Raw genomic sequence first — 72,089 nt, 5'->3', positions numbered from 1 at the left:
TAACTTCACTGAACAAGCTAGCTTTAAAATTATTGGTGGAATAAAAATAGAAATGCCTTCAGAATTGTCAGCATACATTTTGTCTGAATTTTATGTTTGTCTTTGCTAGATATTTTTAAATGTCAGTGTTAATTTCAAGCTGAGAACTGCTTGGGGTGAGCTTGCCTCCCGTTCTATTCAAAGTCTCAGTGAGATAAATGCATATCTGATTACTTCCTTTGGAAAGGCTAATCAGAAACTCAAAAGAATGCAACTGTTTGTCTCCCACCTACCTGTGATCTGAAAGTCCCCAAACTCCCTCCTCAACTCGATTTGTCCTGCCTTTCCAGACAAATCAATGTTCATTTTACCTATATGGATTGATGGCTCATGTCTCCCTTGTTAAAAGTAAAAATTAAGGCTAGGCACAGTGGCTCACGCCTGTAATCCCAGCACTTTGGGAGGCCGAGGCAGGCGGATTGCTTGAGGCCAGGAATTCAAGACCAGTCTGGCCAAGATGGTGAAACCCTGTCTCTACTAAAAATACAAAAAGCCAGGCATGGTGACCCATGCCTGTAATCCCAGCTACTTGGGAGGCTGAGGCAGGAGAATCGCTTTAACCTGGGAGGCAGAGGTTGCAGTGAGTCAAGATCTCACCACTACACTCCAGCCTGGGCCACAGATGAGACTCTGTTACAAAGAAAAAAAAAAAAAGTAAAAATTAAGTACAGTGAATGGGATAAATATTTTAGGTTAACTTTTTGTGTAAATTAAAATCTTAAACTTATTTTTGATGCTCATTTAATATCTGGGTCACTTCCAATTAAGAAAGGATTATGATATGGGAAATATGTTTCTAAAATTGTGGAATAGTTCTGATCTATAAATGCTCATATCTGATAGGTCAGGATTTCTTGCTTTTTAGGGTTTCACTAAAGTTTTAGGTTACTAAGGATAAAAATTCTAGTTCTAAGGACAAAAATTCTGTATACAAAATGTGTCATAAAGTGTTATGTTATTAGTGAAAAAACAATAATTTTGTCTAATTCAGAAGTTATCTAAAAGTTAGTTCAAACTACAGATTTGCAAAGGTTACTTATGATACAGTGTAGTTAGGAATTATTAAGTAGGGGAGAAAGATGTGGAAAAAGTTTAAATAATTATATATATATATATATATATTTTTTTTTTTTTTTTTTTTTTTTTTTTTTGGAGATGGAGTCTCACTCTGTCACCCAGGCTGGATTGCAGTGGCGCTATCTCGGCTCACTGCAACCTCCACCTCCTGGGTTCACACCATTCTCCTGCCTCAGCCTCCCGAGTAACTGGGACTACAGGCTCCTGCCACCGCGCCCAGCTAATTTTTTCATATTTTTTAGTAGAGACGGGGTTTCACCATGGTCTTGCTCTCCTGACCTCGTGATCCACCCGCTTCGGCCTCCCAAAGTGCTGGGATTACAGGCATGAGCCACCGCGCCCAGCCTAATAAAATATTTTTTAAAACCTGATAGAGAATTGGATACATTTGGCTAATTAACACTTTCATAGTTAAAGCTCTTAATCTTGATTAAAGTAAATCAAAGTAAAATAAGAAGTGTCTAGGTGTGGTGGTGCACGCCCATAATCTCAGCTACCAGGAGGCTGAGGCAAGAGAATCGCTTGAACCCGGGAGATGAAGGTCACAGTGAGCCAAGATCATGCCACTGCACTCCAGCCTGGGCGACAGAGCGAGACTCCATCTTAAAAAAAAAAGAGAAATGCATTGGCAGTTTGGCAATTCATTTTTTAATATAGTTAAGCATGAAGCTGGATTTAGTGTGAGGCCAAATTTCATATATGTGCCTGCATTGCTTCACACTATATTTGCCATTTTGTGTTGATAGTGTTAGAGTACTTATTGGTCATGTGCCTAAAGTGAATTTCTTGATTGCACAGGATATATGACAATATTGGTGAACTTAAGAATATTTAATTGTGTATTAGGAATAAAATACTTATTATGTGGGTTTTCTGAGACCCTAGGTAACACTGTAGCCTTCAGGGTAAATTAAGTGGAAAAACTTAGGGTTGGTTTCCTGTTTATTTGTTTTAGCTTCTAGTTTTCATTTGTTTGTTGTTTACTCTTCATTTATCTTAAATTCCTAGGCTACCTTTGGCCCACAAGAACTGATAGAGCACATCAGACTTTTAACTTTAAACTAACTTTGGATTTTGGGCTTCCTGATACTTTAAGTGTATTAAGCATACTTTCATAAATGGAATTTGAGTCATATTTCTCTCTCTCTGCCTAATTGGTCCAAAATTTGTAAACTGTTTGTGAATATTCTTAATTCATGGCAATGTGTTTGTCTGCATACAGTCAAGCAGGGTCACTAGGACTGTTCAGGGAGAGAGAGCCCAGGAACCTGGCATGCTGGCAAAAGGGTAAGAATTTCTTACCAGCCAGTCTCTGGCCTCTTTCTCTCTATGTAAACTGGTTAAATAAAAGGTATAAGTCACTGTTTATCTCCTCTAAAGTTTTACATTAATTTGTTAAATAATAAGAGCTTAAATCAAATACTTTGTCAGAAAAGTGAAAAACATAATGTCTTTTATTTAGTTCATGTGACTTGAGTAATCTTTTGGGAAATAAACAGTTTTAAAGATTACTGGTAAAATGCAAATGTCTTCAAAATGTAAACATGTGGTCTAAATTATGTTCAAATCTTAGGTTTTCTAAATACTTTAAGGTCATAAACTGTTTCTTTGGCTTTTGAAAATTGTTTGACTTGCCTGCTTTCCAGCTAGGTAAGGCCTGGGGACATGTGGAGTTGGCCACATCTCTCTAGCTATGCTGGAAATAGTCAAACCTTTTCAGAACATAACTTTCCAGGTTTTATGTTAAAATTGCTAAGAGTTGCCTTTGTGACACGCAATTATGACTACTAGAAACAGTTTTACATGCAAGGTATGTAAGAACAGTAAACTGTGTTTTTTTTTCCTGTAAAAGGTTACAAAAGTTTTTGCTTCTTTAAAATTTCTGAGTCATCATTTTGGCAAAATATATAATTTATGGGAATCTGGAATTCCAAAGTCAAATTTCAGTTTCAAAATTCTCTTTCTGAATGCCTGGCTTTTTGGATGGATCAGAGAGCCCCTGAAAACATCCAGAAAAGAGGTAAACACAATTATTTGACATTTTTAGGTATATGGGATTGCCAAAATGATGTTCAGTCTTCTTTAGGTTATATTTTTGTGAATAATGCTAATATATGTTCCAAAATTGTATGGGATTTCTAAAATTCTAATGTCTAAGTATGGTTATTATGTTATTGTAATAACCAAATTAAATAATTAAATTAAATAACCACAGGAATAACTAAATTTCCTTGTCAGTGTTATGCACCTAATTTGGAAAAACAACTGGTATTCAAGAGCATAGAAGTCTAATGTTGATTAAGCATGGACTCATGGAGAACCAGATGGCCTTCTTGTCCTTCCTGAGTCCTTAAAGCTCTTATTATTAAAAGTTCTGCGTTCCATGACTCATCATGGAAAAGATAAAATGATCCAGATTGAATACAATGGTGTAGTGACTTACAAATTACTAAAATAGTTTATTATCAGTGTTTGGTCCTATATGCCTGGGAAAACAATTAAAGCTTCAGGTACATTTGGTCACCTGGTGGGCCATTTAAACCTTTTATAAAGGGATTTCATTCAATTGTTGTTTTCCATGCATGTTTTCTGGTTGTATAAAGCTTTCCCATGCAAGAGGGCTGATGTTATAACAGTAGATTATTACGCAACAGTGTATTTTCAGCAGGTGAAAAGGCTTTTTATGATTTGGATCTTCGGAAAACATCAGCAAAAGACTGTCCTTGCCATCCAGACTACAACAAAAACTTTAGGACCTTGAAGTTTGGGTTCATAATCTCATAAATGAGAAGGGTCCCTCTACACTCTCAGAACTGTACACCCATTGGAACCCTTAAGGTAAAATTAACCAGGGAAATGTCTTCCAGGAAGAAGATGGAATCCTTAATGTGAATAGCTTTTCTCAAGTTGACAGATGAAGACTTCTATCATGAAGCTCTTATCTTTGAATATTTTCCCTTGCTTATGCCTCTATAAACAATACAAGTGGAAAAGGGGTCTGTTATGTGCACTTATGGGGTGTACTTTTATTTGTGAAGAAGTTTACAGCCAGCCTTATACATGGATAAACTTATGCTTTGATAGATAAAAGATGAAGGCCCAATGTAGGTAAGAAACTTTAATGGTATGTACGTTGCCCCATAATCAGTCAAAAACAAAACATTGCTTGACTCCTCTTAACTCACATCATGGGTTAAAGAGAACATTGCCAGGAGGCCTTCACTCTTCTAAAAGGGATCATTTGTTAGTTCCTTTTTCTGTGGCTTAAAGTAAAAGAGGCAATGATTGGAAATGTATTTCCCATGATAACGTCTATAGCAAACTCTACTGTAAAGGCTACAGTTACACAACAGACTTTAAATTCTTTTGTGAAAGTTATAATAGAATTGGCTAAACAAAGAAGCAGCTGTGCAGCCACTAGCACTTGTGGCCTATGGAAAAATACATCAAATGAAGATTATAGAAATTCAGTGGTAGGGGATTAAAAAAGAGACTACTTAGTTAAGTGAGCATACTCTTTATCTAGCTTATTCTTTGATCCATTTGATTTTAGGAGGTTTGGCTTGTGGGGACCTTGGGTAAGCAGCATACTCCAAACTCTTAGTATTATCATCCCAATAGTCATAATAATAGTCTCCCTGGTGCACTGTATTTTCTCAAAGGTTTTAAATGCTTGCATGCAGCCATCTGTAGAATGTCATATGGTCTGTCTTCAACTGGAATGACAGGAGCTAAAAGAAATGTGCAACCATGAGGACACAGTAACCTATGAATGATGTGTTGAGACAGGAAGCCCAAAACGATGGTAACTGAGAATGGTGCTAAGGCCCTAAGTTTTGGTCACACCTGAGTGAGAACCTGACCAAAAATGGGGAGTTTTTTTAAACAAAATTCTGGGGGCCATCGTTTTGGACTAAGCTCATGCACTAGGCCCCAACAGACCAAACCAAACAAAATGGAGTTGCTTGTGTGTTAAGAAAACACATAGGTTCTAGAACAAACCAGGTTTTGTTTTTTTTCCGCTGCAAATCTTTGTAACAAACATTTTTGATAGCATAGGTATCCACCCCATGAAGTACACCATACATCTTTTAACCAAATTAATTTCCTCTTGCCTAGAGACCATCAAGCTTCACATCATCATGCAACAAAAGTTCCAGCCAGTTCCAGGTGAAGACACCACCGCTGGCCATCAAGAAGCTACCTTGCCTTCACCAGACAGAGCAGGGCGAGAGTTCAATGATCCTCAATAGGTAGGGACTACACCTCAAGCCAGCATGAAGCAGATACAGAAAAAAAATCATCGGTTTCTCTGCCTCCCATAAAGATTTATGGGGTCACATCTCTCATGGGGGAGATGAGGCAGGAAAAGAGGGTCTGGAGGCAGGGAACATAAGGCCAATTCACACTTCAGCTATGACAGGAAATATTGTCTCCATAGGGTGTAGGCCAAGTAAATAACTTTGTAACTTTACTTTATCCCTTCATTTACATGGGGTGTACCCCAAGTAACCAATGGAATCCTCTAGAGGGTATTTAAACACCTCGAAATTACTTAATGAGGCCCTTGAGCCCCTATGCTTGGGTCCACTCCCACACTGTGGAGTGTACTTTTATTTTCAATAAATCCCTTAATTCCTTCCTTCCTTTGTGCATTTTGGCCAATTCTTTGTTCAAGACGCCAAGAACTTGGTCGCCCTCCAGTGGTGACAAGAAGAGACTACAGATTTCTTCCTCATGGAAGTAAGAAAACAACCAGGAACTTTCCGAAATTTCTGTAATATGTTAAGCAGAGGGAGTCAAGTTGAAAGAAAAGGCCATTAATGCTGAAACACCTATGATGTCATACTGGAAAAGGAAGGACTTTCAGAGAAATATGTAAATAATTTCCTCCCACTCTGTCCCAAGCCAAGGGAAGAAGTTTCTGAAAGTAAGAGCTTTGGGTGGGTAATTGTGTGAAAATTGGAATGGGACAAACAAGAATATTGGTGCACCAAATGCACTTCAAAAGGTAAAGTGAGGAACTTAACATTACAGGTTCCTGATATTGCTAGTATGAAAATGAGATGAGGCAGAACCTCTAACTACTTTCGTCTTGATAAAACACTCAGGAGTGAAAATCACTAAGGTGATTAGCTTTTAGTATAACCCTACTTTCAACTGATAACTTATAGCTCTTACCAAATGAAATCACTTCTAAGAAACCACAGCAGGGCCACAGGAGAACCTGGCCACCAAAAGGCCTAGCTGCAGCATTTTACTCCCAAGTTTACTTATTCAGGAAATTCAATTCAATTCATTCGTTGAATAGATTGAACTTTAATAACTAAACTGACTCATTGCCACTTCCTGAGGATTGATCAGATGATTGTCAAAATCAATGAAATATTGATCTATACAATTGCTGAAGGAGTCCTAGCAAACTACCAATATGTCAAAATGACTCATTTGGTTTTTTTTTTTTTTTTAATCAAGGGTGCATATAATAATTCCCTGAAAAGCTTTCTCAAAATACCCTGGATCATAGGCCTCTCTGGATTTCCTGATTCTGATTTGGGACATGCCAAGGTGTGTCAGGTAAGCACATTTTTAGAAAATAAAAATCTCAATATGTAATTATGAAGCATAACACATTTTGAGAACTACTGATGTAGATTATCACTGCAAGCATAAGTAGATTCAGTACAGAGGTTGATTCAGTACAGAGGTTGAGGTCCTCTGATTCAGTACAGAGGCTGAGGTCCCTAGGGAAAGGGAGTTGATGCCAAACGCAAAAGATTACATTAATAATTTGTCTTAGACAGCTCAGGCTACCATAACAGAATACCACAGACTGCAGGACCTAACAGAAATTTATTTTCTCACAATTCTGGAGGCTTGTTCAACTCTAAAATTTGTTTCCTGGTAAGGACCTTCTTCCTGGCTTGCAGGCAGCCACCTTCTCACTTTGTCTTCAAGTGGCAGGTGGGCAAGGGGGAGAGAGAAAGTGGTGAGAGAAAGTGACAGAGAGATCTTTATTTTTAAAAATAAATCTACTAATTGCATCATGAAGACTCCACCCTCATGACCTCCTATGACACTAATTACTTCTCAATGACTCATCTTCAGATAGCATCATATTGGGGATTATGGCCTCACATATGAATTTGGGAGAGAGGGGGACATAATTAAGTTCATAGCATAGTTTAATTTGTATTCTCAGTGTGATTCAAGATGTCATTAAATTAAATTATCCAGAGCAGGCTCTAGTACAAAATGAACTATCAGAGTAACTTTTAGATAAAAACAGTGCAGGAAATTCTAGCACCATGCTTGAAAATGAGTGCAATACAGAAAAGTTATAAAGAGAGAAAAACTATAGAAAAAAATTATCAATTTGGGAAAAAATAGGAAGAAAGAAAAAGTAAGAAAGCAGAATGAATACAACATATTGAAAATGATAGAAAACTAATACCAAACACACATGTAATTATAACTAGTAAGTATAGGTTAAATAGAAGTGTGTTTTTTATTTAAAGAAACTCATACTGCATAAAAAAGGTTTTTAAAAAGATAATTAAAGGTATAAAATTCATCTAACATAAGTAATTTGATGAGTGTTCAAACTTGCTTTACCTTTTTGTTTTTGCAAAATTTTAACAACAGAAGATAGATTAAATAATTAAGTAATTAATAATAGACTATTACGCAGCTATAATTAAGGTCAGGTTATAAATACTTGTATAAACATGAAAAGATTTCCCTGTCACACTGATGAGTTAACAACTGACTATATAGCAGTAGTTATAATTGGTTTTCATGGAATAAAACTAAAAATAATGCTATTTGATTGATGCAGAATATGTGGAAAGACTTTTGATGTCCTCTTACATTCACACCTATATTGTTTGAATTTTCATGTCATACATGTACTATTTATTTTAGAATCAGTAAACACAAAAATATTTTATCACAAAATGTAAAGAATTAATAAAGTATGAAGAGTAAACACAGAACAGATGAATAAAATAAAAATCACCTATGATCCTTCCAGAACTACAAGCATTAATTATATTTCAGTGAACCATACGGTATTAATCTCTGTGTAACCAGTGCCTAACACAAAGTCTGATATACAATACGTGTGCAATACATATTTGTTAAATGGAACTGAACTAAGATGCTACTGTGAACATTTATATAAAAGATCATGTTAAATAATAAGGCTCTATATACTGCTTAAAATATTTGTAATGATTGCAATTATGTAGCCAAGTATAGATATGTATACACTGTTAATAATCGCCACACTGACTTCCACAATGGTTGAACTAGTTTACAGTCCCACCAACAGTGTAAAAGTGTTCCTATTTCTCCACATCCTCTCCAGCACCTGTTGTTTCCTGACTTTTTAATGATTGCCATTCTAACTGGTGTGAGATGATATCTCATTGTGGTTTTGATTTGCATTTCTCTGATGGCCAGTGATGGTGAACATTTTTTCATGTGTCTTTTGGCTGCATAAATGTCTTCTTTGGAGAAGTGTCTGTTCATGTCCTTCGCCCACTTTTGGATGGGGTTGTTTATTTTTTTTCTTGTCAATTTCTTTGAGTTTTTTGTAGATTCTGGATATTAGCCCTTTGTCAGATGAGTAGGTTGCAAAAATTTTCTCCCATTTTGTAGGTTGCCTGTTCACTCTGATGGTAGTTTCTTTTGCTGTGCAGAAGCTCTTTAGTTTAATTAGATCCCATTTGTCAATTTTGGCTTTTGTTGCCATTGCTTTTGGTGTTTTAGACATGAAGTCCTTGCCCATGCCTATGTCCTGAATGGTAATGCCTAGGTTTTCTTCTAGGGTTTTTATGGTTTTAGGTCTTACGTTTAAGTCTTTAATCCATCTTGAATTGACTTTTGTATAAGGTGTAAGGAAGGGATCCAGTTTCAGCTTTCTACATATGGCTAGCCAGTTTTCCCAGCACCATTTATTAAATAGGGAATCCTTTCCCCATTGCTTGTTTTTCTCAGGTTTGTCAAAGATCAGATAGTTGTAGATATGCAGGGTTATTTCTGAGGGCTCAGTTCTGTTCCATTGATCTATATCTCTGTTTTGGTACCAGAACCATGCTGTTTTGGTTACTGTAGCCTTGTAGTATAGTTTGAAGTCAGGTAGTGTGATGCCTCCAGCTTTGTTCTTTTGGCTTAGGATTGACTTGGCGACGCGGGCTCTTTTTTGGTTCCATATGAACTTTAAAGTAGTTTTTTCCAATTCTGTGAAGAAAGTCATTGGTAGCTTGATGGGGATGGCATTGAATCTAAAACCTAAAGTATAATAATAATAAATAAATAAATGAATAAATAATAAATAAATAAACACTGAAAGAGAATCAGGAGTAATGGGAATATTTGGAATACTGTATTTATTATTTTAATCAAAAACATTTATACCGTTTTTGTCTGGTCCTATTCTATGTGCTTCCAGTAGTAATAAAGGCAGCCAGGTTCCTGCCTTCCTGGATCCTGCAATCTAATAAAGAGACATAGGATAAATAAAGAAATAATAAAGGAGATAATTACAGATTGGTGTAAATTCTATAACAAATAACCAAGGAGGGCCATTATCGGACACATGTGCTGGGAGAGGAATTTAAAGGAATAAGTACAAAGGCTTTACAAGTGATGGCATAGTCAAAGAAAATTCACTAGAATTAGCTATCAGTGCTTTGGGGGAGAGGAAAAGGAGCTGCAGTAAAAGAAATGGGACGATAACAGGTAATCCAGGTATTTGCACTCAGAATAAAATATTTCAATTTTGTTCAATATGTAATTAGAAACCACTGAAGGATTTAACACAGTGACATAATTTGATTTATATTTTGACGTTTTTAAAAAATATACATTTTAATAAGATCATCCTGGCTCTTCTGTGAGTTTAAAAGATTTTGAGAGGTAGAGGGAAGGGTGGAAAATAAGAGATCAGTAAGGAAATTACAATAGTCCAAGTAAAAGATGATGTTTTTGATCAGATAGAAGCAATGGAGAAGGAAATACATGGATAAATTAGAGATGTATGTGAGAGAGGCTGGGCTTACACCTGTAATCCCAGCACTTTGGGAGGTCCAGGCGGGTGGATCATGAGGTCAGGAGTTCAAGACCAGCCTCGCCAAGATGGTGAAACCCTGTCTCTACTAAAATTAGCCGGATATGGTGGCCCTCCTGTAGTATGTAGCCATGACTCTCTACAAAAATTAGCCAGATATGGTGGCGCGCCTGTAGTCCCAGCTACTCAGGAGGCTTAGGCTGGAGAATCGCTTGAACCTGAGAGGGGGAGGTTGCAGTGAGCCAAAATGGCATCACTGCACTCCAGCCTGGGTGACAGAGTGAGACTCAGTCTCAAAAAAAAAAAAAAAAAAAAAAGATGTATGTGGTATGTGCAAGGTAGCCAGGGTTATCTAACTGTTGGTTGTAGAATATGAGGGCAAGAAAGAAAATAAGCACATAGAAGCATTTACTGGAATATAAAGGCAGGGAAGAAGAGCCAGTTTTAGTTGATAAAATCACAGTTTATTTTAGAAACATTGGGTTTGTGATCCCAATTAGATATTCGAGTGGAAATGCCAAGTAGACTATCTCGATTTCAGTGCTAGTGCCTAGCCTGTGGATATAAATTTGGGAACTATGACCACCTAAAGTCATGAGACTAGATACTATGCTATTTTTGTTTGTTTGTTTGTTTGTTTTTCCTCCTATGGTAAAAAAAAAAAAAAAAAAAAAACTCTAGCTAATACTTATACAGATATGTATATATTTGATATATTTGATGCAGTTAAAAAAACAGATTTAATAATTTTATTCTTTGGCTCTAATACATTGCTTTGCACATATTGGGCTAAAAATAAATAGTTGTTTTATGATAATATGAATAAATTTTACTATTATAGAGAAGACTTTTTAGGCATACTTATAACATTTTAAAAATATATTATTCTATCACTGAACAATTCATAAACATGACTCTCTACAAATTATTTTTCTGACACTTATCTGAATACTCTAGCACATTTTTTTTTCAATAAAATAAATACCAAAGAACATCTGTGTAGCTTTGAAAGGCACAGATAATACCTTTACAGTTATGGCAGCCTCTTGCTTTGCACTCGGTAAAATCTACTCTTGAGAGCAAAGCCCTTAAATGTGTTCATCTGTAATCTCCCTTGTGATTTGAAGGACATCTCCCAAGATGACTTCCCAATGGTCCTCTTCAGTTCTCTGTTTGGTCGGCACCCAAACACAATCACAAATCAGTTTCATATCTCCCTTTCACTTCACTCAGCAATCTGACACAAAATGGTTTTGTTGTTGTTATTGTTATTGAAAAATAGACATCAGATTAGTTCCTTGGTATAGAACCACTATGTTGCTGCAGGTTTATCTATTAATCATTATTCTATGAAAAACAATGACATATTTAGGTATTTCAGTTCTAACAATCTGCAGAAAAAGATTTATTTTTCTTTTGTAACAAAAAATGTCAATATTTAATACAAAGTTAAAGCTTTGGAAAAATCTTTAGTGGAAATCTTTTGTGGAAAAATCTTTAGTATACAGGCTTATCATTTGTTTAAGCAATAATACCAAAGCCTTCCTGAGACATAAATTTGCCTCATGTTTCTGAAAATATGCCACGATTTATGAAGAACTTTAAACTAGCTTATTTCCAATATTTTGAGCCATCCTTTTCATTATAGATTTGCAAACCAAAGCATATATTCCAAATCATGAATGTTCCAATATGCTTCCATTCCATTCTTGGACATGCCAGAGCTTTAGTTCCAAAGAGGAGTATTTTCTTTTATTTTTATTTAATAGAAGAGAAGGGAATCTTGTGACTGACATATTTATTACTATAGCAAATTTGGCAAACCGTTTTTCTTAGAGGAAGATTTAAAAATTCATGAATGTAACTTTGGTTATGAAGTTTAATTTTTGCTCTGTGTTGAAAATAATGTTGGCATAAATATAAATAAGATTATCATTGAAAAGCTTTCTAAATTATTCATATATATTCTAAATGATAAAATGTTATTATGGTTAAGCTTCAATTGACATACAAGTTTATCCATTATATTAGATTTAACTATTAATGGGCAAGAATACATTATTCCATGATAAGTAATGAAGAATAAGCTATTAAACTGTAATAAGCATAGTAGTTTATAATTTGTTAGTTTTTGAAATTTAGAAAAATTGTGCTGTTAACTACTCCAACATTGAATGATTCTTCGCCCTCTACAGTGCTCAGTGTGCCTGCTGCATGTATTAGTGATGTGGTTTATCCTGCAGAGTCCCTTATTGAAAAGACCTTGAGTGTCTATAGTTGTATTAAATTTTCGCTTTCTGATGGCATACCCATCAATAACTACAACCCACTGATTTTATCACCTTTTTGCTTCGCTCTTAAGCCAGCTTAAATTCCATGGCCAGTTACTATAACATCTTCCTTTCCTATAATTTCAACTCCCTTGTCTTGCTCTTGCCCTTGTCTTTGCCACATTAGCTTGGCAACATACAAGCTCTGGTTTGTACCTACAACCCCTAAACTGAAAGTAAAAACAACAACAAAAATAAACCACAACCATGTGGATTGCTTTTACTTTAAATTCAAAGGCAATAACCTCAAAGAAGCTCTTAAGGCTGCCCAGCAATCACTCTTCATTGCACTGGTACAATACTCTCCTGTTGTCATAGACATAGCTTATAGTCTTTCCTTAAACTACTCACAATTTTTCCCATCCTGTTTTCTGAGAATATAGAGGCAGTCAGAAGAGAATGTTCTAAACTCCTACCCTCATAGCTACCAAACAACTAGCATCTGGACCCTTTCCTTCCTTTACAATAGATTAATTATTGTTGCCAAAAATAAAAACCATATTCTCCACTGTGCCTTTTCACCCAGTCAAGGACATTGTTCGGCAGCCTCCCCCTGTTTCTGGACTATTGCTTACTTCCCCTCTTTACTGGATCATTCCCATCAGCATTCACATGTCTTAGAATTTCTCCCATTTAAAAAAACAAAAACAAAAACGATTTTCCGTTTAACTACACATAGACAGTATGTTTTTGCTCCTATTTATAACAACACTTTTAGAAAAAGTGGTCTATATTTATTGTCTTAAACTTTTCTGTTCCTTTTCAAACTTATACCAGCAAGGCTTTCATCCTCACAACTCCATAGAAAATGTTCTTTTGAATGTCACCAGTGTCTTCCACATTGAGAAATCCAGTGTTTATTTCCCAGTCTTCAACTGGCTTGACCTCAGCCGCATTCGACACGGATGATTAATCTGCTTCCTGAAACCTTTTTTTCACTTCCTATACAGAAGACACATTTTCATATGGCTTTTTGTTTTACTTCATGGCCACTTCATAATATTCTCCACTGGTTTCTACCCCAATCACTTACTTTGTTGTGCTCCTGGGATCTCAGATTTTGAATCTCTTCTCTTAGCATCTCTCATAAATACAGTAGTCCCCCACTTATCCATGGTTTCACCTTTCACAGTCTCAGTTACCCATGGTCTACAGGGTCTGAAAATACTGAACAGTTGTGCTGTTCTGGGTAGCATAATCAAATCTCTCACCCTCTGGCTGCATCCTTTCTGGGATATGAATCATCCCTTTGTCCAGTGTATATATAATAACTACGCTACCATTAGTCACTTAGTAGCTGTCTCAGTTATCACATTGAGAAAAACATCATAGACATATTGTTAGGTTATAGCTGTGAGATAAGGCATCTACTGAGGGTCTTGGAATGTATCCCCCAAGGATAAGGGGGTGGGGAACTACTGTAAAATGGTTGTCTTTCATTCCATGGTTTTAAATGTTTGTACAGTGATGACTTCAAAAATTTTAATCCAGACCTTTCCTTTGGACTTCAAATTTTCATAGCTATCTGCTGGCTTAAGGTAATGACTAGAGGTCCAACTTAATATGCCAAAGCCCATGTGTTCATTTCCCTTTCCCTCACCCTGCTTATCCTGATGTTTTCTCCATCTAAATAAATCTTTTCTTTCAGTTGCTCAGGCTTAAAAATAACTACCTCTCTTCTCTCACTCCCTACATCTAATCTATCAGCAAAGCCTGCCAGCCATTGTGGAGGCAAATAAAAATTTAAAATAAGAGGCTTATTTCTTCCTGTTAAAAATAAAGGGAGAGGCTTCTCCCCACCTCCAACCTTTTTTCTTGGGAGTGTTTACTTTAGAAAACTAAACTTGTAATTTTAAGTACTTTCTCCTCTTTTTGAAATGCATGTATATCCTTTTGAAAACTAATTAGGATCTTTGTCAGTTTTATGACCCAGGAATGTCTTTTCTCAAGCATCTGGAAGCCATCTCTTTGAAATGTAAACAATAAGGAAGGTAACAACCCCAGATTCCAGCTACTATGGGAAGATAAGGGGCTAACCTAGGTGGACATATTACTCTAAGTAGTGGAATACTTCCTGTTGTAAAGATATACATTAGTTTTTCCTCTGAATAAATCCAATTAGCTAATGCAGATTATCACCTCAATTACCAGACTGACTTTAGGATGAACCATGACAAATGATGCTGTCAAATCTACTTTCTGAAAAATTAGTAGTTATCGTTTATTTTGAAAATATGTATGTAATGACTTGGGTCTGCTTGGCTATATAAAAGGCTGAGGTTTTTTTGTGTTTGCAATCTCTTAGCAGATTGTCTGTACTGAACATCACATTCTGATTTAAATTTATTCAATAATAAAACTGTTTTCTTTCTCTATTACCTTTGTGGAAAGAATTTTTGAGTTGGATGGAAGTAGTGACTATATGAAGCAACTACCACTGAAGGACCAGAAAAGAACAATGACAATATTAAAGAAAACAGCAATCTTGGAGTCCAGTTATATTTTAATAAAAGGTAAGGATAGGCAATGTTTTTTCAATGTTGGCTAGAAAGAAGATACGTAGAAGAGTAAACCAAATAATTTAGACATTCCATATAATGTTATGCCAGTCCATCATATTGGTAACATTACTGTGATGAAGTCTCATGAGAAGCAAGTAACAAGTATTTAAATGTTTTAGTGAAACATATGCAAACTAGATGTTGATAACCCAAGCTACTCTATCACATTGAATTTTCTGGGTGTCCAGTGCAATAGAGTGCTTGTTTCCTCACAGCTTAAGCAACAAATTATGTTTTCTTGCTTTTGAGTTTTGCTTTTCTAAAAAAAAAATGGTAGAGTACTTTTAATTTGAATTTCTTTTTTCATGACTGAATTTTGGATATCTTCAGGTGTTTAAAAGCCATTTTCATAGATTTTTCTGTGAATTTTTTATTGTATCTTTTCTCCATTTTTTTCTCAGGCTTTTGGTTGTTTTTGCTTTTTTTTTCTCAATTTTAAAGAACAATATAATTTTCCAAACTTTTGAAATTTTATGTAGTTCTAATTATACTAAGAAAAGACATATTAAAGAGCTTGCTTTCACACCTGGACCAAAAACCTAAAGGAGAACCATACAATGTCCTTGGCTTATATGGTAGATATTATAAGGTAAACAAAGAAGTTCATGAGGAAAGACTGAAACTCTTTGATCAACTTCTCCCTTCCACCTGAAAATTCTTCTAATGATAAATATGGGGCTTTGGGATACTAATTAACACAAGAGAATATTTCCCTTGTAGAGTCCAAACATAGTTTACATATAGCTACTTTGTATGGTAAATTGATACAGTCAGTTGTTTGCTAAAGGTATTTTTTTCTGGAGGATTCAGCTATTTTCTGGACAATATAAGCAACATTAAAAGTAATATTTATGTATATCTTTGAGATGACTCACTTCCTCTGAAACATGCAGTGATGAACTCGTCCAGTATTTAAACAGGAGCTAATCTGCAAATTGTGTGAAGCTTAACCCATATAGTTGAATCCTGGCATGAAGTCATAAGCTTTTGTGGTTTCATACTCACAATTATCTATATATTAAGAAATACATCAAGAATCTCTATACTTAATAGGCAAACATATGATGTGGTTAGCCTCTAACCACATTTCTAGACCTTATTTTTTTCTTCTATTTCTCAGTGGATTTATTTGAAGGCATATCCTGGAAACAGAAGTAAAAAGAGGTTAGGCCATATCCAATTAATGTCATACATCTTATAAGGGTAGGACCAGATATCTAAGCCAAATACTGATTACAAAATCTATGAGACAGTACTGCACAAAAGAGATAATGAAAAAAAAGGAAACATGAGCAAAATTTGAGGGTAACACATTTTATGATTCATCACTGAAATGACAATCATTAACATCAACCTAACAAAATTTTGGCAATCTGTTGTGCATTGCTTTGTGCTTGATAGTTTGGTAAATAAAGAAATAAACATAGCAGAGTTCTTGCTCTTGCTCTAAAGGATGCGACACTAGGTATATAAAACAACTGAAAAGAACTTTAATGCAAGGCATAGTCTGTAGTAAATTCGTGACAAACACATGACAATTCATAAGAAGGAAATACTACTATTAATAGGGAGAATTATGAAAGTATTATGAAGTGGGTAACAGAGACATAGACTCTCAACAGAAAGAGATATGAAGGGAAAGAATGAATAAAGTATACTAGGTAGGAAAATACTAAAATGTGTAGGAAATTGTGAATACTTTGCTTTTACTGGAGTTTTGAATACATGTGAATAGAATACGGTTGTCATAGGTAGTTGTATAATTTTGAAGGGCTTTGAATGTCAAGCTGAAGATTGTATCTTTAAGTTGGAAGACAACAGAGAAGCAAAGTTTAAAAATGCAAAGACACATGATATGAGATGTGAAATGCCCTAAGCAATGTAGAAACCTGAAGACAATTTAAACTATTATAATCTACGTAAACAGTAATAGGCATTTTGCCTAGATCACAGATCAAAAATTTTAAAAAGGAGAAGGTCTGTTTCATGAACGTTCCCATTTTGAGACTTATGGTTCTTGATCACCAGTAAGACACATAGGTAAGGAAAAGAGACAAGTATCAAGGCTGGAAGATGAAGTGAGGAAAATTATTGACCATAATTTAAGGAGAATATGGACCTGTTACAGTAGATGAGAAACAGCGAATGGTGTCCCAAGTCAATATTGGTCCTTTTGTTGTTGTTGTCCATATTTACCTTAATTTAATAGTATTATTACTGTGTATTTTCTTAATTGGTTTGCATTACACTTTAGAATATTTCCTGTGTAATGACAGTGCAAACAATGTCCAATAAATTATAAGTAAGTAGTATAAGAAAAATGAAAGGTAATGTAACACTTTGTGGAACAACTAGATTTTGCCATTTTTCCTAAGAGTTTTTTTCACATCATTACAAACTGGTTAAAGTCATATTTTTAAAACAACCCTGTTTAGATAAAATTGAAATATAAATGAAAAATAACCCACACATAAAGTGAACATTTGGTAAATGTTAACATATATATATACTCATTTTACCATAATCACAATCAAGATAATAACCACATCCATCGCTCCCAAGATATTCCTTTTGTCCTTTTGTAGTTGTGATTGAGGCTTTTTTTTAAATGTCCCCAAATCTTATCTACCTCAGTAAATATTCTATATACACTATAGAAATGTGTATTTTGCTGTCCTAGGCTGCAGTGCTCTATAAATGTAAATTAGGTGAAGTGATATACTTAACTAATTTTTTATTTGTTCTGTCAATTATTGAGAAAAATGTTAAAATTACTGTCTAAAACTGTGGATTTGATTATCTCTACTTGCAGAGCCATCTGATTTTGCTTTATGCATAATGAGATGCATTATTGTTTGGGATTGTTATAGCCTCTTAAAGTGACCCCTTTATCATTATGAAACAAACTTCTTTATTTCTAGTAATGTTCTTTGCTCTTAAAATTACTTTGAAGATAATATAGCCATTGAAAATTTATTTAGTGTTTGCATAGTATATTGTTTATTATCTTTTTATTTTTAACCATTTTGTGTTTTTTTATATTGGAAGTAAATTTCCCAAAGGATTCATATACTCTGGTCTTGCTTTTTATCCAATCCCTCTAAAGGATTTCCTTTAGCATTTCTTGCATTTCTTGTAGTGTGAGTCAGATGGTGACAGATTATATCCACTTTTGTGTAAATGAATGTCTTTATTTTACATCCATTTTTGAAAGACATTTTCACTTGGTGTCTGAGTTATCTTGGGCTACCACAGCACAATCCCATAGACTGGGTAGCTTAAATAACAGAAAATTACTTTCTAACATTTCCGGAGGTTGGAAGTCCAAGATAAAGGCACCAGCATGGAGATCTTCTGGTGAGTGGTCTCTCCTTGAGTAGTAAGATGGCTTCCTTCTTGCTGGGTTCTCACATGGTAAAGAGTGGGGAGGAGAGAGAGAGAGAGAGAGAGAGAATGCTCTGGTACTCTTAAAAGGGAACTAATTCCATCATGAGGGCCCCATATTCATGACGTCATCTAAAACTAATTATCTTTCAAAGGCCCCAACATGAATGGATGTTGAATTTCACCAAAAGTCTTTTCTGCATCCATTTAGATAATCATGTGGTTTTTGTCTTTAGTTTTGTTTATGTGATGAATCACATTTATTGATTTGTGTTATGTTGAGCCAACCTTGCATCCCAGGGATAAATCCTACTGGATTTAGGAATACAGCTAACTAGGGAGGTGAAAGATCTCTGCAAGGAGTACTACAAATGACTACTCTACGAAATCAGAGATGACACAAACAAGTGGAAAAACTTTCCATGCTCATATATAGAAAGAATCAGTATTGTGAAAATGGCCATGCTGCCCGAAGCAATGTATAAATTCAGTGCTATTCCTATTGAACTACCATTGGGATTTTTTCACAGAACTAGAAAAAACTATTTAAAAATTCATATGGAATCAAAAAAGAGCCCAAATAGCCAAAGTAATCCTCAGCAAAAAGAACAAAGCTGGAGGCATCATGCTGCTCGACTTCAAACTATGCTACAGGCCTACAATAACCGAAACAGCATCATACTGATACAAAAGCAGCCACATAGACCAATGGAACAGAATAGAGAACACATAATTAAGAGTACACACCTACAACCATCTGATCTTTGACAAACTTGACAAAAACAAGCAATGAGGAAAGGCTTCCCTATTAAATAAATGTGCTGGGATATCATGCTAGCCATATGCAGAAGATTACAACTGGACCCCCTTCTTACATGATATACAAAAATTAACTCAAGGCAGATTAAATACTTAAATATAAAACCCAAAACTATAAAAACCCTGGAAGACAACCTGGGAAATACCATTCAGGACATAGGCATGGGCAAAGATTTCATGAGAAAGACACCAAAAGCAATCACAACCAAAGCAAAAATGGACAAATGGGATCTAATTAAACTAAAGAGCTTCTGCACAGCAAAAGAAACTATCAACAAAGAGACAACCTATACAATGGGAGAAGATTTTTGCAAACTATGCATCTGACAAAGGTCTAACATCCAGCATCTATAAGGAACTTAAACATATTTACATGAAAAAAAACTCATTAAAAACTGGGCAAAGAACACAGATAAGACACTTTTCTAAAGAAGGCATACATGTGGCCAACAATCATATGAAAAAATGCTCAACATCACTGGTCATTGGAGAAATGCAAATAAAAATGACAATGAAATACCATTTCATACCAGTCACAATGGCTATTATTAAAATGTCCAAAAATAACAGATGTTGATGAGGTTGTGGAGAAAAAGGAATGCTTATACACTGTTGGTGGGAGTGTTAATTATTCAATAATTGTGGAAGACAGTGTGGTGATTCCTCAAAGACCTAAAGACAGAAATACCATTTGAACAAGCAATCCCATTACTTGGTATATACCCAGAGGAATATAAATTGTTCTATTATAAAGACACAAGCACACACACATTCATTGCAGCACTATTCACAATAGCAAAGACACAGAATCAACCCAAATGCCCATCGGTGATAAACCAGATAAAGAAAGTGTGGTACATATACACCATGGAGCACTATGCAGCCATAAAAAAGAACAAAAAAGTTCCTTTGCAGGAAAATGGATGGGGCTGGCAGCCATTATCTTTAGCAAACTAATGTAGGAACAGAAAACCAAATACTGCATTTTCTCACTTATAAGTGGGAGCTAAATGATGACACATTGGACACTTAGAGGGGAACAACACACACTGGAGCCTATTGAAGGGTGGAGAGTAGGAGGAGGGAGAGGATTAGGAAAAATAACTAATGGGTACTATGCTTAATACCTGGGTGATGAAATAATCTGTACAACAAACTCCCATGACACAAGTTTACTTAAGTAACAAACCTGTATATGTACCCTTGAACTTAAAATGAAAGTTACAAAAAAACAACATTAAGAACTCCATTTTTATAAAATAGTAGAATCCTAGAATCAGCTTGGAGGACACTGGAGTCATAACTTAATCTAATATTGCCTCATGGCATGGATGGCAAATTCAGATGCATACGGGTATCATGCATGCAGGTAATATAAATGTCTCCTTATGAGCAAACCCAATGATAAAGTGATAGTGACTTTGGTGAACTGGAAAAAGCATGCCCAGTATAAAATCCAAAGAAGCAGTGGATTGTTGATATGAGGAGTATGGGCACAGGATAACCAAGTATGATTTTTCAAAATTAGCAGGCAATATACTCTTTGTGTGTGTGTGTGTGTGTGTGAGAGAGAGAGAGACAGAGTGTGTGTGTGTGTGTGTGTGTGTGTATGTGTGTGAATTCCCAAGTTTCTAACTTTGAATCAAAGATTATTTTCTCCTCTGCACTGTGTGTGGGCCAAACAGCACAACTGTGGGCCACTAATTTGCAAGCCTTAACTTACATAGAAAAACTAACTTCCTCCATTTTCTGGAACACATGCTAAATAGAGATGGGACTGAAACATTCAGGCAAAAAGTGGAAGACCAAGCCAATCATCTGTGGAAGGGAAGATTAAACCTACATTGTAATAAAATAACCCCAATTATTTAGACCCAAGAAGAAAAATTTTGAAAGTGTTTTCTCCAAATAGCTTCATGTTTGTTAGCCTATAATTGAAAGAGCTGATGATTGGATTGTTTTATCCATAGGCAAATAAATGCAACTCTTTGCTTTTCAGAGATGACATCCTAAAATAAAACTAATCATTTTTAAATAAAAAAACTTTCTGAATACATTAAAATATTCCTTAATATAATATTACTAGGTGAATGATGTGTCAGTTTATTTATAAATCATTATTTATAATGATGTGTCAGTTTATGCAATATAGTGAAAATATTGCATTTCTAGAGATAGTTAATAGAAAAGAATAGAAATTTATTTTGTGAACTATAAATCTTCCCAAGACACTATGCCTGAAAAGTGTACTTTTATTTCAAAGCAATTTATAAACCTTGGCCAAAATTAAGTGGTTTCTAATTTACTGAAAGAAATTGTAAATATATCACTATTTTGAACAAGGTTCGTCACTTTTTTCAGGAATGCACTTTAAGAGAATATGAAAAAGCACATAATAAAAATGAATCATGTTAATTTCTAGCTAAAGAATCATGAAATATTAAATAATTTTCTAGATATTTTTAGTAGAAAATTAATTTGTCTCTTTAATTTCAGCACACATTTTAAGTTTGGTAAGTGATATAGTTTGGACATTTGTCCCCTCCAAATCTCATGTTAAATTTTGATCCTAAATGTTAGAGGTGGGGCCTAATGGGAGGTGTTTGGCTCATGGAGGCAGAGTACGTTCTCACTTTATTAGTTCCCAGGAGAACTGATTCTTATAAAATGCCTGACACCTCTCTCCACATGCTCTTTCTGTATTGCCATATGATCCCTACTCCCTTTCACCTTATGCCATAAGTGGAAGCTTTCTGAAGGCCGAGAAACAGATGCTTACACCATATCTTCCTGTACAGCCTGCAAAAATGGGAGCCAAGGCCGTTATAAGGCCAACTTATCTCAAACTTTATCAGAATTAGTTATAATAACAATTTCTCATTGAGAAATCTTATTTTTTTTCCCAGGCTGATGGTGATTATTTGGTATCCAACCCCAGCAGTTGTGTAATGCTTAATTTCTAATGCCACCCCTGTTACAGAGAAAAGAGGCAGTATATAATGTAACTTTTTCTTCACTGATCCCTTCCAATGCTTGTGATGCTTCTGTAGCACTTAAGAGAATTCATACCATAATATGATTTATATAAGCCAAATGCTATGATTCTTGTTACTTTTTTTCTCCTCATCTATGTGTACTAACTTCATTTCTCATGTGCATGCTGGCTAAATAGACTACCTGTTTTGCTTTCAGATTTGTTCTCTACCAATGCCCTACACTGCTAACAGGAAACTGCCTTCTGGATTTGTGGGAAGTTCACCAGTAGGAAGCTCCAGTGGAAATTGGGAGGGGTAAGAGTAGGGGAGCAACTTAGGTATCCCACCATTTGCTGTGGCACCTAGCATCTCCTCCTGGGCCTCAACTCTGCCAAATGGCTCCGATTTTTCAGCTCTGATAGCAAAATCTGCTTTTTGTCCCTACAGCACTAGCAAGAGTAGTACCTCCTATTATTCATAATTTTGGGTTTGTTTGATCCCTTGGCTCTTCCATCTTCAGTGTAATCATTTACCTTCATTAAAAATCCTCTATTTCTAAGACTTTAAAGTGAATGATTTCTGCTTCCTTGATTGATACACATGCCCAAATACAGGACTCTACACAGTTCCAATGACATCTATTAATAGCACATATCCGCTAATATATAGTAAGACCCTTTCTAGACAAATAAAAACTAAAATGGTTTCATGGACATTGTTGTGAATGTTGTGAATTGTTGTGAATGTGGTTGTGAATTATTCTGAAGCTCTGTAAGTTTTATGTACAATGTTCTGTTGGGAGAAACAAAGCACCTAAAGACTAGAGATATTATTCACTTCAATCAATTAGCCACAGACAGAAAATATGTTTCACTTTTTAGCCGGGTCACAAGAACTTTACTTATTGATGAAATCTTAAAAAAAAGTTTATTGTCAAGCTTCAGGTAGTTTAAAGTGAAAAATATTATGGAGACGTTTCATATGGTAAGTTTTTGTTAACCAGGGGATAGCTTTTATCAAATGATGTGGTTATTTTTCTTTAAATGTATGTATTAGTTACTATGTTTAAAACCTTAATAGCCCCAAAAGTATTTGATTAAAGAGTTCTGACTGAGGCTAAAACACGTGTGTGTTAAATAAGACCTGCAAATATTTTAAAAAATCTTAACCACTGCAAGATGCCATTTTCTGATGCATAAACAATGCCACTCATATTTAAAATTATAGAGAAATACCTTATAACCTGTTCTCACTAAAAACCTAGATTATAAGACTTCAAATAAACAATAGGAAAGCTTCTAATCAGCCCAAATCCAACCAAGTACATACTGATTAATACTTCGCGGTATTTATCTAAGAAAATGTCAGCAAATGCCGGTTAGTAGAGTTTGTTTTTGCCGAGATATCATTTTTTTTTACTGTTTTATGTTGGATTTCGTATTCTCAGTGGCTATAGCTGATTTCAACTGTTCTTCAGTTAGTTTCCTGGCTGCTCACAAAGATTTTCCTGCATGCCACTGCTGTCCAGGAATCTACCAGCGTTCACGTAGACTTCTCAATGAATGGCACGGAAAGATTCTTCTTAAGGTAAGTTTCTAGTTATTACTATTGTATAGGCAGATATTTTTACAAACTCAATCAAAAATTTAGGAAAACACTTAAAAAATCTTGTGTTATTTATTTGAACATAAATTATGAGGAGTATACAATATTATTATGAAAGGAGAAACTATAAATTACACTTTTCTACCCATTTTCTGTGGTGGGAGGAAGGAAAATCAAGCAATTTTCTAAGATGGGTGAGGACTTTTATGGGAAAGTCGTCTCATAAATATTTTAGTCTTATTCCTTTCAAAATATATAAGAAATACTTTTCTTCTAGCAATTTCTAAAAAGGTAGATGATGTATTCTAAAAGGGGCAACAACTGAAAACTTCTATGTCTTGAAGACAACGTGTTTTTTCTGATTACAAAACAACTAAATATCTTCTTTTAAAAAATTCAGAATATGAAGACTGCACACAAAAGCAACTAGAGAATAGACTACTGACAATTCAAGGTATCTGAACATCAATTTGTCTTGGAGGTTTTGCACACGTCAAACTCAGCTCTTACTGAATAGGTCAATGATACCAGTATCACTGAGTGTCCAGTGGAATCTCACTGCATTATTTTAATTCTAAAGTTTATTTTAAACTTTACTGGGGTATAACTGAAATGCAATAAACTACACACACTTAAGGGCCATAATTTGTTGAGTTTTGACATACTTATACACTCTGATATGGTTTGGTTCTGTGTCCCCACCCAAATCTCATCTCTCATCTTGAATTGTAATCCCTACCTGTCACAGGGGAGAAGTGATTGGATTATGGGGGTGGTTTCCCCCATGCTATTTTCCTGATAGTGAGATCTGATGGTTTTATAAGCTTCTGGCATTTTCTCTGCTTGCACTCACTTTCTCCTGCTGCCTTGTGAAGAAGGTGCCTACTTCCCCTTTCGCCTTCCACCATGACTGTAAGTTTTCTGAGGCCTCCCCATTAATGCAGAACTATGAGTCAATTAAACTTCTTTCCTTTATAAATTACTGAGCCTCAGGTAGCGTTCTTTATAGCAGTGTGACAATGGACTAATACAAACTCATAAAACCATTACTGCAATCAGCGCCAAAGGTTTTCATACCCTCATTTGTAAGCACTCCTGACCTGTCTTTTTCCACACCAGTTCCAGGACAAATGGTGACTTGTTTTCTGTGGCTATAAATTGGTTTACATTTTGTATAATGTTACATAAATGGGATGACACAGTACATTTTAATTTTTGCTCTAGTTTCTATCACTTAATAATAATTATTTCAAGTTTCATCCATGTTGTTAAATATGTGAGTAGTTTATACTTTTCTATTGAAAAGTATTATTCCATTTTATGGATATACCAAAGTTTGCTTGCCCATTCACTTGCTGGTGGACATATGGGTTGTCTCCAGTTTGGGGTTCTTAAAAGTAAAGCATCTATGAACATGCAAATGCAGTCTTTGTGTGGACATATGTCATTGTTTCTTTTTGGTAAATCCCTAGAAGCTGAATAGATTGTATGGTAGGTTTATATTTATTTTCCTAAGAAACTGCCAAACTCTCTTTCAAACTGATTGTACCATTTTACAGTCCTACCAATTCCAGTTTTAGTTCCTCCATATCTTTACCAACATCTGGAATGGTGTTGTTTTATTTTAGTCATTCTAAAGAAGTAGTATCTCATTATGATTTTATCTTACATTTCTTTGATTACCAATGTTGTTGAAAATCTTTTCATATACTTTCGGTAATTCATATATCTTCTTTTGTGAAGTGTCTCTTCAAATATTTTACCTATGTTTTATTATGTGTTTGTCTTATTATGAGTTGTAAGAGTTTTTAAATATTATGAATAAAAGTTCATTGATATATGTGACATGTTTTCTTCTAATATGTGACCTGCCTTTTCATTTTCTTAATAGCGTATTTCAAAGAGAAAATTCTTAGTTTTGATAAAGTCTAATATAGAATTTTCAAGACATTACTCTTTAAGAGCAGTTTTAGGTTCACAGCAAAATTGAGAAGGGAATATATAGGAAATCTCTGTAACTTTCTCTCAATTTTGCCGTGAACCTAAAACTACTCTTAAAGAGTAATGTCTTGAAAATTCATATTTTGGACTTTATCATAACTAAGAATTTTCTCTTTGAAGTATATTATATATATAGCTATATAGATATAGAAATACACTATATATAGTGTATATATTATATATATATGAAATACACTATATATATACACACACACACACACACGTTATTTACTTCCCCAACCAGAGTGGTACATTTATTACAATTGATGAATGTACATCTACATCATAATCACACAAAGTCCATAGTTTACATTAGGGTTTACTCTTGGTGTTGTACCTTCTGTAGGTTTGAACAAATGCCCAGTCACATGTGTTTACTATCATAATGTCATACAGAATATTTTTACTGCACAGAGTAAATCTTCTGTGCATTGCCTAGTCATCGCTCTCCATTCCACCTTTTTTCTGTCTCCATAGTTTTGCCTTTTCCTGAATATCACATAGTTGGAACTATATAGTATGTAAGCTTGTTAAATTGGCTCGTTTTGCTTTTCATAGCTTGATCGCTTATTTCTCTTTACTACTGAATAATATTCTATTTTCTGGATGTCTTATAGTTTACACATTCACCCACTGAAGAACATCTTGGTTGATTCTACTGGCAATTGTAAATAAATCTGTGAATATTCATATGCAGGTTTTTGTGAGGACCAAAGTTTTCAACTCATTTGGGTAGGTACCACAGAGCAATAATTTTTGTATTTTGTGTTTCATGCTTTTTGAGTTTTAAGAAACTTTTTGCCTATCCTAAGTTTCCAAGATTTTCTTTCCATTTTCTTCCAGAAGTTTCATAGTCTTAGGGTTTACATTTATATTTATGATCAACTTTTAGGATTTTTTTTTAAGTAACCAGTGTTTTATTTGAAACTCTCAAGCTAATATTTGAACTCTGTTTTATCTCTTTGTCATTTACACAATCAGATAAGTCCCTGAGGTCATATATAATCTCTCTGATTTATATGTTTCTGAGCCTCATATTCCTTGTGTAATAACCTACTAATTCTATCCTTCTCAAACTTAACATACTGAAAATAGCAACTGATAATAAGAGTAATATATAATTATTAAAATTATAATATTATCATGGTGGCTATTTGTTGAGTACTAGTTCAGTACCAACAAGTTTTACTTTTTATTTCATTGACTCTTCCCAACAAACTTATCTTATATATTATTATATCATTCCCATTTGTACAGGTGAGAAAATTATGTCTTAGAGAATTTAAGTAACTTATCCATGGTTGTATATTTAGTAATTGGCAAAGCTAAGAATTGGGCACTATTCTGACTGCTGCATTGCCAAGTTTTAAACAGTGCTCCCTTGATCCTTTTGAAATGGCAATTTTCTAAACTCTACTGTATCTTCACTTCACTTTTTAAACACCCCATTATATCATTATCTAAAGTCAAACACATCTCATTTCTTAAAATATGTGGCCTCTCCTGTGGCCTTCCAAAATGGTGCTGCTGATTTTTCCCAAGTTTTGGATACTTAAGAGCATTTTCCTAGGTTCAACTTGTTTGCTCTCTTCCATGTCTAATGGTCTATAGCTTTATCTTCCCTCTTTTCAGGCCAAACTTGTTTGCTGTCTCGTATCTGACTCCATAGAGTTTTTTCTTCATGTTTCTTGAATATTATATCCCTAACTCACAGATCATTTTGTCTACAGCAAATGTCATAATGACTGGAAAAATATGTACCTTAGTTATTGAGCACTTGCCTTGTCTAGGCACTAGGCTATATAATTTTTACAATAATATCTTCTAATACGTTACAACCTTATGAAAGAAGTATAATTATTATTTTAACTTTACAAATGAAGAAACTGAATTGACCACTACTTTGGCCATAGTTAAAAGAAATGATGGAACCAGGATTTGATCCAGGGATGGGTCTTTTTTTGTTTCTTACACTTCACTTTCTAACAGTATAACAGAAAAAGTAACAGCTTTTTCCAGCTAGCAAGTCTACTGACAAAAGCTTTTTTTTTCTATGGGTGAATGCAGCTGATGCTCTAGTCTTGGGGAGAGTGTTTAGCACCCCAGAAGGATAAATAGCATCTTCTGTCAAAAACAAGTTATATAAATTTATAACAGTTAATAAGATTTTGAGGAAAACTTGGGGAAGGAGGACAAATAGATAATGATTTCTATTAAGAGTGACCACTGCTTCAACCTGGTCTCAGGTTACAGACCCCACACCTAGCAAGCTTTCGCCTGGCAGGGGTAAATCAATTCTCATTAGTAAGAATTTTCATGCTTCACCCTAAACTGTCTTCAGTCAAAAAGAGGAGGAATCTCGTTCTTCAGTATGAATACCATTCATATTCCTTCCACGGAATAACTAACTGAAAATGGAAATGGACATTCTGTTAGAATAACAAGAACCCCAAACTTCCTTAACATACTTTCAAAAATGAAATAAGATGACTCTTGTAGTTCAAGATGAATCAATCACAATACTTCACAGTACAATACAGAAATCTGAGTTATTCAGTCTTAATTTGTACAATGTCAAGACTCCATCAGTCCAGTTCGATAACTATAATCCCAGTCCTGTCTAGTTCTTTGTCACATTCTTTCTGTCAGCTGGATACAGAAAGAATATTAAACAAATATATGCCTTTTGTTTTTTCTCAGTTTTACAATTTTTTGATAACAAATAAATTGAACTGTTTTAACTGAACTACTTTCTTATTTGTCCTCAAAATTTATATCCTCAATGTTTATATGGATAATCATTAATATAAGAATTTTAGAGCCAGAAACATCTTAAAAATTAATCTAACACATTTTTCAGGCAAGAAAATATGTCGTTCTAGGTAGTTACACGATGTAAGGTTACACATCCAGTTAATGGCAGTGCTTTAACTAGAATAAAACATCTTCTATATCTAAATTTGGAGACATATTTCTAGGAAATCTTACACAATTTTGTTTTTTAGCTTACAGCTCTTCCCCTTAAAAAGAGTTAACAGGCATGGGGAAAATTAATTTATATCAGAGAAGAACAGAAGTTATGATATCATTTATGTGGCATTCAGAAAAATATCAAAAAAACATAAGTATATATACATGTACTGAAAAGTAAAAATAGTTAAAAGTCTGCATCTGTGATATGATTTTTAGAAAATGAGAATTATAATGATAAATTCTGACTTTTTGTGTGCTAGGACTCTAAAACAGAACGCTTACTCTGTAAAGGTTCAGATAGTAAATATTGTCAGCTCTGTGGGCCATATGGTCTATCATAATTACTCCAATTTGTTGTTGTTGTGAGAAAGTGGCCATAGACAATATGTAAATGAATATGGCTGTGTTCCCATAGAACTTTATTTACAGAAGCAGGAGCCAGACTGTAATTTTCCAACTCCTGCTCTAGACTGATGCATGAATTATTTCGTTGGGTTAATTATTCTTTAAATATTGATTGAGTTACTATTTTATGCCAATATCTGTTCTAGGCTTTGAAGATAGTACAGCAGAAAAACTACCTGTTCCATGAAGCTCGGAGTCTAGTGACAATAAATTAATAATTACTATGTTGTAGTTAATAACAATAAATTAATAACTGAGTGTAGAGTATGTTAGGTGAGGATAAGCACCAACAACAAATATAGAGAAAAATAAGGTGATAGAGTTTGAAATAATAAGGAATGGCTTGCTAATTTAGAAAGTAGGGGCAAGAAATTCTCTTCGATGAGCAGAAAACAGAATCATGTGATTACAGAGACTATTTGATGTTTGCCAAGTTTATTTACAAGTTCTGTGTAGAAAAGCTATTCTATTTCTCTGTTGTTATTGGGGTTTATCCTTCTCTCTTCTTCAGTTCTTTTAAATGCCTGCTTTAGGCATTCAGAACACCTGCTTGCATGGACTAGCAACCTGAGGTGCCCCACTCTTTCTGTACAGGGATATTGGTGCAGGGGGCCTTTACATCCAGGCAGATCTCCAGGTAGTTGGAGAACTTTCTCACCTTGATCAGAAACCTAATCTGCCCCTCTTTTCCATGTCTGGCCCATCTTCTGTGCATAGATTGTGGTGCAGTGGGGCCCTCTCTGTTTCATGCCCAGGCAGATCTGTAGGCATTCAGAGCACCTACTTGCCTGGTTCAGCAGCCTGAGCCATTCCACTCTTCCTGTGCAGAGATTCTGGTGCAGGGCAAGGGCTTCTCCACTCCAAGTACAGGCAGATCTCCAGGCATTCAAATCACCTCCTTGCCCATATTGGCAGTCTGAGCTGCCCCACTTTTCCTGAACAGATTGTAATGCAGCAGGGCCCTCTCTGCTTCATACTCAAGCAGTCAGAACACCTGTTTGCCTGGATTTCAAGCCTGGGCTGCCCCACCTTTCCTATGCAGAGATTGTGTTGCAGAATGGCCATCTATATTTAATGCATAGGCAAATCTCAAGTCATCTGAATCACACACTATCCTGGACTCAGAGTTTAAGCTGCTCCCATTGCTTGTTCTAAGACCTTGGAGTGAAGAAGTTTTTCCGTCTGCATGCATAGGCACACCTCTGGGTGCTTTGTCACTGCTTACTGGATACTCACTGTGCACTGGTGTGTGTGCATGCCATTGGGGTACCTGCCATGTCTGGCCCATCTTATGCCCCTCCTGCCCCACCCAAGGGCTGAGCAGGTAGCTCAGACCACTGTACACTCCATGGATCAGCCCACTGACTGAGGCAATAGAGAGCTTCTCCCAGTAAACAAAAGTCAAGTGTGTATATCTAGTTACATTGGCTGCAACTGGCTCTTAACTATAAGTGCAATCTACTGGCTTATAGATTGAATTGCACAGCCTAATATAAAACCTGCTCAAAGATGTTCATAGGGCTATGGAAGCAACGCCAAAGTACCCTACCCAGTATTTTCTACAGTCATACCACCTGGAGAGGGGATGGTGAAAGGGCAAGTAAAAGAAAAAATAATAATATTATAAAAAAAGAAAAATTAAAAATCCTCTCCAAACAAAAACAATTACAAAAATCAGAAGTATCAGTGTCTCCAGATGAGAGGAAACCGGCACAAGAATTCTGGCACCATAAAAAGTATGATTGCAGTGATATCACCAAAGGATCACACTAGCTCTCCAGCAATGGTCCCTAACCAAAAGAGAAATTCAGAAATAACAGATAAAGAACTCAAACCATGAATTGCAAGGAAGCTGAAAGACACCAAGACAAGTTTTAAAGTCAACACAAAGGAACTTCTAAATAAATCTAGGAAATAAAGGAAGAGATAAACATCTTAAAAAGAAATGAATCAGAGCTTCTGGAATTGAAAAACTCACTAGAGGAATTTCAAACACAATTGAATGCTTTATCAATAGACTGGACTAAACCAAAGAATTTCAGCAAAAATTTCAGAGCTCGAAGACTGATCTTTCAAACTAACTTAGTCAGACAAAAAAAAAAAAAAAAAGAATTTTAAAAAATGAACAAAATCTTCAAGAAATATGTGATTATGTAAAGCAACCAAGCTTAGGAATTATTGGCATTTCTGAGAGAGAAGGAGAAAAAATAAACAACCTGGAAAACACATTTGAGGGAATACTTTTAGAAAATTTTCCTAATCTTGATAGACAGGTAGACATCTGAATACAAGAAATGCATAAAACACCTGCAAGATACTATACAAAACAAACACCACCAAGGCAGAGTCACCAGACTGTCCAAGATCAAAGCTAAAGAAAAAATCTCAAGGGCAACTAAAGAAAAAAAGCCAGATCATGTACAAAGGGAACCCCATCAGACTAACAGCAGACTTCTCAGCAAAAACCTCACAAGCCAAGAAATATTGGGGGTTTATTTTCAACATTCTTAAAGCAAAGAAATTCTAACCAAGAATTTCGTATCCCACCAAGCTAAACTTCATCAGTGAAGGAGAAATAAAACCTTTTCTAGATAAGTAAGTGCTAAGAGAATTCATTACCATGAGACCAGCCTTATAAGAGACCTTAAGAGCAGGGGTCCCCAACTCCTGGACCAGAAAACAGTACCAGTCTATGGCCTATTAGGAACTGAGCTGCACAGCAGGAGGTAGTCACCTTACTGCCTGAGCTCCACCTCCTGTCAGATCAGTAATGACATTAGATTCTTATAGGAGCACAAACCATATTGTGAACTGCACATGCAAGGGATCTAGGTTGTGTGCTCCTTAAGAGACTCTAACTAATGCCTGATGATTTGAGGTGGAACAATTTCATCCCAGAAGCATAATCCACCCCACAGCCCCCACCATCCATGGAAAAATTGTCTTCCATGAAACTGGTCCCAGGTATCAAAAAGGTTGGGGACTACTGCTTAAGAAAGTTCAAAACATGGAAACAAAAGAACAATACCTACTAACATAAAAACACGCTTATAAACATAATTTCTGGGATACAGGTTTAGTTCAACATTCACAAAACAATAAATGTGACTCACCATAAAAACAGAATTAAAAGCAAAAATGATATGATCATCTCCATAGACATGGTAAAAGTCTTTGAAAAAATACAATAACCCTTCATGTTAAGAACTCTCAACAAACTAGGCCTCGAACATACCTCAAAATAATAAGAATAATCTCTGACAAACTCACAGCCAAAATCATACTGAACCAACAAAAGCTGGAACTATTCCCACTGAGAACTGGAACAAGACAAGAATGCCCACACTTATCACTCTCAGTCTTCATAATACTGGAAGTCATAGCCAGAGCAATCAGGTAAGAGGAAGAAATAAAAGGAATCCAAACAAGAACAGAAGAAAACAAACTCTCTCTTTGTGGCTAACATGATTCTATACCTGAAAAACCCTAAAGACTCACCCACACCTGAAACTAATAAATTGACTTCAGTAAAGTTTCAGGATACAAAATCATTGTAAAAAAAAAAAAATCAGTAGCATTTCTATATACCAATAACATTCAAGCTGAGAACAAAATCAAGAACACAATCCCATTTACAGTTGCCACAAACAAACTTAATTACCTGGAAATACATCTAATCAAGGAAGTGAAAGATCTCTATAAGAAGAACTATAAAACACTGCTGAAATAAATCATATATAACACATACAAATGGCCAAATATTCCATGCTCATGGATTGGAAGAATAAATGTCATTAAAATTACCATGCTGCTCAAAGCAATCTACAGATTTAATGCTGTTCCTATCAAACAGCTAACATTATTTTTTCATAGAACTAGAAAAACATGATTCCAAAATTCATATGTAATAAGGGGCACAAACAGCCAAAGCGATCCTAAACAAAAAGAACAAAGATAGAGGCATCATAATACCTGACTTCAAACTATACTATAAGGCTGCAGTAACCAAAACAACATGGTACTGGTACAAAAACAGACATATAGAAAAATAGGTTAGAATACAGAACCCAGAAATAAATCCACACACCTACAGCCATCTGATCTTTGACAAATTAGACAAAAATAAGCAATCAAGAAAGGACTTCATATTTAATAAACAGTATTGGGATAATTGGCTAGCTATATGCAGAAGAATGAAACTGGACCCCTACCTTTCACCATATACACAAATTAACTCAAGATGGATCAGACATGTAAATGTAAAACCTGAAGCCATAAAAATTCTGGAAAAAACTCTAGAAAATATCACTCTGGGCATCAGCCTTGGAAAATAATTTACAACTAAATCCTCAAAAGCAATTGTGACAAAAAAGAAATTGAGAGATGGGACCTACATAAACTAAAGAGCTTCTGCATAGTAAGAGAAATTATCAAGAGACTGAACAGAAAACCTACAGAATGGGAGCAAATATTAACAAACTATGCATCTGACAAAGGTCTACTGTAGAGAATCTATAAAGAACTTAATAAGCAAAACACAAATAACTCCATTAAAAAGTGGGCAAAAGACACTGAGACTCTGTCTCAAAAAACAAAACAACTCCATTAAAAAGTGGGCAAAAGACATGAATAAACAGTTCTCAGATAAAACATGCAAGCAGCCAACAAGCATATTACAAAATGCTGAACATTACTAATCATCAGAGAAATTCAAATCAAAACCACAATGAGATACCATCTCACACCAGTCAGAATCGCGATTATTCAAAAGTTAAAAAAACAAAACAAAACAAAAAAAGAACACCAACAGATCATCTGGCAAGGCTATGGAGAAAAGGGAACACTTATCCACTTTTGGTGGGAATATATTTAGTTCAGCCACTGTGGAAAGCAGTTTGAAGATTTCTCAAAGAACTCAGAACTACTATTTGACCCAGAAGTCTCATTACTGGGTATCTATCCAAAAGAAAATAAATCGTTGTATCAAAAAGACACACAGTATGCACTCATGTGTTCATTGCAGCACTATTCACTATAAAAAAATCATGGAATCAACCTAGATGCCTATCAACAATGAACTGGAGAAAGAAAACATAGTATATTTACACCATGGAATACAATGCAGCCATGAAAAAAAATAACACAATTTTCTTTACAGCAACATGAATGCAGCTGAAAGCCATTAATCCTAAGCAAATTACTACAGAAACAGAAAATCAAATACCATATGTTCTCACTTATAAGTGAGAATCAATCATTTGGTAGTTGTGGACATTAACATGGCAAGAATAGACACTGAGAACTACTAGAGGGAGTAGTGAGGGAGGGACAAGGGCTGGAAAAATAACTCTTGGATACTATTCTCTCTAACTGGGTGTTTTAGTCCATTCTCATACTGCTATAAAGAACTACCTGAACTGGGTAATTTATGAAGAAAAGAGGTTTAGCTGACTCACAGTTCTGCAGGCTTAACAGGAAACCTGACTGGGAGACCTCAGGAAACTTACAACCTTGGTGGAAGGATGAAGGGGAAGCAAGCACCTTCTTTACCTGGCAGTAGGACAGAGAGAGTGAAGGGGGAAGTGCCACACACTTTTAAACCATCAGATCTCATGAGAACTCACTCAGTAGCATGAGACCAGCAAGGAAGAAATCTGCCCCCATGATCCAGTTGCCTTCCACCAGGGCCCTCCTCCAATTTGACATGAGATCTGGGAGGGGGCACAAATTCAAACCATATCACTGGGTGATGGGATCATTTGTAGCCCAAACTTCAGCATCAAGCAATTTGCCCATGTAACTAAACTTCACATATACCCCTTAATCTAAAATAAAAGTTGAAAATATAAAAAATAAAAAGTAAAATATAATATAATGAATATCTCCTTTAAATGTGTTCTTTACCCAGGTGTCTGTACACAGTTGTCATTTGATATACTCCCTCATTATCTATTTAACTGCCCCCAATCACCCTGGCAAGGTGTAGGGTTGCTTGCTTCAGAATACTATTGAAATGTCCATATTCAATCCTTGATATTGATGAGCTAAGGTGGCAGCATTGTATTTTTCCTTGTGAGTGAGAGAAAACTTTGATACCATTAAACTCTGAGCCAGATGAAACTACTGTTTTGTGTACTCCAAATTGTTTCTTTTTAAACAGAAAATAATAATCAAATATAATATAATAGCCCATAAATTTGGAGGCCAAAGAAATTTCTATACTGTACTGATTATTAAAAAGATTTATTGAGTGTTTACTATATGCCAGACATTAAGCAAGGTGATAACTATATAATAATTAGAAAGATAATCATGTATCTGCTCTAATATCCTGGGAAGGTATAATTCCTATGCCCCATTTATAAATCCCTCAGCCCCACCTTTTATTCATACCGTTGCTGTGGCTGTGGTAGAACTTAGGACAGGTGCAAACTAACAGTGCCTCGCCTTGGACTTCCACCTTCCCAATTCTCATCCCCAAATTCCCTTACCAGGGAAGAGGACCCCATGGGGATCTAGTCAGCACTTTTTTTCTTTGCAAAATAGTATTTAGGCACAGATGTTATGGGCTTACCCTGGACCAAAGAGAATGGAGCCAATAAATAAATGATTTCCTCAGTCATCTGCAAGCCAGACAGTTCCGGGATGCATTTCATCAAGTTTCTTATTAGCCCCAGTGGGAACACATTTAAGTCCATAGTGGTCTTTCTTACTTCCCTGATTTAACTTATTTCAGTCTGGCCTCTCACTCCTATTCCCTGGAATCCATTTCCAATTAAACTACTTGCACACAAGTCTTTTTCTCTTCTGCTCTGGGGAAACCTAGGGCGAGATATGACGGAGACAGACTAAAATAATTCAAAAAATAAATTTACAATTATAAAGAATATTTTAGAAAGTTATGTGACCATATTGCAGGTGTAGTTCACCAAGTCGAAAGGGTCCAGGAAGGCATCTGTTATAAAATACGGTTTGAGCTGAAGATTGGGGTTAACAAGGTGAGTGGAAGGAGAAATCTAGGCAGAGGAAACAGTACGTGTAGAGAACTGAGGACCCAGGCTGCTTTAGAGTTCTGGAAGAATGAGAAGCCGTCAGTGTAGCTGCGATGCCGGAAGCCAGTGGTTAGAGAGGGGACCAGCTCCTGCATGCAGTATTGTTGCTGGAGGGCTTAGGAGGGTCTCCAGATGCCAATGAGACCCAAGTCCCTGCCTGTGTTCCAGGTTCTTGATACTGCCTCAAGAAAGAATTCAGAGTTTGGGCTTCTAATTTTATGCTGCTCCTAATTAGGTGGTAGAATAATGAGGATTTCGAGAAAGAAAAGGTAGAGATTTCTTGGAATTGGGGTGCCACCTTTGTTTTTTTGTTTGTTTGTTTTGTTTTGTTTTAAGAGGGAGTCTCGCTCTGTCACCCAGGCTGGAGTGCAGTGGTGCGATCTCGGCTCACTACAAGCTCCGCCTCCCAGGTTCGTGCCATTCTCCTTCCTCGGCCTCCCGAGTAGCGCCTGCCACCATGCGCGCATGCCCGGCTAATTGTTTTTTTTTTTTTTTTTTTTGTATTTTTAGTAGAAATGGAGTTTCACCGTGTTAGCCAGGGGGGTCTCCATCTCCTGACCTCATGATCCACCCGCCTCGGCCTCCCAAAGTGCTGGGATTACAGGTGTGAGCCACTGTGCCCGGCTGCCACCCATTTTTATACTACATACGGGCCGTGCTCCTATCTGTCGTGGTGCTGGTGGGTGTGTGACTTAGTATGGTAATGAGCACATGATTAGGTCTGGGGTAGAGCATGGGTTAAACCCAACACTATGTTGGACCCAGCCGGTTTCAACCAGCTTAGCCTCCATCCTGTTTGTTAGGACCTTATCAACCCAAGTTCGTCCTTGTCCTTGTGGCTAATTTGAACACCTTCTTTTTTGCTGCTGTGTGAAATTGCTGCTTATTTTCCCGCTTCTCCGGTGACTACCCAGCATTCTTATTTTATGGGTGTTTCTTTAATTAGGGGTACAATAATCATTAGATATTCTGGAAAAGGAGGGGGTTTCAGGGACTGCTGGTTACTGACCACTTTCTCCCTTATTTGGGTTTGCCCAGAAGAGTCATGGACATATCACCCTGATGGGGGTTTTAGTCATGTTCTCTCCCTTATTTTGGGTTTTCTGTTATCCTGTAGTTTCTTTGCCTGGTTCTTGTTTTGGCAGTTGTTTGAGTTTTTCCATCCTTCTGCGACCACCTAGATCTATTCCTATTTTAATATGAGCCAAATAAATATTTTGGTTATTCTCTTAAGAGCCATAGAAAACTATTTAATGATTTGAAACAGAGAGCTTTAAACATGTGTGTGTGTGTGTATATATATATATATACATATATTTTTTTTAAAGATCACTCTGGCTACCTAATGTGTATAAAGACAGTAACCACAAAGTAACAGAAATCAGTTTTAAGACAAAATCAGCCAATCTCTTCCCAAACACTATAAGTGAACCTAAGGTTCTCATTTGCTAACTCTCAGCTACTATTTCTCTATGTGTAAAATAAGGATCTCTAAAAAATTTTCAATTCTGTCAGCTTTTTTCTTTTTTCTACTTCAATTTAGCAATATTATGATTCAAAATAATGAGCTCCTCATTACATGCATAAACTTATATAAAATTAATATTAATTTTGAGCTCCTGCCCTTCACAGCCCTTAGCAATTGCAGGCACTAATTAAGGTAGAGCTTTATATTTTCTTTTTAGCCCAGAGTTTTTGAATGATTTATATCAAGTATTTAGTCAATAATTCTCAGCTGTCATTAACAGTAATTAATTAGTATTAAACAATACCAATTTAAGTAGCATTTTTCCACTAGATTTTATTATTATTATTTTTTTTTGTTATCAATTTTATAACAGAAAAATCATGTTTTTTTTTTTTCTTTTTTTTTTCTTTTATTATTATTATTATTATTATCATTATTATACTTTAGGTTTTATGGTACATGTGCACAATGTGCAGGTAAGTTACATATGTATACATGTGCCATGCTGGTGCGCTGCACCCACCAACTCGTCATCTAGCATTAGGTATATCTCCCAATGCTATCCCTCCCCCCTCCCCCCACCCCACAACAGTCCCCAAAGTGTGATGTTCCCCTTCCTGTGTCCATGTGTTCTCATTGTTCAATTCCCACCTATGAGTGAGAATATGCGGTGTTTGGTTTTTTGTTCTTGCGATAGTTTACTGAGAATGATGATTTCCAGTTTCATCCATGTCCCTACAAAGGACGTGAACTCATCATTTTTTATGGCTGCATAGTATTCCATGGTGTATATGTGCCACATTTTCTTAATCCAGTCTATCATTGCTGGACATTTGGGTTGGTTCCAAGTCTTTGCTATTGTGAATAATGCGGCAATAAACATACGTGTGCATGTGTCTTTATAGCAGCATGATTTATAGTCCTTTGGGTATATACCCAGTAATGGGATGGCTGGGTCGAATGGAATTTCTAGTTCTAGATCCCTGAGGAATCGCCACACTGACTTCCACAAGGGTTGAATTAGTTTACAGTCCCACCAACAGTGTAAAAGTGTTCCTATTTCTCCACATCCTCTCCAGCACCTGTTGTTTCCTGACTTTTTAATGATTGCCATTCTAACTGGTGTGAGATGGTAGCTCATTGTGGTTTTGATTTGCATTTCTCTGATGGCCAGTGATGGTGAGCATTTTTTCATGTGTTTTTTGGCTGCATAAATGTCTTCTTTTGAGAAGTGTCTGTTCATGTCCTTCGCCCACTTTTTGATGGGGTTGTTTGTTTTTTTTGTTTTTTTTTTTTTCTTGTAAATTTGTTGGAGTTCATTGTAGATTCTGGATATTAGCCCTTTGTCAGATGAGTAGGTTGCGAAAATTTTCTCCCATTTTGTAGGCTGCCTGTTGACTCTGATGGTAGTTTCCTTTGCTGTGCAGAAGCTCTTTAGTTTAATTAGATCCCATTTGTCAATTTTGGCTTTTGTTGCCATTGCTTTTGGTGCTTTAGACATGAAGTCCTTGCCCATGCCTATGTCCTGAATAGTAATGCCTAGGTTTTCTTCTAGGGTTTTTATGGTTTTAGGTCTAACATTTAAGTCTTTAATCCATCTTGAATTGATTTTTGTATAAGGTGTAAGGAAGGGATCCAGTTTCAGCTTTCTACATATGGCTAGCCAGTTTTCCCAGCACCATTTATTAAATAGGGAATCCTTTCCCCATTTCTTGTTTTTGTCAGGTTTGTCAAAGATCAGATACTTGTAGATATGTGGCATTATTTCTGACGGCTCTGTTCTGTTCCATTGATCTATATCTCTGTTTTGGTACCAGTACCATGCTGTTTTGGTTACTGTAGCCTTGTAGTATAGTTTGAAGTCAGGTAGTGTGATGCCTCCAGCTTTGTTCTTTTGGCTTAGGATTGACTTGGCGATGCGGGCTCTTTTTTGGTTCCATATGAACTTTAAAGTAGTTTTTTCCAATTCTGTGAAGAAAGTCATTGGTAGCTTGATGGGGATGGCATTGAATCTGTAAATTACCTTGGGAAGGATGGCCATTTTCATGATATTGACTCTTCCTACCCATGAGCATGGAATGTTCTTCCATTTGTTTGTATCCTCTTTTATTTCCTTGAGCAGTGGTTTGTAGTTCTCCTTGAAGAGGTCTTTCACATCCCTTGTAAGTTGGATTCCTAGGTATTTTATTCTCTTTGAAGCAATTGTGAATGGGAGTTCACTCATGATTTGGCTCTCTGTTTGTCTATTATTGATGTATAAGAATGCTTGTGATTTTTGCACATTGATTTTGTATCCTGAGACTTTGCTGAAGTTGCTTATCAGCTTAAGGAGATTTTGGGCTGAGACAATGGGGTTTTCTAGATATACTATCATGTCATCTGCAAACAAGGACAATTTGACTTCCTCTTTTCCTAATTGAATACCCTTGATTTCCTTCTCCTGCCTAATTGCCCTGGCCAGAACTTCCAACACTATGTTGAATAGAAGTGGCGAGAGAGGGCATCCCTGTCTTGTGCCAGTTTTCAAAGGGAATGCTTCCAGTTTTTGCCCATTCAGTACGATATTGGCTGTGGGTTTGTCATAAATAGCTCTTATTATTTTGAGATACATCCCATCAATTCCTAATTTATTGAGAGTTTTTAGCATGAAGGGTTGTTGAATTTTGTCAAAGGCCTTTTCTGCATCTATTGAGATAATCATGTGGTTTTTGTCTTTGGTTCTGTTTATATGCTGGATTACATTTATTGATTTGCGTATATTGAACCAGCCTTGCATCCCAGGGATGAAGCCCACTTGATCATGGTGGATAAGCTTTTTGATGTGCTGCTGGATTCTGTTTGCCAGTATCTTATTGAGGATTTTTGCATCAATGTTCATCAAGGATATTGGTCTAAAATTCTCTTTTTTTGTTGTGTCTCTGCCAGGCTTTGGTATCAGGATGATGCTGGCCTCATAAAATGAGTTAGGGAGGATTCCCTCTTTTTCTATTGATTGGAATAGTTTCAGAAGGAATGGTACCAGCTCCTCCTTGTACCTCTGGTAGAATTCGGCTGTGAACCCATCTGGTCCTGGACTTTTTTTGGTTGGTAAGCTATTGATTATTGCCACAATTTCAGCTCCTGTTATTGGTCTATTCAGAGATTCAACTTCTTCCTGGTTTAGTCTTGGGAGGGTGTATGTGTTGAGGAATTTATCCATTTCTTCTAGATTTTCTAGTTTATTTGCATAGAGGTGTTTGTAATATTCTCTGATGGTAGTTTGTATTTCTGTGGGATCGGTGGTGATATCCCCTTTATCATTTTTTATTGCATCTATTTGATTCTTCTCTTTTTTTTCTTTATTAATCTTGCTAGCGGTCTATCAATTTTGTTGATCCTTTCAAAAAACCAGCTCCTGGATTCATTTATTTTTTGAAGGGTTTTTTGTGTCTCTATTTCCTTCAGTTCTGCTCTGATTTTAGTTATTTCTTGCCTTCTGCTAGCTTTTGAATGTGTTTGCTCTTGCTTTTCTAGTTCTTTTAATTGTGATGTTAGGGTGTCAATTTTGGATCTTTCCTGCTTTCTCTTGTGGGCATTTAGTGCTATAAATTTCCCTCTACACACTGCTTTGAATGCATCCCAGAGATTCTGGTCTGTTGTGTCTTTGTTCTCGTTGGTTTCAAAGAACATCTTTATTTCTGCCTTCATTTCGTTATGTACCCAGTAGTCATTCAGGAGCAGGTTGTTCAGTTTCCACGTAGTTGAGCGGTTTTGAGTGAGATTCTTAATCCTGAGTTCTAGCTTGAGTGCACTGTGATCTGAGAGACAGTTTGTTACAATTTCTGTTCTTTTACATTTATTGAGGAGATCTTTACTTCCAAGTATATGGTCAATTTTGGAATAGGTGTGGTGTGGTGCTGAAAAAAATGTATATTCTGTTGATTTGGGGTGGAGAGTTCTGTAGATGTCTATTAGGTCTGCTTGGTGCAGAGCTGAGTTCAATTCCTGAGTATCCTTGTTGACTTTCTGTCTCGTTGATCTGTCTAATGTTGACAGTGGGGTGTTAAAGTCTCCCATTATTAATGTGTGGGAGTCTAAGTCTCTTTGTAGGTCACTCAGGACTTGCTTTATGAATCTGGGTGCTCCTGTATTGGGTGCATATATATTTAGGATAGTTAGCTCTTCTTGTTGAATTAATCCCTTTACCATTATGTAATGGCCTTCTTTGTCTCTTTTGATCTTTGTTGGTTTAAAGTCTGTTTTATCAGAGACTAGGATTGCAACCCCTGCCTTTTTTTGTTTTCCATTTGCTTGGTAGATCTTCCTCCATCCTTTTATTTTGAGCCTATGTGTGTCTCTGCACGTGAGATGGGTTTCCTGAATACAGCACACTGATGGGTCTTGACTCTTGATCCAATTTGCCAGTCTGTGTCTTTTAATTGGAGCATTTAGTCCATTTACATTTAAAGTTAATATTGTTATGTGTGAATCTGATCCTGTCATTATGATGTTAGCTGGATATTTTTCTCGTTAGTTGATGCAGTCTCTTCCTAGTCTCGATGGTCTTTACATTTCGGTATGATTTTGCAGTGGCTGGTACCGGTTGTGCCTTTCCATGTTTAGCGCTTCCTTCAGGAGCTCTTTTAGGGCAGGCCTGGTGGTGACAAAATCTCTCAGCATTTGCTTGTCTGTAAAGGATTTTATTTCTCCTTCACTTATGAAGCTTAGTTTGGCAGGATATGAAATTCTGGGTTGAAAATTCTTTTCTTTAAGAATGTTGAATATTGGCCCCCACTCTCTTCTGGCTTGTAGGGTTTCTGCCGAGAGATCCGCTGTTAGTCTGATGGGCTTCCCTTTGATGGTAACCCGACCTTTCTCTCTGGCTGCCCTTAACATCTTTTCCTTCATTTCAACTTTGGTGAATCTGACAATTATGTGTCTTGGAGTTGCTCTTCTCGAGGAGTATCTTTGTGGCGTTCTCTGTATTTCCTGCATCTGAATGTTGGCCTGCCTTGCTAGATTGGGGAAGTTCTCCTGGATAATATCCTGCAGAGTGTTTTCCAACTTGTTTCCATTCTCCCCGTCACTTTCAGGTACACCAATCAGACGTAGATTTGGTCTTTTCACATAGTCCCACATTTCTTGGAGGCTTTGCTCGTTTCTTTTTATTCTTTTTTCTCTAAACTTCCCTTCTCGCTTCATTTCATTCATTTCATCTTCCAGGGCTGATACCCTTTCTTCCATTTGATCGCATCGGCTCCTGAGGCTTCTGCATTCTTCACGTAGTTCTCGAGCCTTGGTTTTCAGCTCCATTAGCTCCTTTAAGCACTTCTCTGTATTGGTTATTCTAGTTATACATTCTTCTAAATTTTTTTCAAAGTTTTCAACTTCTTTGCCTTTGGTTTGAATATCCTCCCATAGCTCGGAGTAATTTGATCGTCTGAAGCCTTCTTCTCTCAGCTCGTCAAAGTCATTCTCTGTCCAGCTTTGTTCCGTTGCTGGTGAGGAACTGCGTTCCTTTGGAGGAGGAGAGGTACTCTGGTTTTTAGAGTTTCCAGTTTTTCTGCTCTGTTTTTTCCCCATCTTTGTGGTTTTATCTACTTTTGGTCTTTGATGATGGTGATGTACAGATGGGTTTTTGGTGTGGATGTCCTTTCTGTTAGTTTTCCTTCTAACAGACAGAACCCTCAGCTGCAGGTCTGTTGGAGTACCTGGCCGGCCTTGTGAGGTGTCAGTCTGCCCCTGCTGGGGGATGCCTCCCAGTTAGGCTGCTCGGGGGTCAGGGGTCAGGAACCCACTTGAGGAGGCAGTCAGCCCGTTCTCAGATCTCCAGCTGCGTGCTGGGAGAACCACTGCTCTCCTCACAGCTGTCAGACAGGGACATTTAAGTCTGCAGAGGTTACTGCTGTCTTTTTGTTTGTCTGTGCCCTGCCCTCAGAGGTGGAGCCTACAGAGGCAGGCAGGCCTCCTTGAGCTGTGGTGGGCTCCACCCAGTTCAAGCTTCCAGGCTGCTTTGTTTACCTAAGCGAGCCTGGGCAATGGCGGGCGCCCCTCCCCCAGCCTCGCTGCCGACTTGCTGTTTGATCTCAGACTGCTGTGCTAGCAATCAGCGAGACTCTGTGGGCGTAGGACCCTCTGAGCCAGGTGCAGGCTATACTCTCCTGGGGCACCGTTTCCTAAGGCCATCGGAAAAGCACAGTATTTGGGTGGGAGTGGCCCGATTTTCCAGGTGCTGTCTGTCACCCCTGGAAGGGGAACTCCCTGACCCCTTGCGCTTCCCGAGTGAGGCAATGCCTCGCCCCTGCTTCGGCTGGCGCACGGTGCGCTCACCCACTGACCTGCGCCCACTGTCTGGCACTCCCTAGTGAGATGAACACGGTACCTCAGATGGAAATGCAGAAATCACCCGTCTTCTGCGTCGCTCGCGCTGGGAGCTGTAGACCGGAGCTGTTCCTATTCGGCCATCTTGGCTCCTCCCCCCCTCCACTAGATTTTAAGTTGAAGATAGGTGCTATGCTTGACTCCCATATATCCTCAGCATCTAACAGTTCCTTATACTTAGAAATCACTCAGCAGGTAAGTTGAATAAATAAGTAAATGAATGAATGAATTGCTGCTCACTTGAATGAGGACAACCTATTTGGACCTCAGTCAAGTGGACAGAAATACATTTTTTATTTGCTCAATCACTGTCACTATCAGGGGAGAAGCTACACATCTCAGTTGACTCTCACCTTAGACTCTGCCTATTATTATTATTTTTTTAATTGACAGATAAAATTGTATATGTTTACTACGTATGTCATGAAGTTTTGAAGTATATATACATTGTAAAATGACAAAATCCAGCTAATTAACACATGCATTACCTCACATAGTTATTTTCATGCACGTCCGTGTGAAGAGACCACTAAACAGGCTTTGTGTGAGGAACATGGCTGTTTATTTCACCTGGGTGCAGGTGGGCTGAGTCCGAAAAGAGAGTCAGCAAAGGGTGGTGGATTATCATTAGTTCTTAGAGGTTTTGGGGTAGGCGGTGAAGTTAAGAGCAATGTTTTGTGGGCAGGGGTGGATCTCACAAAGTACATTCTCAAGGGTGGGGAAAATGACAAAGAACCTTCTTAAGGGTGGGGGAAATTATAAAGAATCTTCTTAAGGGTGGTGGAGATTACAAAGTACATTGATCAGTGAGGGTGGGGCAGAAACAAATCACAATGGTGGAATGTCATCAGTTAAGGTTATATTTACTTCTTTTGTGGATCTTCAGTTACTTCAGGCCATCTGGATGTATACATGCAAGTCACAGGGGATAAAATGGCTTGGCTTGGGCTCAGAGGCCTGACATTCCTGCCTTCTTATATTAATAAGAAAAATAAAATAAAATAGTGTTGAAGTGTTGGGGTGGCGAAAATTTTTGGGGGGTGGCATGGAGAGAGAATGGGCGATGTTTCTCAGGGCTGCTTCAAGCGGGATTAGGGGTGGCATGGGAACCTAGAGTGGGAGAGATTAAGCTGAAGGGAGATCTTGTGGCAAGGGGTGATATTGTAGGGATGTTAGAAGAAACATTTGTCATATAGAATGATTGGTGATGGCCTGGATACAGTTTTGTATGAATTGAAAAACTAAATGGAATAAGAGAAGGAGAAAAACAGGTATAAAATGTCTAAGAATTGGGAGGACCTAGGACATCTAATTAGAGAGTGCCTAAGGAGGTTTAGCATAGTTCTGCCAGCAAAGATTATTTATTTACTTCAAGAGTTTAGAGTGGCAGTTTGGGGATAGCACCAGGAGATATCAGCTGTGATGGCTTGGAGAAACAGTGTAAACCGGCAGTGTAAACAAGAGCAGGGCATGTATGAGTAGTTGAGAACAGTGAATAGGAGTATGACTAGACAGAAGATAGTAGGGATGACAAGTTTTTTTGGGACACAGTGTAAGTTGGTCTGGTGTCTGGAATGAGACTGGGGCCTAATAAAAAGGAGTGTCTATACAGGAGCTTAAATGGGCTGTACCTTGTAGCATTCTGAGGACAGGTCTGACTTCTGAGAAGGGAAAGTGGTAAAAGTACTGTCCAGTCCTTTTTAAGTTGGTGGCTGAGCTTGGTGAGGTATGTTTTTAAAAGACCTTTAGTCTGTTCTACTTTTCTTGAAGATGGAGGACCCTAAGGGATATAAAGGTTTCACTGAATACTAAGAGCCTGAAAAATTGCTTGGCTGATTTGACTAATAAAGGCTGGTCTGTTATCAGACTGTATAGAGGTGGGAAGGCTAAACTGAGGAATTATGTCTGACAGAAGGGAAGAAATGACTGTGGTGGGCTTCTCAGACCCTGTAGGAAAGGCCTTTACTTATTCAGTGAAAGTGTCTATTTAGACTAAGAGGTATTTTAGTTTCCTGACTCAGGGCGTGTTGAGTAAAGCTAATTTGCCAGTCCTGGGTGGGGGCAAATCCTTGAGCTTGATGTGTAGGGAAGGGAGGAGGCCTGAATAATCCCTGAGAGGTAGTAGAATAGCAGATGGAACACTGAGAAGTTATTTCCTTGAGGATAGATTTCCACGATGGAAAGGAAATGAGAGGTTCTGAGAGGCGGGCTAGTGGCTTGTAGCCTGCATTTGCTGGTGTGTGGCGATTAGGCCTGGTGGAACTGCCATCAATAAATCAAGTGTGATCAGGGTGAGGAATAGGAAAGAAGGAAATATGGGGAGATGGGGTGAATATCAAGTGGATCAGAGAGATACAGTCATGGGGGTCAGGTGTGGTATCAGGAATAATGTGCGAGGCCAGATTGAAGTCCGGGCCAGGAACAATGGTAATTGTGGGACTTAACAAAGAGTGAGTACAGCTGAAGGAGCTGGGGAGCAGAAAGTATATGTGTCAGGTATGAGGAAGAAAATAATTTAGGAAGTTATGAGAAATGTAGAGAGTGAGTTGAGCATAGTTTGCGATTTTTAGGGCCTCTAAAAGTATTAAAGCAGTGGCAGCTGCTGCAGGCAGACCTGAGGGCTAGGCTAAAACAGTAAGGTCAAGTTGGTTGGACAGAAAGGCTACAGGGTGTGGTCCTGGCTCTTGTGTAAGAGTTCTTGACCACACTAACCATGCCTAGGAAGGAAAGGAGTTGTTTTGTAAGGGATTGAGGTTTGGGAGATTAATCGGACACCATCAGCAGGGAGAGCACGTGTGTTTTTATGAGAATTATGCCGAGATAGGTAACAGATGAGGATGAAATTTGGGCTTGACTGAAGTAATGGGGGCTTTCTGTGAAGCCTTGCGGCAGTACAGCCCAGGTAATTTGCTGAGCTTAATGGGTGTCAGAGTCAGTCCAAGTGAAAGCGAAGAGAGGCTGGGATGAAGGGTGCAAAGGAATAGTAAAGAAAGCATGTTTGAGATCCAGAACAGAATAATGGGTTGTGGAGGGAGGTATTGAGGATAGGAGAGTATATGGATTTGGCACCATGGGGTGGATAGGCAAAACAATTTGGTTGATAAGGCGCAGATCCTGAACTAACTTATAAGGCTTGTCTGGTTTTAGGACAGGTAAAATGGGGGAACTGTAAGGAGAGTTTATAGGCTTTAAAAGGCCATGCTGTAGCAGGCGAGTGATAACAGGCTTTAATCCTTTCAAAGCATGCTGTGGGATGGGATATTGGCATTGAGCGGGGTAAGGGTGATTAGGTTTTAATGAGATGGTAAGGGGTGCATGATCGGTCGCCAAGGAGGGAGTAGAGGTATCTTATACTTGTGGGTTAAGGTGGGGGAATACAAGAGGAGGATGCAAAGGAGGCTTTGGATTGGAAAGAAGGGTGGCAATGAGATGTAGCTGTAATCCAGGAATAGTCAGGGAAGCAGATAATTTAGTTAAAGTGTCTCAGCCTAATAAGGGAACTGGGCAGGTGGGGATAACTAAAAAGGAGTGCTTAAAAGAGTATTGTCTAAGTTGGCATCAGAGTTGGGGAGTTTTAAGAGGTTTAGAAGCCTGGCTGTCAATACTCACCACAGTTATGGAGGCAAGGGAAACAGGCCCTTGAAAAGAAGGTAATGTAGAGTGGCTAGACTCCGTATTGATTAAGAAGGGGACGGACTTACCCTCCACTGTGAGAGTTACCTAAAGCTCGGCGTCCGTGATGGTCTACAGGGCTTCTGAGGTGATCTGGCAGTGTCAGTCTTCAGCTGCTAAGCCAAGAAGGAGTCAGTCAGAGAGCCTTGGGCCAGAGTTCAGGGGCTCTGGGAGTGGCTACCAGGTGAGTTGAACAGTGATTTCCAGTGGGGTCCCGCACAGATGGGACATGGCTTAGGAGGAATCCCGGGCTGCAGGCATTCCTTGGCCTGGTGGTCAGATTTCTGGCACTTGTAGCAAGCTCCTGGGGGAGGAGGTTCTGGAGGGATGCCCGGTCGGTGCGGTTCAGGCGATTGGAAGTTCTTGTGTGCTGGTGATGTGGCTGGGGTTTGTCTCACAGTGGAGGCAAGGAATTGCAACTTTTTTCTATTATTGTACACCTTGAAGGCAAGGTTAATTAAGTCCTGTTATGGGGTTTGAGGGCTAAAATTTAATTTTTGGAGTTTAATGTCAGGAACACATAGGCTAATAAAATGTATTTTAAGAATAAGACGGCGTTTTGACCTTTTAGGGTCTAGGGCTGTAAAGCGTCTCAGTGTTGCTGCCAAATGAGTCATGAACTGGGCTGGATTTTTATATTTGATGAAAAAGAGCCTAAACGCTATCTGATTTGGGATAAAGAAAAAGGAGCATTAACCTTGACTATGCCTTTAGCTCTAGCCACCTTTTTAAGAGTAAATTGCTGGGCAGGTGGGGAAGGGTTAGTCATGGAATGAAACTGTAAGCCAGACCAGGTGTGAGGAGGGGAGGTGATAAAAAGATTATAGGGTGGAGGAGCAGAGGCTGAGGAAGAATTGGGACCCAGCTCAGCCTGGCGAGGAGGGGAGAGGTCAGATGGGTCTGTATGAAAGGAAGATTAGAAAGACTCAGCGACACTTGGGGTTGGGACTGAGGGGACAGGAGGGAGGGAAAGAAGGAAGATTTGGGACAAGTTGCATTGACACAGAGACTAGGAAGGGACTGATGTGTAAAAGAATGCCTGGACGTCAGGCATCTCAGACCATTTGCCCATTTTATGACAAGAATTATTTAGATCTTGTAGGATGGAAAAATTGAAAGTGCCGTTTTCCAGCTATTTGGAACTACTGTCGAGTTTGTATTGGGGTCAAGTGGCATTGCAGAAGAAAATAAGACACTTAGATTTTAGGTCAGGTGAGAGTTGAAGAGGTTTTAAGTTCTTAAGAACACAGGCTAAGGGAGAAGAAGGAGGAATGGAAGGTGGAAGCTTGCCAATAGTGAAAGAGGCAAGCCCAGAGAAAAGAGTAGAGACACGGAGAAGGGGTGGGGGGTTCTTGCCCTCCAGAAAAGCAGAGAAGGGGTTGTATATGATTTGATACATGTTTTATATTTGCACAATATTAACTCTAATTTAAAAGTAGAATTTACATTATTTATTTTATGATTAAATTTCCAAAGTCCTTAGACCACCACTTTCTTGCAGATGTTTCCCAGATCTCTATCTAGTTCTACACTATAGTCCAATACACTCATTTTCAGCTGGCTGTTTCTGCTTGACTTCTGCTCTTGGGCCATGGCAGTTCTCCTGGGTATAGGTGTATGCTTACCTTACCGGCTGGTACAAGTTAAAAAGAATTCAAATATTTTTCTATTACTTTATCTTTCCCAAAGCACATTCTATCTGATCCTCACAAAAATTCTGTAAGCTAACTTATTCCTACTTAGAGGAGGAAATTAACATGAGGAAAATAAAACTTAGGTGGCTTCTTTGAGGTTACATAGATAATCCAATGACTGACATCCTTATAAGAAGGCCATGCAAAAACACAGTCACACACAGCAGGAAAACAGCTAGTTGAAGGTGGAAGCAGAGACTGAAATGATGCAGCTACAAACCAAGGAATCCAAAGGATTGCTGGCAATCACAAGTGGCTAGGAAGAGGCAAGAAAGGATTCTTCCCTGGAGCTTTCAGAGAAAACATACCTTCTTAAAATCTTAATTTCAGACTCCTTGCTTCCAGAATTATGAAAGAATAAATTTCTATTGTTGTAAGCCACCTAATTTAAGCTAATTTGTTATGTCAGCCCTTTGAAACTAATACAGGCGATTTCTTTCACTTCACAAAAGTATTATATATTCAAAAGAAAGCATCATAACCACACTGAGATGCATATACTGAACAGTAAACTAGGCTCATTCACTATCAGAAGGACGTGATTCAAAATGTTAGGTTCAAAACAATTAAATCTGAATTCATGACTTAAACATAGGATAACTTTTCACACATCCTAAATTAAATTTAATTTAATTTCTATAGCATGGATGTTAAATCCATAGACCCATTATTTTTCAAAGAATTATAAGCCTTATTATAACTCAAGAATCTGTGTGACTTCCATGATTACAGAGAACTGAATCTTTGGTTTCTCAATGTAGCTTTAGCTCTGAAAATTCTCTAATTATATAACTAATAATTTTACTACCAATGGGATATCAATAGCTCTAGGAAAATAAATCAGTCATAATCATGATCATTACTCATATGCTGAATGACAGCATATTTCAATTGTTCTTTTTATAACAAATTATCAGAGTTCACAATAAATGTTTCCCCTTTCAGATAGTCTAAATTTTTTTTAAAAGGGTCAAGGCATGATCAATTATTTACTTCATATTTAATTTAGGTTCATGATCTTTAAGGATCATGAACTTTAAATTTAATATTTTAATTTTTATTTCAAGTCACATAAATTAAAAATTAAAACCTATTTAAATAGTCATTAAAGAGGTCTCTGAATATAGTCTCATTATATCTTTTTTTAAAAATAAGGAATACCTTTTTCAAAAATTCTTGAGGATAAATGACCATTTAATTATGTGGTAAAAATTTACTTCTGTTTTTGTAAAAGTTAAAACTGAAGGTCATTATCTCAACAGAACTTTATTACTTTCTTCTAGAAGGAAAGAAATGGGCCCACTGAGGACTGACAAGGGCACCCTACAAAGTCAAGGGCATTAGAATTGCCAAAGAGTGAAATAATTCTTTCAAAGTATGCATGGGAGACATTAATATTGCAAAATAATCATAGAAGAGGTTGATTATTTTACAAGTAACTGAGGGTGAGAACCACCTCTCTGATAAAGGAGACATATGAAGCATATGCATACATACAGGATTTGGGAGGATTTAATCTTGGGATAATAAAACAAGAGAAGAGTGCCTTATCTTCTAACACTATTTTTATTTAAATAAAATCATAACATTCTGGCCAAAAAGTGTTTATGCAAATATTTTGAAAAGAAGAAAGAGAAGTGGTTAATCATGAAATAATACCAATAAAGTAAAAGTAACATAAAATAATCATTACTATGAAGAAAATTAGATGACACTCAGAAAACATGCAGAGAAAAAACATAAAAGTTAAATATTAGGTTTAAATCATGAGGATAATTAAGGAAATACTGGACTAATGATCAACAAGAGAAGACTACTCTGAAAATAGCCACATGACATTATACTTGTTACCTTTTTTGTTGGGATTTGAAAAACAGTGTGTACTGTTGTGAAAATTGCACGCCTGAATTTTTGCAAAGTAGTTGGCAAATACAGTCATATGTCACTTAATGACAGGTATAAGTTTTGTGAAATGCATTTTAGGTGATTTTGATATGTGCAAACATCATAAACAGTGCTTGTACAAACCTAGCTATACCATATAGTCTACTACACCCTAGGCTGTATGGTATAGCTATTGTAATCTTATGGAACCACTGTTGTATATGTGGTTCATCATTGACAGAATCATTGTTAAGAAGCATGTGACTGTACTTAGGAAGAGGTGGAGACTCATAACCTAAATGCTAATATATTACAGAAATCAGTTTTTACTTAACCTGGCCCTAGGGTTCGAATAAAAACAGATAACCTCTACCCTGTTACATTAGCCTTATATTTGTAATGTTTTTTCAAAGTTTTGAATAGCTATATAAAATATATAATTATTAAAATTCAGAAATTAAGATGTCTTAAATATAGAAAAGACCAAGTGTGGAACCAAAGGAAATTTCTTATGACTGTGTCCTAAAAAAGAAAAATAACTAGCTATTTTGGGTCAGAGATTTCTGTGAGCCATTTAAATTGATAGACTTATGTGAGTCACCAAAGAGCAAATGGATTTTTGGATGGCATAATCAAAAGACTATATCTAAAAACGTATACATAATTGCCTCCACTTACCATTGAATACACCACTTTTATATTTCAATACCGAAGAGATGGTCTTAGTGTTCTCTTCAGCTTAAATAAACATTACATAGGTTTCCTCCTCACTAAAGGTCTATGGCCTCTCTTTTCTTGGAGCATTTACTTCAAAAAACTTGTATGTGTAAATTTCTGCTTTGCCCCTTTGAGACATAAATCTTTTCATAACCTCTGGACAGTTTTACAACCCAGCAATGTCCTTCTTAAGGATCTAGGCGCCATCCCTTTGAAACATAATCGTCAAGGAAGATACTGCCACTAACTCCCAGTCTTTGGGGTAGCATAGTAGCCTAACTTTGATACATGCCAATTAGCAAATTCAAATGGACTAATCACATTGACCAACCTCCCATCTAACATCCTATTTTTATACCAGTTAACCTCAGTTCTTAAAGATTCTCCCACCTTTTGTTTAAAGCAGTGTTGAGTTCAATCTCTGTCTCCCTTTGAAATAGTCTTGAATAAAGTCTTCTTACCTGTTTAACCTGTCTGATGCAAGTTTTCCTTGACAAAAACTCTAGGAACTACATATCAAAAAATCTATAAACAAACTTTTAAAGATTCAGAAGACAAACAAAAATGTAATGAAAAAGCTAAAACTAAAGTAACATTGAAGAGAATGTGTGTCTCTTCCTAGCTTGTGATAGCCATTTAGTATTGGCTTAACTTGAGGAAGTGCAATCTCATCAGATCAATTCTGACTTGTTTCTAAACATTTATCACCCTCTGGATGCTGAGAGTATAATTTAGAACTGTTATCTTTAACAGTCTTCACACTATCTAGAATAATCATTGGAAAACAATGTGTCCCAAGAGAGGCCTTCGTTCTTAATCCAGTTATTAAAAAAAAAGAAAAAGAAACAAAACAAAACAAAAAACTAAAACAGGAGGCGTTTTTCTTGCTTTTTAGTTTTCTGCTCCAATTGGGAATAATGCTCTGCCTTCAAATTAACTCTGTGTCCCGCCACTCCCTTCCCACACAGGAAGTAAATGTACTCCTTTAGACACCCAAGATTCTTCTGAAAATCTGCTTATTTCTGACTATTTAGAACCAATATGTTGTAGGCATGCCTAACGTTCAATATTATCTGGGGGCTTAATCTTCTATTCTTGGCATATAATCTAATCACTCCCCAGATTACATTATGTGCCAGAAACTGATAACTTTGTTACTCATTCATCAAAACAAAGTTCCTTTTTCTGTGTTAGGCTACATATTTCAACCTCCATTGCAGTTTGATGTAGTCTTGTGACTAGCTCCTGCCAATGAAATACAAATGAAATGTGTACCACCTCTAGGCCAAGCTTTTTAGAACTTGAGTGGTCTTTGTATATCAAGAGATCATAGTTGTGGGTGAGGCCAATAAATTGTTTCTTCATTCAAAGGTCTTTGCACCATGAAGAACCACAGCTGATCCCAATAGAGAAGACTGTCTGACCCTTATATGCTGGGGTTTGAACTGAATGGAGTAAAAGGAGAAATTGGGTTGTGTCTCTTGTAAAAGGGATGTGAGTGTGTTGTATATGCAAGGATGTAAGAAGGATCCAATGCAAATGAATCCAAATGGATACTTGCTGAGTAGGAAGTCTTATGGCTAACTGTTCGCTGAAAAGATTTCTCTCTTCTCTTAGGCATAGAGCTATGCTATTATTGCAGCTTCTCTTATAGTTCGTTGTGGCCATGCAGTTTATTCTCACCAGTGGAAAGGAAATTAGATTGATGTGCATTATTTCAAGGCCAAAGCTTTTATGGCATTTAAGTTTCCCTTCAATGCTCTTTTACCCTTTTGACTGGCTTAGATGGAGAATACAAGACAAAACTGGAAGACTTTATTGAAGATGGCAGTCTCCTTCAGCATGTATCCCTAAAGACTACATGAAAGAGAGATGACTCACTAATCTATTTACCTTCCCAGGAATATTATGAGGGAAATGAACTACTGCTTTCTAAACCTTTATGTGTTTTGGGTCTCTGCTATAGCAATTAGTGTTGCTCCAGTGGTTCTCAACAGGGAGCAATTTTGTCTCCCAAGGGATATTTCACAGTATCTGGGGAAATGTTTGGTTGTCACAACTTGGAGGTGAGGGCTGCTGGCATTTTGTGGGTAGAAGTCAGGGACGCTATACATCCTACAAGGAATAGGAAACTCCTCTCTCAATAAAGAATTCTTCCACCCATCACATCAATAAAGCTAAGATCTTTCTTAACTAATAACGATCATTGTTTCATAAATTGATGTTATGTTGCATCTGGGGCAAATGTGCTATGTCCCTTTGAAGAAATTTCTTAGACAACTCGTCTTATAACAAGATGTCTTATTATGGATATTTGTGTACTTCTGAACATTGTTCAAATTGTGGCACATCAATAATATCTAAATGCCGTAAGGGATGGCATCCATACAATGTCATTTAAAAGGCAAGTGAGTATACTTGAACAATGGAGAAGGTTCACTGTCATTAGAAAAACAGTAGGAAGTTAATATTTTATTGTCCTCAGTTAAATCTCTGAAGGATCTAATCTAATTTAACAGACTAAATATACTCTCATGGCTTTGTAAAGCCAATATGAAATAATTTCTTTGAAAGGTAACAGCAGTTTTTTAAGGTAGAGATTGACAGGGATTATCAGGGCAACAATGTAAAAGATATGAGGAAAAAGGAGAGAGAAAGCATGAGGTTGATGGAGCTGTGTAATGCAATGATTAAAAATGGAAAGATCTAGTTCAAAATATGGGAGGTGGTGTAGTTAGTGAGCAGAAAAAAATGAGCTGGGCACTTTTAGGTTCTGTCTGATTCAGATTCATGTAAGTAATAACAATTGTCAGCCACCAAAGATATTCAATTTCACTTGGAAACTGACCACAGAACAAATGATGTACAAAAGTTTAATAGGCATATATGTTGACACTGTGGTGGGAAGGGGAGGATTTTTTTGCCTATACTGTGATGGAATTGAGGTCCCATCAGACCTTGAGCAATGCCCCTTCTGAAACAGGAATTCATTGGATTACTGTGACTTGTCCTGAGTTCCTTGCAAGGTGGAGAATAGAAAAGAGGCACAGTCTTTTGGGTTTTAACTATTTTTTTCCCTTGTGAACTAAGATGGGTTCCTTGTGGTGAGAAGGATCTAGTAAAGTCATAATCCATTTAAATTTATTTCAATTATAAGCTGTGTGAAGTTATACATTTATTATAAATAGCAATATAAACTTTCCTCCAAAGAGGGAAAAAAAAACAATATCATTAGGGAATCTGGTGAGCTATAAAAAATTAAATTATAACAATTATTTTTATTATTTTAATTACTTTGTAATTATGGAAAACATTAAAACAAAGTAAAATTTTCAAGCCACTGAAGACTTTTTAAAAATGTGTATATTATCCAATCAAGATTTCAACATTTCCTTGATTTCTGATGAAAACACAGCCTTACTAATTTAAATGGCCTATCCTCACTTAGTTTTAAAGCTATAATGGCTTTAAATAAGTTTTAAAACTGGCTTATAGTTTTAAAACTTAGTGAGGGTGAGCCATTTAAAACTATAATGGCTTTCAGCCACTAGAAAACTATAATAACTTTCAGCCACTAGAAATTTTAGCCACACATTAATTATTTTACATAGCCCAATTAAATGAACTGAAATACTTAAAGTACTTTCAAAAGAATGCATAAGAGTATATATGTGTGTAAAGGCAAGTACTATAGAGTCTATTGCAGAAAGATGTGAGTATATGTAATCAATGATATATGTCTACAATAATGGAAATATTAGCTAATCATTTTGATGTTTTGTCAGATAATACCAAAAATAAATACTTCTCAACATGTGCATGTTATGAAAAGCAACTGGCTGAATAACTTCCTAAATTTTTCAGTGTCAAATGGAATATTTTATATCCTTTAATGACATGTAGGTAAAATGATACATGCTACTTCTAGGCCAAGGCATGAATGTATGGATGTGTGTGTTTAGGGCAGCAGCCGATTTGTGTTCTAATCACTAGCACATGAGGAATCACATGTAAACCTGGTAGACTGGTCTTGAGTCACCCTGAGATCCTGGAGTTTGCCTTTGGATTGTTTCTTTTGGGGAGGAGGGTGAATGGTCATTCTGTAAGAAGAAGGCTATAAAAATAAATGGAGTCACAAGAGCAGATGGTTCCTGTTCCCCAGCCTCCCTTACTATGGTGTGTGGTGACCATGTAACTTGTCCTCACTGAAAGAGTCTGACTTGAAGACATCTTTACACTCAAGGCCAAGCTCCTAAGAGATTCGTGAATATACTTCCACCAGATCATGTTGCCTTCTTCAGTTTTGCTTTGGAATTTGAACACTAGATTTTATTTATGGATTTATTGGCTGGCACAGTAATGGAAGGAAATAATATCACTGTTCTTCCTGCTTCTCAGAAGTTCAACTAACTTCTCAAGAAGAAGCTGGCTTAGAAGAAAATATAATAAATGAATAGGCAATGAGTATTTTTGGAGAGTAATGAGAAGTTGATCTGATTAAATACAAAAGGTTTCTTATAGATACAAACTCTAGATACAAAATAAAACATTAATTTTAAAAAGATATTTATAATGGCAAAAATATTAATCATGAAATGAAGTATTTGTCACTTTTCCTCAGGCAGTTCCTGTCTTGACTCATACCATAGTGATAAAATGTTACATGGGGTGGAAGAAAAGCTGCATGATTTATTCTAACCTATTTTATTTATAGTCTGATTACATATGTATCTTGAATAACTCATAAAGGCTAGAGCATTTTAGAGGACGAAAAATTGTTTGGGAGTAGCATAAACTTAATGCATCTTGATAATTATAGAGGAGGTTTTGCAGAAATACGTATTTAAACATTCATTTAAATATATCCTGTGCACCACACAGACTTGGACTCTAAACTCCAGTGGAGAGCGGATCATCATTTTTAACATCATATCATTCAATTCAAACAATTTTCTGAAAATATTTTAGAGGAGTTCATTTTTATTCTTTTTATGTTGCATGCATTATATTATTCTCAGCCAATAAAAGTTGGTTGAGCAGTCTTGGAATGCACAGTTTAAGAATATCTTTAAAAATATAAAAATCAGGTGGCTAGCCAAGTAGGAACAGCTCCGGTCTGTAGCTCTCAGTGAGATCAGTGCAGAAGGCAGGTGATTTCTGCGTTTCCAATTGAGGTACCCAGCTCACCTCATTGGGACTGGTTATACAGTGGGTGCAGCCCACAGATGGAGAGCAGAAGCTGGGTGGGGCGTTGCCTCACCCAGGAAGCACAAGGGGTCAGGGAACTCCCTTCCCTAGCCAAGAGAAGCCATGAGGCACTGCCGTGAGGAATGGTGCATTCTGGCCCACATACTATGCTTTTCCCATGGTCTTTGCAATCCACAGACCAGGAGATTCCCTTGGGTGTCTACACCACCAGGATCCTGGGTTTCAAGCACAAAACTGGGTGGCTATTTGAGCAGACACCAAGTTAGCTGCAGGAGTTTTTTTTCCATACCCCATGTGTGCCTGGAATGCCATCAAGACAGAACTGTTCACTGCCCTGGAAAGGGGGCTGATGCCAGGGGCCAAATGGTCTATTCAAGCCACTGGCTTGAAATTCTCGCTGCCGGCACAGCACCTGGGATGCTTGGTGGGGGGAGGGGTGTTTATCATTACAGAGGCTTAAGTAGGTGGTTTTCCCCTCACATTGTAAACAAAGCTGCAGGGAAGTTCAAACTGGACAGAGCCCACCACAGCTCTGCAAAGCTCCTGTAGCCAGACTTCCTCTCTAGATTCCTCCTCTCTGGGCAGGGCATCTCTGAAAGAAAGGCAGCAGCCCCAGTCAGGGAATTATAGATAAAACTCCCATCTCACTGGGACAGAGCACCTGGGGGGAGGGACGGCTGTGGGCACAGCTTCAGCAGACAAATATTCCTGCCTGCCAGCTCTGAAGACAGCAGCAGATTTCCCAGCACAGTGCTCAAGCTCTGCTAAGGGACAGGCTGCCTCCTCAAGTGGGTCCCTGACCCCCGTGCCTCCTGACTGGGAGACATCTCCCAGCAGGGGTCGATAGACACCTCATACAGGAGAGCTCCAGCTGGCATCTGGCAGGTGCCCCTCTGGGACGAAGCTTCCAGAGGAAGGAACAGGCAGCAATCATGGCTGTTCTGCAGCCTCCACTGGTGATACTCAGGCAAACCGTGTCTGAAGTTGACCTCCAGCAAACTCCAGCAGACCTGCACCAGAGAGGCGTGACTGTTAGAAGGAAAACTAACAAACAGAAAGGAATAGCATCAACATCAACAAAAAGGATGTCCACACAAAAACCCCATTTGAAGATCACCAACATCAAAGACCAAAGGTAGATAAATCCATGAAGATGAGAAAAAAAACCCAGCATAAAAAGGCTGAAAATTGCAAAAACCAGAATGTCTCTTCTCCTCCAAAGGATCACAACTCCTCTCCAGCAAGGAAACAAAACTGGACAGAGAATGAGTTTGACAAATTGACAGTAGTAGGCTTCAGAAGGTGGGTAATAGCAAACTTCTCTGAGCTAAAGGAGCATGTTCTAACCCAATTCAAAAAAGCTAAGAACCTTGAAAAAAGGTTAGAGGAATTACTAACTAGAATAACCAGTTTAGAGAAGAACATAAATGACCTGATGGAGCTGAAAAACACAGCACGAGAACTTCGTGAAGCATACACAAGTATCAATAGCTGAACTGATCAAGCAGAAGAAAAGATATCAGAGATTGAAGATCAACTTAATGAAATAAAGCATGAAGACAAGATTAGAGAAAAAATAATGAAAAGGAACAAACAAAGCCTCCAAGAAATATGGGACTTGAAAAGACCAAACCTACGTTTAGTCTTGTGAAAGTGATGGGGAGAATGGAACCAAGTTGGAAAACACTCTTCAGTAGATTATCCAAGAGAACTTCCCCCAACCTAGCAAGATAGGCCAACATTCAAATTCAGGAAATACAGAGAACACCACAAAGATACTCCTCAAACAACATGAAAGGAATAAACTGTACCAGTCACTGCAAAAACATACTAAATTGTAAAGACCATCGACACTACAAAGAAACTGCATCAACTAACAGGTAAAATAACCAGCTAGCATCATAATGACAGAATCAAATTCACACATAACAATATTAACCTTAAATGTAAACGTGCTAAATGCTCCAATTAAAAGACATAGACTGGCACACTGGATAAAGACTCAAGGCACAATGGTTTGCTGTATTCAGGATACCCATCCCACGTGCAAAGACACACATAGGCTCAAAAAAAAAGGATGGAGGAATATTTACCAAGCAAATGGAAAGCAAAAAAAGAGAAGGAGTTGCAATCCTAGTCTCTGATAAAACAGACTTTAAACCAACAAAGATCTAAAAAGACAAACAAGGGCATTAGATGGTAGTAAAGGGATCAATGCAAAAAAAAGAGCTAACTATCCTAAATATATATGCACCCAATACAGGAGCACCCAGATTCATCAGCAAGTTCTTAGAGACCTACAAAGAGGCTGAGACTCTCACACAATAATAGTGGGAAACTTTAACACCCCCGTGTCAATATTAGATGCATCAATGAGACAGAAAATGAACAAAGATATTCAGGGCTTGAACTCAGATCTGACCAAGTGGACCTAATAGACATCTACAAAACTCTCCACCCCAAATCAACAGAATATACATTTGTCTCAGCACCACATTGCACTTATTCTAAAATTGACCACATAATTGGAAGTAAAATACTCCTCAGCAAATGAAAAGGAAAGGAAATCATAATAAACAATCTCTCAGACCACAATACAATCAAATTAGAACCCAGGATTAAGAAACTTACTCAAAAACTACACAACTACATGGAAACTGAACAACCCACTCCTGAATGACAACTGGGTAAATAATGAAATTAAGGCAGAAATAAATAAGTTCTTTGAAACCAATGAAAACAAAGACACAACGTACCAGAATCTCTGGGACACAGCTAAAGCAGTGTTTAGAAGGAAATTTATAGTACTAAATGCCCACAGGAGAAAGCAGGAAAGATCTAAAATCGACACCCTAACATCACAATTTAAAAGAACTAGAGACACAAGAGCAAATAAATTCAAAAGCTACCAGAAGACAAGAAATAACTAAGATTAAAGCAGAAATGAAGGTCATAGAGACATGAAAAATCCTTCAAAAAATCAATGAATCCAGAAGCTGGTTTTTGGAAAAGACTAACAAAATTAATAGCCAGACTATAAAGAAGAAAAGAGAGACGAATCAAACAGACACTAGAAAGCCAGGTGTGGTGGCTCAACTCTGTAATCCCAGCACTCTGGGAGGCTGAGGCAGGCATATCACCTGAGGTCAAGACTTTGAGACCAGCCTGGCCAATATGGTGAAGCCTCGTCTCTACTAAAACTACAAAAAAATTAGCTGAGTGTGGTGGCATATGCCTGTAATCCCAGCTATCAGGGAGGCTGAGGCAGGAGAATTGCTTGAACCCAGGAGACAGAGGTTGCAGTGAGCCAAGATCGCACCACTGCACTCCAGCCTGGATGACAGAGGGAGACTCCATCTCAAAAGAGAGAAACAAAAACATATAGACACAATAAAAAATGCTAAAGGGGATATCACCACTGATCCCACAGAAATACAAACTACCATCAGAGAATACTATAAATACCTCTACACAAATAAGCCAGAAAAGTTAGAAGAAATGAATAAATTCCAGACACATACACCCTCCCAAGACTAAACCAGGAAGAAGTTGAATCCCTGAATAGACCAATAACAAGTTCTGAAATTGAGGCAGTAATTAACAGCCTACCAACCAAAAAAAGCCTGGGACCAGACGGATTCACAGCTGAATTCTACCAGAGGTACAAAGAAGAGCTGGTACCATTCCTTCTGAAACTATTCCAAACAATAGAAAAAGAGGGAATCCTCCCTAACTCATTTTATGAGGCCAGCATCATCCTGATACCAAAATCTGGCAGAGACACACAAAAAAGAAAATTTCAGGCAAATATCCCTGATGAACATCAATGTGAAAATCCTCAATAAAATACTGGCAAGCCAAATCCAGGATCATATCAAAAAGCATATCCAACATGATCAAGTTGGCTTCATCCCTGGGATGCAAGGCTGGTTCAACATACACAAATCAATAAACATAATCTATCACATAAACAGAACCAATGACAAAAACCACATGATTATCTCAATAGATGTAGAAAAGGCCTTTGATAAAATTCAGCACTCCATTTGTGCTAAAAACTCTCAATAAACTAGGTATTGATGAAACATATTTCAAAATAATAAGAGCTATTTATGACAAACCCACAGCCAATATCATACTGAATGGGCAAAGGCTGGAAGCATTCCCTTGGAAAATCGGCACAAGACAAGGATGCCCTTTCTCACCACTCCTATTCCACATAGTATTGGAAGTTCTGGCCAGGACAATCAGGCAAGAGAAAGAAATAAAGGAATAGGGAGAGAGAAAGTCAAATTTTCTCTGTTTGCAGATGACATGTTTGTATATTTAGAAAACCCCATTGTCTCAGCCCAAAATCTCCTTAAGCTGATAAGCAACTTCAGCAATGCCTCAGGATACAAAATCAATCTGCAAAAATCACACGCATTCCTATACACCAATAATAGAGAAACAGCCAAATTATGAGTGAACTCCCATTCACAATTGCTACTAAGAGAATAAAATACCTAGGAATACAACTTACAAGGGATGTGAAGGACCTCTTCAAGGAGAACTACAAACACTGCTCAAGGAAATATGAGAGGACACAAACAAATGGAAAAACATTCCATGCTCATGGATGGGAAGACTCAATATCATGAAAATGGCCATACTGCCCAAAGTAATTTATAGATTCAATGCTATCCCCATCAAGCTACCACTGACTTTCTTCAGAGAACTGGAAAAAAGTACTTTAAACTTCATATGGAACCAAAAAAAGAGCCGCATAGCCAAGACAATGCCAAGCAAAAAGAACAAAGCTGGAGGCATCATGTTACCTGACTTCAAACTCTACTACAAGGCTACAGTAACCAAAACAAGATATACAGACCAATGGAACAGAACAGAGGCCTCAGAAATAATGCCACACATTTACAACCATCTGATCTTTGACAAACCTGACAAAAAAAAGGAATGGGGAAAGGATTTCCTATTTAATAAATGGTGTTGGGAAAACTGGCTAGCCATACACAGAAAACTGAAACTGGACTCCCTTCCTTACACCTTATACAAAAATTAACTCAAAATGGATTAAAGACTTAAACATAAGACCTAACACCATAAAAACCTTTGAAGAAAACCTAGGCAATACCATTCAGACATAGGCATGGGCAAAGACTTCATGACTAAAACACTAAAAGCAATGGCAACAAAAGCCAAAATAGACCAGTGGGATCTAATTAAACTAAAGAACTTCTGCACAGCAAAAGAAACTATCGTGAGTGAACAGGCAACCTACAGAATAGGAGAAAGTTTTCACAATCTATTTGTCTGACAAAGGGATAATATCCAGAGTCTACAAGGAACTTAAACAAATTTACAAGAAACAAATAACCCCATCAAAAAGTGGGCAAAGGATACGAACAGACACTTTCAAAAGAAGACATTTATGTGTCAACAAACATATGAAGAAAAGCTCATCATTACTGGTCATTATAGAAATGCAAATCAAAACCACAATGAGATACCATCTCACACCAGTTAGAATGACAATCATTAAAAAGTCAGGAAACAATAGATGCTGGAGAGAATGTGGAGAAATAGGAACGCTTATACATTGTTGGTGAAAGTGTAAATTAGTTCAACCATTGTGGAAGACAGTGTGGCGATTCCTCAAGGATCTAGGACCAGAAATATCATTTGATCCAGCAATCCCATTACTGGGTATATACCCAAAGGATTATAAATCATTCTACTACAAAGACACATGCACACGTATGTTTATTGTAAGACTATTCACAATAGCAAAGACTTGGAAAAAATGCAAATGTCCATCAATGATAGACTGGATAAAGCAAATGTGGCACATATACACCATGGGATACTATGCAGCCATAAAAAAGGATGAGTTCATGTCCTTTGCAGGGACATGGATGAAGCTGGAATCCATCATTCTCATCAAACTAACACAGGAACAGAAAACCAACCACCACATGTTCTCACTCATAAGTGGGAGTTGACCAGTGAGAACACATGGACACAGGGAGGGGAAGATCACACACTGGGGCCTGTCAGGGGTTGGGGGGCTAGGGGAGGGATAGCATTAGGAGGAATATCTAATGTAGATGACGGGTTGATGGGTGCAGCAAACCACCATGGCATGTGTATACCTATGTAACAAACCTTCACGTTCTGCACATGTGTCCCAGAACCTTAATTCTGCAACAGAACCATTTCCTGTAACTATAACTAATAGACTAGTGAACTAGCTCTCTCTACCTATTTACTTACTTATTTATAACCTAACTACTTAACTGTTTCTCTACTTCTCTTTATGCCCTTATACAACACAGATTGTTAGCCTTATTTTCTGATTAGCTCTCCAAGTTTAGTAGTAAATAATCATCAGACATAGATTCCTTTATAAGACAGTACGTGTCTAAATTCTTCTTCCTCAAATGGTATTTTATATTAAATATTTAATAATAAATTTAAAATGTTTAACAAATCTTATTTAAAATAATCTATTATTAAAAATATTTACAGTGTTAACCATAAGCAAATAAAAAATGAAAACATATAAATCTTGAAACAAAAAATTAAGAAAATATCACAAACCTGAACAGACTGAGATGATCCTGAAGTTGAAATAGGACGTTAAATGAATAATACTGTGGGATATCAGGAAAAAAAAGTTAATGTTATTCCCTTTTCCCTCTGAAGTTAAAACTGGATTCATCCTTTTTAGATTTGAAGCTATTGTGTCCGGAATTGGTGGGTTCTTGGTCTCACTGACTTCAAGAATGAAGCCGTGGACCCTTGCGGTGAGTGTTACAGCTCTTAAGGTGGCACGTCTGGAGTTTGTTCCTTCTGATGTTCGGATGTGTTTGGAGTTTCTTCCTTCTGGTGGTTTCGTAGTCTTGCTGGGTTCAGGAGTGAAGCTGAAGATCTTCGCGGTGAGTGTTATGGCTCATAAAAGCAGCGTGGACCCAAAGAGTGAGCAGTAGCAAGATTTATTGCAAAGAGCGAAAGAACAAAGCTTCCACGGTGTGGAAGGGGACCCCAGCAGGTTGCCAATGTTGGCTCGGGCAGCCTGCTTTTATTCTCTTATCTGGCCCCACCCACATCGTGCTGATTGGTAGAGCCGAGTGGCCTGTTTTGACAGGGCGCTGATTGGTGCGTTTACAATCCCTCAGCTAGATACAAAGGTTCTCTACAGCCCCATCAGATTAGTCAGATACAGAGTGTCCACACATAGGTTCTCCAAGGCCCCACCAGAGCAGCTAGATACAGAGTGTCGATTGGTGCACTCACAAACCTTGAGCTAAACACAGGGTGCTGATTGGTGTGTTCACAAACCTTGAGCTAGATACAGAGTGCCGATTGGTGTGTTTACAATCCCTGAGCTAGACATAAAGGTTCTCCAAGGCCCCACCAGAGCAGCTAGACACAGAGTGTCGATTGGTGCACTCACAAACCTTGAGCTAAACACAGGGTGCTCATTGGTGTGTTTACAAACCTTGAGCTAGATACAGAGTTTCCATTGGTGTGTTTACAATCCCTGAGCTAGACATAAAGGTACTCCAAGGCCCCACCAGAGCAGCTAGATACAGAGTGTGGATTGGTGCACTCACATACCTTGAGCTAAATACAGGGTGCCGATTGGTGTGCTTACAGTCCCTGAGCTAGATATAAAGACTCTCCACGTCCTCACCAGACTCAGGAGCGCAGCTGGCTTCACCTAGTTGATCCCACACCGGGGCTGCAGGTGGAGCTGCCTGCCAGTCCCGTGCCCGTGCGCTCGCACTCCTCAGCCCTTGGGTGGTCCATGGGACTGAGCGCTATGGAGCAGGGGGCGGCGCTCGTCGGGGAGGCTCAGGCTGCACAGGAACCCACGGAGTGGGGGGAAGGCTCAGGCATGGCGCGCTGCAGTCCCAAGGCCTGCCCGGCGGGAAGGCAGCTAAGGCCCGGCGAGAAATCGAGCGCAGTGCTGGTGGGCTGGCACTGCTGGGAGACCCAGTACACCCTCCGCAGCCGCTGGCGTGGGTGCTAAGTCCCTCATTGCCCGGAGCCGGCAGGGCCGGCCGGCTGCTCCGAGTGTGGGGCCCGCCAAGCTCACGCCCACCCGGAACTCCAGCTGGCCCGCAGGCACTGCATGCAACCCTGGTTCCCGCTGGCGCCTCTCCCTCCACACCTCCCTGCAAGCTGAGGGAGTGGGCTTCTTGGCCAGCCCAGAAAGGGGCTCCCACAGTGCAGCGGTGGGCTGAAGGGCTCCTCAAGTGCCGCCAAAGTGGTAGCCCAGGCAGAGGAGGCGCCGAGAGCGAGCGAGGGCTGTGAGGACTGCCAGCACGCTGTCACCTCTCACTATCACTTTTAGATCTGAGGCTATTAATCATTATCATATGAGTTTGGGATAATTCTCTTCGCACAGTTCTGCATGTAGTTTTTTTGTTTGTTTGTTTGTTTAAGTCTCAATTCTGTTAAAGTAAGCCTTGCCTTAGAGGTTTTAGAGTGCAAATTCAGCAGCTCAGTAATGAAAGTTTTTTCCCTTGCTGATTCCTGTTAAAGTGTTGCATGGGCATTATTTCATTCAGAACAAGTTCAACAAACCAGTGAGTCCTTTGCAACTTGTGGTAAAATGAAACTGATTAAGTCAATGAGCTTTAAAAATGTCTAGTCAGTTGTCTGATTAGTCTTGTCTGTTTTCTGTCGGTGTTTGCTACACAGCTTTGTTTCTCTAAATATAGTGCTAGGTTTTCACTGGCATGGGAAGAAAAACTATGTAAAAGCCTAATATAAGAAAATAATAAAATATATTTTATATGTAAAATTAACCTTATAGAAACCCAGTTGATTAAATAATTTTAGTATATTATCTCTATATAGTATATACATTGAATATGTAAGTATATTTTATATTAGAAGGTACAGTGATCTACATACAGAGATGCAAAGCAAATTTTCAAGGAAATACTTGATACTTAATCCAGTTGCTGTATTTTTTAACAAGTTTAAGTTAGTATAATGTTCCATTTAATAGAAGGAGAGTCAAAGGAGGCCTCCATGTTGGTCAGAAACTCATACCACTGAAGTCAAAATAAGAAGCACAACACTACACTGATTGATGACAATGTCTGGCAGAATCTGAAACTGTTAGCTTTATAGTACAGAAAAGAAAGCTACAGTATATCCTAAACATCCACACTGCAGGATTTCTGTGGGATTCTTTAACAGCTTCGATTTCCCCAAATTGGTCAACTAAATTTCTGGAATAAAGACAAGGAGCAGATCAAAAAAGGATACTAGATAACAATGTATGACTAACTACAGAAAACATATTTTTAAATTGAAAGAGTAAATGGAAAAGTGAAAGTTGTATTGTATAATATTAAAAAATTATGACAGTTAAAGAATGAAAGCCAGTGCTCATCAAAGAATACTTGAAGTATTACTTGTTGCCTTTTTCATAATTCTGTTGCCAAAGTCAATCAACAATATTTTTTAAAGGTAATCTTTAATATTTAGTAGAGTCTCATATAAATAACATTGTGCTTTACTTAAGATTTATTTTTAGGAAACTGGTCTTGACTACATTTTCTTATACTGATACACAAATTATAGAATATAACATTTTTGACCAGCCAACTACTTTTAGTCACAGTATAAGCATAAACTAATATATATGTGTATATACACATACATATATAATTAGATAAATATATAATAAAAGACTCATATATACACATACATATTATCCACCATAAACAACAGTTTTTATTTGGGCTATAACAGAGGCACATGCAATTAACATCAAGAACTGAAAGTTGAGAATCCAATAACACATATTGAAGACAAACTTAAAACTATGTATGGATAAATAATTTCACTGTTAAAGTCTTTAAGATTTTTCTACATAATATAAAAATTATAAAGATAGAAATTAAGTGGAATACAAAACTTTATAATCTAATAAAGAAGTCCTAAAGTAAATAAGTTAAAACATCTGTATCTAATCATCCACATAAACATTAATTGAAACATTATGTGTAGAGAAAAATGTAAAATTTCGAAAAGTCACTTCAGATAAAGACACAAACAAAAAGTAATATTCCAAAGCAAACAATGGAAGCATTAAGACACAGTTCTCACTGGGATGATGTAGCTAGAGTATGTTAAATAAGACAATAAAGTGAAGGAAGCTCTTGCAAAGTTCTCTGACAAGGATGAATGTGTTTATCAGTGGTCAGTAATGAACTGTGATGTGCCTGGAATGGGCTAACAAATCATGTATAAATCATTAGGATCAACAATGCAGTATATGAAATTGGTGTTCTTTTGCTGTTATATTGCAACGTTCCTTGAATATACTGAACAGATCTATTAATCATTGCTGCTGAGATAGCCATTCTACCAGATATATGGAAGCCTGAATGACTTCTTCCTCTAACTGTTCCATGCAAATTGAATTGCAGGTTGTAGACAAACCAGTTTATTAAGATTTTTACTTAAAATATGGTAAACACTTATTGAAATATAAACTTAGCAGAATGTTTGCATCATTCTGAATAGATAAAAATATCATCTCATATATTTAACTGAGCATCCAGTCTGAGCAATTCTTAAGTAAAATAGATGGGTGTGAGATAGATGCTTTGTAAAATACAAAGTTTTATTCAAGCATTAGTCATGTATTTAATAAAGCTTTAATGGAAACCAAGCGCTGAGCATTAGAAAGTATGTTTGGACCTAGGGACATATAGGTAAATGTGATATGGTCTGTACTATCAAAAGCCTTAAAGAAGTGTCAAAGACACAAGTAATCAATGCTTGAGAGACCTTGTGAAAAGTGTCTTGATGGAGGTGTGCATAATGTGCTCTGGGGATATGGAGAAGTGTCTACACTGGGCATGGGAATGAGGAAACTCTTCTTTGGAGAGGGGTGGGTGGTTTGGATGTTACAAGAGTCAGTCATAGATAATCAGTAGGAGCATTATGTGTCAAGACCAAAATTTCTGACCTTAATGTTTTCCATGTCATAGCAATATTTACCTAGCCATGAGTATGGGAGCCTGTTGCTTCTTACATGTTTTCCATAGTATCTTTTTAAAATCATGAAGATTCATTGCCTCATTCAAATGTTACACAGTGATATGGCACTTGTGGCTGAACTAGGTATGAATTGAGAGAGTATACAACTTAGGAAACATATCTGTGCTGTGCTATCTTGTTCAGGGACCTTTTATATTCAACTTTGTTTAGAGCTTAGACTACAATTTTGCCCACCACAAGTAGTAACACACTTCTGCCCCCCTCCAACTGATGCCCCCACCACCCACACCACTTAGGTCTAAATTTCCCTTCAAAGGACACCTTGTAACTAAGGTGACCCTATTTCCAGTTTGCCTAGAGGAGTCCTAGCTAACTTCTGATGTCACAGCAAAATTATTAACACCCCATTTCATCTTCAAGAATGTCCTAGTTTAGTCAAAACCATTATATGGGCACTCTATGTGAATTAACTTGAGTTCCTGCCCATGATGTAGTCGCCCAGGATTTTAGAAAAAAAAAATGTATCATCACCGTCTCTGGTTTTTGCCCCCTCCATACTATTAAACCTCCCAGGAACAATTTATTGTTGAGAAGCCTGACATTGGCATTTTATTTTCTTCTAATTTAATGCCAATGACCTAGTCCCCACAATAGCCATAAATAATATGTAATATGCTAACAGCACCTGGTTTTGCCTTAGGATAACAAACCAGTCAATTGTTTACCAGTAGTAAAGAGGGATTTTGTAATGATAATATAGCTTAATCCTCCAGTTATATGAATTAAAAATGACACAACATTATCCTTCAGGATGTTACATAGAATTTAGTGTTATGCCTGGAAAAGGAAATAAAGGGTGCTATTGCAATGCCTGTTTCTCATAACACTGTCATAAGCTACATTTTAGTACCAGATTTTTATGGACTTGACTGCAAGAGAGAAATAAGGCAATAAAAGATAAAATTTTGAGTTATTAGGATGAACAAAAAAGGAGGAACTGCCATGGATATAAATAAAACATACATGATATCATATATATGTACGTATGCATGTGTGCTCATCTAAAAACATGAATATGCACATATTGATGATCAACATTATTTTATAATAACAACAGATAAATTTGTGCCCTTTCTGTTTCTTAATATTTTACATGTACTTTCACTGTTTTCCCCCCAACAGCCTTAAATGGTAGGTAGTATTAGTATCCCCAGTCTTACTATGGGGAATCTGAAAAGGAGAAGGACAAATGATTTGCCAAAGGTCAAATCTCCCATAAATAAAATGTGGAACAGGTCATTTGACTCCCAGAACCTGTATTCTTAGCTACCATGTAAGCATAATAATTTTTAAAATAAATACACAGAGAAAAGTGCACAGCTCAATATATTTTAAAACAAATTGAACCAGACTAAATTCATCTTTGAATCCAGCACCTGGAATAAGAATGAACATTATCAGCACCTTAGAAATCCTGCTTATACTCATCCCTGGTTATACCCCTACTCAAAAGTATAATTAGATTAGATTTGCCAGTTTTGGGATTATATATATATATATAGAGAGAGAGAGATAGAGAGAAGCGTATCAAGTATAACTCATTTATTTTGCCTAATTTTGTTTGTGTGATTCATCCACTTTGTATATAACAAGTTTTTAAAACTCTTTTAGCTTGGAGTAGTTTATTGAGTGATTCTGCTATAGTGTATATTGTGTCCATTCCCTGTTGAAATACATTTGGATTGGTTACCATTTGGAGTTATTATAAATTGTATTGTTTTGAACTATTTTGTACATGCTTTTTAGTATTTACATGTAATTATTTCTACCACTTGTAGACCTAAGTAGAATTACTGGGTCATCGGGAATCACAGGGCTTGTGTTCAGTCAACTTTAGTATGTAAGTCCCAGCTTTCCAAGGTGCTTGTATCAAGCCGAGTAAGAGTTCTCACAACTATCAGTCTAACAGAATTCTACTTCCTTCACATTCTCCCCAGTCATGGGTATTTTCTGTCTTTTTCATTTTAGTCATTTTGGCGATGAGGTTTTGTGGTTTTAATTTTCATTTCTCTGATGACTAATGAAGTTGAGCTGTTTTTATATATTTATTGGCTATTTCTATATCCACTTTTGTGAAGTGCATATGTTGTTTTATGCCTTTTTAAATTATTTGAAGGAGTTCTTTATACATTATGGATACAGTTTTTTTGTGGACTGCAATGTCAGCTCACACCTTGAGTTCTAGCTTGCCCTTCCTTATGACCTTCCCAAAGATTTTGAATTTGCCTGGCAGGCCCCATAATCACATAAGCCAATTTCTTGCAATAAATCTCAAATATACATCTTCTGCTGGAGTGTTTCTCTGGTTGAACCCTGCCTAATATAATATCATTCATCGGATTTTAAAATTGCTCATCTATTTTTAGTTTGCTGAAAGTTTTTTTTTTTTTATCATGAATAAGTATCGACTTTTATAAATGCTTTTCTGCATCTATTGAGATGATTACCTGGCTTCATTCCACTAATCTGTTAATGTGATAAACTACAGTGAATGATTTCTTAATGTTAACCCAAACTTGCATTCCTCGAATAAACCCTACTTGATCATGATGAGTTATTCTTTTTATATGTCTCTGGATTCAATTTCCAAATGTCATTTTCAGGATTTTAGTGCCTATGTTCATGAGAAATATTGGCTAGTAATTTTCCTTTCTTATTAGTGTCCTTGTTAGGTTTGATTAAAAAATTATGGGGCCTCATAAATGAGGTGGAAGGGTACACTCTTTTTTTTCATTTTGGGAAATAATATATGGAAGCTTTGTATCATTTCCTTTTTAAGATTTGCAAGAATTTTCCAATATAATTATCTGGGCCTGGAATTGTGTTTCTCCTGGGCCAGTATAATCATCTGGGATTGTATGTTCTGTATTTTGCAATAAAGATAAACTCATTAAGGTTTGTTTTTCTTCTTATTTCAGTTATGGCAAGTTATGTTTTTCAAAGGATTTTGTCCATTTTCTCCAAAATGTTATTGACAAAAATTTGTTTGTATTTTAGACTTATTATCATAGTATTCCATTTTTTTCATTGACAGTATTGATCATTTATCTTCTCTCTTTGTTCTGATTAACTTGAAAGAGGCTTTTTAAAATTTTTATTAACCTGATAAAAGAATCTTCTATCTCTGTTGATTATTTTGATCATATATTTGCAATTAGATTTTATCTCTATATTTTGTTTTTATTTTTATTATTTCATTCTTTCTACTTCCTCTGGTTTAAGTTTGCTCTTCTATTACTATCTTCTTAAGACAGAAATCTATATCTTTGATGTCTACCTTTTTGTCAATGTATACAATTAGCGTCACAAATTTCTCTCTGAGCAATGCCTCAGCTCCTCAGCTGCATCCCTGCAAGTGGAACAATGCCCTTGTATAATGGGGGTTAATTTTACTAGGCCTTGAATTGGTGTGGGCTATTTTGTTGAAGTAATAAATGTGCTTAAATGGTAGTCATTCCTGGTCAAGAGATGAATATACTGATTAGTGTTTTTTTGTAACCATGTGTCCAAGGTGAGGTTTGGGGTGCTTTATAACTGCTTGTCAGCATTGTTTATTGATAACAGTGAGACTGATTATTTGTGCCTGATCTTAGGTAAAACCTTGGAGGGGTCTACCATTGAGGTGTCTATGCAGCATGAAAATGCCTACATGATCAGAAGGAAATAGGTTTTGCACTCTATTTTGGACTCCCTGGTTTCAAGGG

This window comes from Pongo pygmaeus, chromosome 15, assembly GCF_028885625.2.
Source record: "Pongo pygmaeus isolate AG05252 chromosome 15, NHGRI_mPonPyg2-v2.0_pri, whole genome shotgun sequence".
NCBI lineage: Eukaryota > Metazoa > Chordata > Mammalia > Primates > Hominidae > Pongo > Pongo pygmaeus.
The sequence above is the reverse complement of the archived record's forward strand: the minus strand, read 5'-3'. Positions refer to the sequence as shown.